Raw genomic sequence first — 72089 nt, forward strand, 5'->3', positions numbered from 1 at the left:
ATCCGATTGAACGCTGTGCGATGTGATAAGGTTTTTAATTTTTTTAAAGATGTGACGTCATCTTCAATAGAGGTATGTAACATCCTTAAAACAAAATGTCTGCCATCACATGCTACTACAACCAATTGGATTGTCCCCAATCCGATTGGTTGAAGTACCATGTGACATGTTCCATTTTTTTAAAAGGATGTGACATCTTTAAGGGATGAATTTACATTCTTTTAAAAAAGATGGCTGCCATCACATGGTACTGGAACCAATCGGATAGTGAGTGTACCAAGTGGTGTACCTCAGATTTTAAGTTTTTGAAGCAGAATTAATTTTCCTACAGTGTGCTTTAAGTTTAATGCACTGTTGTGTTTTAACTTCTTGTGTTCTAGTTTCTGTTTTGCAAAGCTGTATGTTCATAGTTTAACCAATATAAACATATGCATATGTAATGGATTTTCTGGACCAGTCGGACCCACCCAATCTCACATTGGCCCCTGTGGTCTAACCAGTCCCCATTACATGGATGTGTCTTGTGGTGCACCTGCTGTCTACAGGACTCCTGAGTCTCCAGCATGATGTTAGTGTGGATATCAGCAAGACAGGCGTTGAGGTAGTGTGCTTCGAGTCCTACCTATATCCAGTGCAGCGCCTCCACCTAATCAGGATCTCTGCGTCCGCAGGGAGATGGATCTGATGAGGAACTCCTTCTTGGTGCCTTCCTCTGCTGAGTAACTCCACACTCACACATGGGGGTTTTGGTGAACTTGGGCATCTTTATTCGCATGGTTAGACAGACTGCCCCTCACAGCGGTTGCACTTAGCCACTCATTGCCATTCTGCTCATTCCTTCAGAAGGTCATGTCCTCCTAATGGAGTTGGGTCACCTCTCCCCGCAGGGAGATCACCAACTGTGTCAGGTCCCTGATCACAGTGCAGTTCCTATTAAATATATCTGACAGCCTTGCTTGCTGCAGACCTCCAGAACTGAAACATACTCTGAATTAACACCTTGAATAACAACTAACTTTGGGCAGTTCTGTGTCTTATATAACTTAGGGAATAGCCACACCTCTTGTGTCACTAACAGTGGACACAGAGTATGTTACCACTCCCCTGGTGTACATATGACTCCTCACTAGGGTGTGAGGGCAAACCTCCATGATTGATGCTCGCAATCCTGCATACCTACCAGGTTTACTGCCAGCATGAGAGAGAACTGTAAACCATTTTTTTACATGGCTACTCATAAATATATCAAACTACTTTATACTTTATATATTGCAAAGTGTAAGTTTTCGGTCATTAATATTTGTTTAACAGAAATGCTTAACTTTAAAACATTTTAGCATCACTGGAGAAGATAAGACAATGAGATTCAAGTGCGATAACAATGTGATTCATCATCCAAACTGTGTGAGATGCAATAGCACATTTCTTGAATTTCCATTTCTGGTGACACAAGCATGCTGATGCTTGAGTGTCTTTTACTTCTGGTAATGTTTTAATGAACAAAGGTGTTCCTAACTCTAGAAATTAGCATTTTGCCAAAATATAAGTGAATAATAACTAGCCATACACTCTTTGTTTTCTCAGAATGTTTACACAGATTTTTTTCTTCTCCTTTTTAACACTTTAATCAGTATAGAAGTTAAAAGTTTTAACAGAAAGTTTGCAGGAAAATAAATAATATATGAACATGTGAAATGTATCATCAAAGTTGTAAAGGATTTCATGACTCAGAGTCTGCTTCATGCTGGCAGTGTGTACACACTTACAGTACATATATTGTCTTCCATTTGTTTTACTCTGTGTTTTCGTTCATTTAAGTTAGGTATATCTACAGCAAAATCATCATTTGAAATAAACTCTTTCACATTATAAAAGGGTCTGTTGTCATTCAGCTTTGTATTTAAATGTCCAACATTACTACAGTACATTCACATTTTTTTCTTTTCATGACATTCTTGACTGAAGACTGTGCCTAACTTTTGGTGTTGTGCTTTTGTGTTGAAAAAATCAGCAAAGGATTTATTTCAAAATAATATTATTGCTTTCAAAGTCCCTTCTGTGTAGTATGCTTTCGTAAATCTGGTGCAGTTCTGTGCTCCACTTTTGCCCTAATTTTACACCCAGAATACATACTGTATACCCAAAGATATTAAAGTGAACAAATTAATGTTAACCATGCAACTTGTGTTTTTTTGCTTGTTCTCTTAAAGTAGCACTAAATATTTACTAAGACAAAAGGATACATGGGAATGACAGTTTGCATCTATACTTTGGTCAAAACAAAGTTAGAACTTTCTAATATTTTCAAAATAAATGGTAACACTTGTTAGATAGCATCTATTAAAGAAAATTATTCAGTTTTGTGTCAAAAGCTATTATAATAACACTCAATTTTGCAAAATGCCAACACTAAGCCCATTATTCTATTATCTGCAATAGTGCCGATCTATTGACCTCAATGGTTCTTTCCACACAAAAGTGCTGAATCTGTGCTATTCCCATATTTTTGTGTGTATAAGAATAACCTTTAGTAACCAAACAATAAAGACCTTGGGGCCTATGCTGTAAGTGTTAATAAGCCACTCATCGAGCACTCATCGCACAAAATGCCTACTGCTATTCAGTAAGCCTTTATAAGTGAGCGATAAAGGCCAGAATCAATAAAAAAATTTTTGCTGAAAAACAAATTGCAGAGTGAGCGGCGATAAGCTACTTATCGCCGCTTTTCTAAATGTTCATAAACTCGTGCAATTCTAGTAGGCGCGAGTAGGTTATTGACGCCTATTGCAAAAAAAATAAGGCAGCAAAATGACAAACAATTACATCCACATAATAAACACACATAGAAGAAAATCACACTCAATACAAAGCAAGACATTAAAAAAATATTATTGGCCTAATAATGTGTTGATCTGTTCCCTAAAGGGGTACAGATCAATACATTATCGGTCAATGTGCAATGAAAAAAATAAAAATAAATCATATCCAATCGAAAAACCTGTAAAAAAATACTTTTACATGCATTCAATATTTTACTTACCTTTAGAAGTGTTGGCCCTCCGACTCCCGAGGAATCAGGAAGCTCACATACTGCAAAGGCCTGAAACTGCATTCGATGCTATCTGCCATGAAGATCCGGATCAGGTACCCCAATTCTTCTTTTCTTTTCAATCCGCTTCTTCTATCTTCTTCTGTAATTATTTTTATTAAAAATAAATTAAATTAATACAAATAATTACAGAAGAAGATAGAAGAAGTGGATTAAAGAGAAAAAGAAGAATTGGGGTACAGCAAGACCCCGCTTCTCAGCGCCCCACTTTTTGGCAATCCGGTGATATGGTGGTTCCTAGAAGGAGGCCGCCATGTCTGCGCATGCACAGAAAGGGCCAGTCCAAGGTCACGCGTGTGCAGATAGGCCGAGTGGAGGTCGCACATGCGCAGAATGGGGGGGGGGGATTGCCGAGAAGAATTGGGCTACCTGATCCAGACCTTCATAGCGGATGGCACCGGATGCAGTTTCAGGCCTTAGCGGTACCTGAGTTTCCTGATTCCCCGGGAGTCTGAGGGCCAACGCTTCTAATGGTAAGTAAAATATTGAATTCATGTAAATGTATTTTTTACAGGTTTTTCGATTGGATATATAAAAGCAAAAAGAAAAAATGGGTGCGCTCTAACAGTCAGCTATCACTATGGATATCCCTGTCGGGTTTAACAAGGATATCACGTGTGTGTATATCAAAAATGAATTGAATGCGTAATAACCCAGAATGGGGGTCCGACCGAAACATATATTGGGTGCCAATTGGAATATGACCTGAACCAAATAAATGTCAGCCTAAATGAAACAAAAAACAATGAATACTATATGAATAAAAAATAAATTGTTAATGACATGAACCAAATGAGGCGTTAATGGAGGGGTCCAATCAACAATAATGGTGTATAGTATTGAATAATTGCTATAAGTCCTATTATCACAAGCCCAAACCTCAAATTCGTGCCTTTGAATGCAGCTTCTCAATGTAGGATAACCAATTCTTATGTCAACGATACAGTACCTCCAAAAGAAAAAATAGAGAAGCGCAAAACAGCATGAATGCAAATGCCTTTATATGATAAAAAGATTGGCAGAAAATATCAAACACAATGCAACAATGAATAATCAATGGTGTGTTAAAAAATTATAATGAAAATGTATGGTAAGCTTTAAAAGTGATAAAAACAAAAACGTTGCCTTATGGGTGTTCCTGTGTTCCTGCTGTTAGTTAGCAATGATGAACCCGTCCTATCTTGCACTGTTGATGGACCCCCTCTGACTAGGGTAGGTGCGTCTCTGCTTCAGACGTTGCGGGGTGGTTGCACACCCATCAGTACCACAGCTTGTGAGCTTGGCCGGGATGGTGGTCTCCTGGGTGGATCTCCTAGTCGACTCCCCTCCTTGCGCTGTCTAGCTCCGCTGTGGCTGGCTAATGCTTCTCTCCCTTCACCGTACCGGCGGAAGTGACGTCAGACCCAGATGGAATTCTTGTCTTATGCTGTCATCAGTTTTTGCGTGGGGCCTACATTCTGGAAAGGATCTGTCAAGGTGACGAATGGAAAACGGATTTCAATACCCGTGATGGCCACTATGAATATCTCGTCATGTCCTTCAGTCTCTGTAATGCCCCTGTTGTCTTCCAGGACTTCATTAAAGAAATCTTTAGAGATCTGCTCAATCAATTTGTTGTCATCTATCTGGATGATATAATGATCTTATCTAACTATCTTAGTAGTGGTAGACCGTTTTTCAAAGCAATCTCATTTTATTCCATTGAAAGGTCTCCCCAACTCTCCCAAATTGGCAGTCATCTTCATCAAAGAAATCTTTCGCCTCCATGGGGTACCATTGGTCGTAGTCTCCGAAAGAGGGTCGTAGTTCAAGTTTTGGCGCTCTTCTGCCAGCAACTAGGGATAGCGCTACATTTTTCTTAAGGGTATCATCCCCAATCCAACGGCCAGACTGAATGAAACAATCAGTGTCTGGAGCAGTATATCTGGTGTTTCGTTTCGGACACTGAGGACGACTGGTCTGATCTCCTTCCTTGGGCTGAGTTCGCACATAACAATTTGCACAATGAATCAACCACTGAGTCGCCCATCTTCGTTAATTATGGGTTACACCCATTACCTCTACCCATCACTACCCCCACTTCCGGGGTACCAGCAGCAGACGACAGAATCCATAGTCTTCAGAATTTATGGAGAGGGATCCAGGAGAACCTCAAAAAGGCAACTACCAGACAAAAGGCACAAGCGGACCGTCACAGAAAAAGACCCAAGAGTTCAACCCAGGAGACAGGGTGTGGTGGTCCTCGAAGAACATCAAGCTCAAGGTCCCTAAGCTTAAACTGGTGCCTAGGTTAATCGATCCGTATACCATCACGGAAAAAGTCAAACCGGTCGCATACCGGCTATGCCTTCCTCCATCTATGAGAATTCCCTCCGTCTTCCACACATCCCTGTTGAAGCCAGCTGTCCAGGACCCCTGCTTTCCCGATATTTCCTTGTCCCTGGCTCCTGTCCATGTCCAGGGCCAAGAAGAGTACAAGGTGCAGTCCATATTGGACTCCAGGATTTCCAGGGGATCGATCCAGTATCTGGTACACTGGAAGGGTTTCAGACTGGAGGAACGCTCATGGATTCCTCACCACCGTCTTAACACCCGCAGGCTTTTCTGGTTATTCCATGCCAAGTATCCACAAAAGCCATCTTTGAGTCGCCCGGAGGTCGCTCCTTAGGGGGGGTACTGTAAGGATCCCTATTCCTCGGCGCGCTCCTCGCTTACCCAAACCCGTGACCAGGTGTTCTGCTTCTCCTGCCTCATGCAGCACATCTCGCCTGCCCGCGAATACCAGAATTCCATCTGGGGGCTTGCGCGGACCACACTCTGCACTAAATGCAGTCCCCACTGGCCCCACCTCCAGGCTTCGCTCTCACGGTTACGACACCGTCACGCAGCATGCACCCGCTATGCATGGCACTCGCACACATGCACAGAACCTTCCTTGATCCTCTGCCTTTACTATACCTGTTGCTGATTCCTCTGCCTGAATATACACCTGTGCTAAATCTCTCCAGCTAACCACAGCCAGGCATACTCCTGAATATGCAATGGAGGTGATTTGGTGCTCAAGCATGGAATCCCATTACAAAGTATTGTGAAAGGAACACTTCTGGGACATGAGATATTTCAACCTAATAAAGAGCTCCAGTTGCCCTGAAGGCAGGGGTAAATGCACAAAAACACCCCCCCTAACCTCATTGGGCTGGCCCCAGGTAAGTACTCACGAATGTGTCACCAGTGGTCCCTCTCAGTCTGCGTGCTGTTGCCAATAGGGAGAAGTCCAATGCAATGTGGGTTGGTGCAACGCACAGCAAAAAAAGGGTGATGGCAGGTCTGGCAAAAATGTTTCTTTATTGTGTGGACATAAAAACAGAAGGCTGCAACCTTCTACGCGTTTCGTGCAGACAAATTGCACTTTATCAAGATAAAGTGCAATTTGTCTGCACGAAACGCGTAGAAGGTTGCAGCCTTCTGTTTTTATGTCCACACAATAAAGAAACATTTTTGCCAGACCTGCCATCACCCTTTTTTTGCTGTGCGTTGCACCAACCCACATTGCATTGGAATACTCCTGAATATGCTCCAACCTCATTGGACAATCTCCCTTTATATGCTCAGCTGCCACACTGGATAAATGGCTGATAATAAACCTTCCTGCTAGCGAAGAGTTCACTGCTGTCTTGCCTCCACAGTCTTGTCCTGCTCCTTGTTCCTGACCTTGGCTATGCATCCGGACTCCGCTATTCTGTTCTCCTGACCCCGGCTACGTACTACCATCCGCACCTCTCCAATACTGACCTCGGCAAAGTACCACGACAATCTGCCTCTCTCCAATCCAGACCATGGCTAAGTACCTCCTACACTCCGCTACTCTCCAACACCGACCTCTGCAAGTATAACTGACCATCCAGACCTCTCCTACCCCGACCCCGCTACCTCGACTAATCTACACTCCAGAGGCATCCACGCGGCTGTGGGTTGGTGTTATATCAAATCCCCACCTCAGCCTCGCAGTCATGCCTTGTTTGTGGTGAGCACTCCGTTACAAGGAGTACTTTTTATTTGAAATGGAAAGTGTTAAAGTGGTGATTCAGTACTCAGTGGCCCAGGGCTCGCTTCTCATAGTCTCATGTCAGACTCAGGGGCCTATGCTATAAACCCTCAAAAACAAATTTGCTGTGCCTTTTACATCACTTTCAGGGATGATGTCACATCCTTTTGAACTAATGTAACCTATCACATGGTACAGCAACCAATGGAATTGTCTTCAATCCCATTGGCTGTAATACCATGTAATATAGTCATGTGGTTTTAAGGATGTGATGTTTCTCCTTTGGAGATGATGTCACATCCTTAAAAAATAAAAGAGACGGGCACATGATAAAGCGTCCAATCAGATTGGAGCTGTACCATCTGACCTTAAAATGTGACATCACAGGCCATATATAAGGCCTGGACGCCTCATTTAACAGGAAGATGACGACGAGACAGCACACGTTGGAACTTACCATGGGGTTGGATTGACAGATGAAGAAAGAAAATAGAATATTAAATAAAAGAAAGAAATAATGACAGAAGAAGATAGAAGAAGGTGATAAAAGAAAGAAGAATTTTGTTACCTGTTATGGATCTTCAAGGTGGATGGTGTTGGATTGCCTTTGATGATGTTGAGGTACGAGAGCTTGCAGAAACGCCGAGATTCAAAGGATTAACACTTTTAAAGGTAAGAAAAATATCGAATATATGTAATTGTATTTTTTACAGATTTTTGTTATTGTATTTTTTTCATTTTATGTTTTTCTTTGCCCATTGACTGACATTGTATTAATCTGTGTCAGTTTAGGGAACAGATAGATACTGTGACAGCAAATGCATTTTATGCAAATACTTTTTTTCTATTGATTGTTGTTTTTGCTTTTTCTGTTTATTGTTTGGCTTAAATTGTTTGTAATTTGGATGGCTTGTTTTTATTTCATTTTCTGATTGTTTAGCATTTTTTATTAATTATTTCTTTTGTTGGCTAATGGTTTTAATTGATGTGTTGGCTAGTGGTTTTATTAATTAATTGATTTGTTGTCTAGTGCTTTTATGTATTTAATTGCTTGTTTGGCTAGTGGTTTTATTTCTTGAATAGTTTGCTTGGCTAGATGTTCATTGAATTGTATTGTTATGTTTTGGAATAATAGATTTTTTATTATTGTGCTGTCTTGGAGATAGATAAATGCCATTGATGTGGCTTACTATTAGGCTTTTATAGTTTTAGTTATTTTATTGTTCGGGTCTTTAGGTGCTTGTGTATATATTTTATTATAATGTATTTTTAGCCTTCATGCTTTTTGATTTGGTTACCCATTGACTGCTATGTTTGCTTATGCCCATATTAAATGCGTATAATTTGCCACTGTACCAATGAATGGGGTTAGGATGGGTATAGTTGCCCGTTGGGTGGTTAAGTCTCCCTGATGGGTTGTGGAGGAGGGTGGGTTAAACCCTTAAATTACTATTGCGGTTAATAACCGCTAAGGTGCTTAAAGGGTTAGGCGCCATTAACTTGTATTTTTTATTGTATTGTTTCTTGCAACAGAGGACATGGATGGTGATGAGGATGAGGACACCATTCATGCTGGCAGTGGTGAGTGCAAGTTTTATTTACTTTATGCTGGTGGTTGATTTTTCATTTTATATGGGCAAATGCACTATTATCCATATGTGGTTAATAGTAAATTTGCCCATTGCTGTACTGTATGCATTGGGGGGTGTATTTATATCCATGTACCGCACATTTATTTTTTCAAAACACGATTGGTACCACAGGCCAGCGGGACCCCCTGACTCTCACGGGGACCACATGGGGACCCCCGGACACCCACAGGGACCACCTGGAGACCCACGGACACCCACGGGGACCACCCAAGGATGCCTGCCTGCCTTTTGTATCAATAATAAAATGCTTTTATGTGAGGGTACAGGGGGTGGGTGGGTTGTGTATTCGTTGTTGTAGACGGACGTTCACAGAGGTACACAATTGGAGACTTTATAAGGTGAAATTATAACGAGGCTTTATTGTGCCTTTTCCTTAACATTAGGAAACCATCCAAACAAGGGGGAAACACAGCTTCTATTCACTTGGGAGTGGTTCTAGTGAAATACCATGCAATCCACAACTCCCTTAGTTAAGCATGTCTCCCTGCCCCAAACACATAGCATGAAATAAGCAGATATACGAAGTCTCTTAAGAATGAAAATCTTATCTTTTCCTTGGAGGGAGAATTTCCTCTGTTCCTGGTTCAGCTCCCTTCCCTCAGGGTGTGTCAGCATTCAGGTTTAGAAGTTTTCCCTGTGTCTTGTAAGCAGTTCTGCTGTTTCTTCTGGCAGGGCTCAAGACTGTTGTGAGAGTCAAAGACAATCTCTGCTCTCTCTCCCAAGTTCAGCTCAGGTATGAGCTAAGGAGTTTCATTTCCTGTCTTAAAAGACAGGCTTTTGTAAACAATCTAAATCAGGCAGGTGGTGTTTATTAATTGACTACCAGCAGTAAACCACCACACTGCTAGATAAAAGGCACATTACTTGAACAGGGATTACTCCCCTGTTACATACCTCCCCTGTTTGTGGGAAGCGCGGGCTTGCCACGGCCAAAGCCCATCCTTCCACTCTCATTCTAGATATCTCTGTGACTTGAATGAGAGTGGATGGAGGAAGAGAACCCTCAGTCCTGCTGGGATTGGAGCCCTTTCTCCAGTTTATTCGTGTCTCCTCCTGAAGGTGCTTGAGATCAGCACCCCTTAGTCGCTCGAGGAGGATTTTTTCCAAGTATAGTCTTTTTTCTACGTGTGCGGTCATGAGATTTCCCTCGCGTCGGGTGCTCATCTTATTGTACACTGGCGACACACTTTATTCGAGCTTGGCTAGTCCCACGAATTCGAGTATACCCGGGTGTATTGAGGTTTGTGACTGTTTTCTGCCCGAGTGCATTGGGTTATTTTCAAGGCAGGGATTGAAGCATTTTATTCCCGCTGGCTGCAATACTGCACAGTATATATATATATACTGCATTACAATTCATGAATTTATGCCATCTGGTAGACACGCGAAGCATTGCAGCCTATTAAATCCTAATCATTATCATTTAACAGATCAGCCGCCCGTCAGCCAGGCATGAACCCAGGCTGGGAAGGCAAACGCAATGGGGCTTGTCAGAGGTGAGGAGCGGCGCATTCCAGGTATCTGCCAGGTACATACTGGGTATTTGCTCGAATAAAGTGTGTCGGTGCAGTAGGCATACTGTATGGCAGCAGTTGCAGAGCGTTTAAAAACAGCCCTTTGAGTTTTCCGCTCTTGAAGCTATCTCTCTGCCCTTGTCCCACTCAATGGGGTTGCTAGTTCAGCCCCTTTTAGATTAAGTTGCAATTCCACACCCACTTCCAGAGAATGTCCCATCTTTTCAGCTTCATCAGCTTAGGATTCTTCTGGTTTTAATTCAGCAAGTGTACCTTCTTTTGTTGCCTGCTGGGTGGCTGAACGTTTTGCTAGTGCTTGTTTAGGTGGTTCAAATTTTGCAACCTTGTCTTTCAGATGAGCGGTATTCCCAGCTCTCACTGTACCCTTGTCTTCATGGGTTTTTGAGGCTGTGGGATACTGACGCTTAGTCAGGGTCAATACTTGTCCTTGTAGTACTGTAATCTCATCCGCGAGAGATCCCTGTTTTTTGAGTGCGTCTTGTAAGTTTCTTCTCAGGGAATTTATCTGCATGCTTTGCTTTCTCTGAGCTTGCTACCAAATATTTATTGCATTGTGAAGCACTATGAACTTCTTTGCTTGGACCACAGTTACTTGTTTCAGTTTCTGGACCTTCTTGTGCTCCCTTTTGTGCCGCGTCACCTTGGTTCTAAGCTTGGCTTTAAGCGTTGCTTTTGTGATGCTCAGGGTAGCCTTCAGTTTTTCATGCTGCTTTGTGGGGACATACTGGGTCATCAGACGTTCCTGCAGCACTTGAATTTCTTTAACAGTCTGCAGATTGTCATCCTGCAGAGTTCGCTGCTTCTCCTCTGCCTTCTCGAGGTGCGAACGCAGACCTTGCAGTTGGTTCTGCAGTCGGTGCTCTGCTTCAAACTTCTCACCTTCCAAAAGTCTATTTATTTCTTTAAGCTCGTGCAGCTTTTCATTTTTTTCCTTGACGTCGTTTGTTAAATTAAAATTTTCTTCTTTGAGTTTTACGTTTTTTCTTTGTAATCTTAAATGTTCTCCTTTCTCAGTCTCTGTACTATTCAGGGCCTCTTTGCAGTCCTCCTTCCATTTACGCACATCTGCTTTGAGACTGCCAGTCTCCTGGCGTGAGACATCCTTCTCTAGGTTGAGGGTCTGAAGCTCCTTCTGGGAGACTTGGAGATTTGTATTAAGATTGGCAATCGTTTCTTTAGAAATGTCCAGCTCCGCAGTGAGAATGTGTACTTCCTTTCTGGAAACTTCCAGGTCTGTGTGGCAGCTGTTGGTCTCATGATGTGAGGCATCCAGTGCTCTGCGGAGTGTCTGAACCTCTTTCTGAGATACGTCCAGCTCTATCCGGACACAGTGTATCTCCTGTTGTGAGGCATTCAGCTTTAAGCGAAGAGTTTGAACCTCTTGCTGGAAGACTGTCATCTGATTCAGTGCTCCTCAAACTTCCCTTAGCTTCCAGCCGCATAGACATAAACTCACAACCTGCAAACACCATTTTATCAGATTGGCTCTGCTTTTGGCAGAAATAGTAGCATTTGCAGTATCTAGCTCAGTCTTGAGATCATCCAAATCTGTCCTGGCTATATAGTACATTGCGAGCACATATTCCTGTAGCTTCACGTTATTTTTCTGTAGCTCTGTGTAACCATCTTCCTTTTGTTTCAATTGTTCACGGAGCATAACACAGTCATGCCTGGCATTTTTCAGGGCATCTTCAGGGCTGATCAAGGGATCGTCACTCACTGGTTCCGGCTCCATTTCCCTGGGATGGTTGGTTGAGGGTTCCTCACTGTTGGCACCAGGCAGACACTTCTTTGGGGTACACGACTTCTGCCTTGAGCCCTTTGGATATTCGGTTAACTGCGGGACGAATTTTCCATTTTCTCTAGGCTGCAGGGCAACTCGGTCCCCCTTTTCCTCCACAGGATCTGCGGACGTGTCTGTTCCTTCCACGGTTGTGAAGAACCGCTTTTCTTTTTCTGCCTTTTTGTTTTGGATGACTCCGTCCCATCAGGAATACTGGGGTCTCCTTTATTTGAAATTTTAGCAGCGTCACTGAATCCACCCGGCTCTTCTTGCAACTGTATTAGCTGATGGAAATATTCGGTGATCCACTGCTCCCGCTCTGTCTCCTGCTGATCATATTCGTCATCAAAGAGAGCGGTCTTATCTGTTCGTGCCGAGTTCAGGCACCCCCACCATTCTTGGGGTGTTTTGTGGCTGTGACTCGGTTTGGGTTCCCTGTAAGAGATGTCTTCCTCTTTATTGGACTGGAAGGGCTACTCTTCCGTGGGGTAGGGTTCATTACAGGAACGCTGCATCTTGTCCTCCATTTTTAGGCTATCAGGTGTAATTTTCTTCCTGACCTCAGGAGGCGCTATTGCAGCTGTTGCCACTGTATTTGCTAGAACCCCCAATTGTGGTAGTCCTACAGGTGGGCATATTTTGCTTGTAGAGGTCGTAGCTCTCACAGGCATCTCTGTAGACTTTTCTTTCTTGGGTAATTTTTTTCAATATCAGCAGTGCTGTGCATGCATTTTCTCTTATCAGGTATACAAAATGTGCAGTTGCTAGGTAAAAACGTCTATTTGCTTTACACCATTTACTTGTTAGGTGTAATCTCTCATTAGGTATGCTGAATGTGTGGTTGCTAGGTAAAAAAACTTCTGTTTGCTTTACACCATTTACTTGCTAGGTAAATTCCTCTGCTTCAGCAATGGAATTTGGTTTTCTGCCTGAGTTCAGTAATTTTCAGTCTCATCTTTGGGTATTATGGCATTTACACTTCACCCTTTGGGTGTCTGTTTTGCTACCAAGATATATATAGGCAGACTTTTTTACTTGCAGAAAAAAAACGTTCTTTGCAGTGGACTATTTCTTTCATTCCCGGCAGGGTGACTCAACACTCAGCAATTGGCTTTGAAATACCTTTTACACAGTTCAGCAATCCCTTTTTCCCCTATAGGGCAATTTTACACTCAGCATTTGTTTGCTAAAAATTCCCCTGCTTCAGCACAGTCTTGTATCAATTTTCACACTTTTCAGCATATACTCCATTCACAGCTGGTAGCCCTATGCGGTGTGGCAACCTTTATTTGCAAAATCAGTACCACTCGTGGGTCACCATCTGTATTCACTGCTTCAGCGAAACTTTTGAAAAAAAAAAACACCTATCCCTTTTTAAGGGCTGACTCACTTCTTGAACCCTGACTATGGCTGGAAGGCAAAACCCCTATTTCAATGACCATATTACACTTTGTGATAGGCAAATAAGGTTTAGCTGCTTCAGCAGTCTCTCTCCTCTTGGGACTGGGGAAAAGAGTCCATCTGTGGTTTTGTAAGTTTCAGTACAGTGTAAGTTTCAGTGGTGTGTATCACTTTAACTCTGGTCTCTGCTGCATGAGATTTTTTTTTTCTAAGTTGCTCAGACTGTTTGTAGGCAAAAAGCATAAAAACAAAATTTCACATAAAAAATCTCCGGCCCTTTTTAACTTCAAAGACACCTCTCGTCCCACTTCGGACACCATATGTAGACGGACTTTCACAGAGGTACACAATTGGAGACTTTATAAGGTGAAATTATAACGAGGCTTTATTGTGCCTTTTCCTTAACATTAGGAAACCATCCAAACAAGGGGGAAACACAGCTTCTATTCACTTGGGAGTGGTTCTAGTGAAATACCATGCAATCCACAACTCCCTTAGTTAAGCATGTCTCCCAGCCCCAAACACATAGCATGAAATAAGCAGATATACGAAGTCTCTTAAGAATGAAAATCTTATCTTTTCCTTGGAGGGAAAATTTCCTCTGTTCCTGGTTCAGCTCCCTTCCCTCAGGGTGTGTCAGCATTCAGGTTTAGAAGTTTTCCCTGTGTCTTGTAAGCAGCTCTGCTGTTTCTTCTGGCAGGGCTCAAGACTGTTGTGAGAGTCAAAGATAATCTCTGCTCTCTCTCCCAAGTTCAGCTCAGGTATGAGCTAAGGAGTCTCATTTCCTGTCTCACAAGACAGGCTTTTGTAAACAATCTAAATCAGGCAGGTGGTGTTTATTAATTGACTACCAGCAGTTAACCACCACACTGCTAGATTAAAGGCACATTACTTGAACAGGGATTACTCCCCTGTTACAGTGGTTAATTGATATTGTAATGTTTATTGGAGGCAGCGTGGGTGAGCGAAGGGCCAAGTACCCCGTTCTCTCACCCCCACTGCCCCAAATAAACCTGTTGTTGTGTAGTCTTTGTGAGAGTACTGCCCCAGCTCCCACATCAGAAGCGTCTACTTCCAGGGCGAAAGGAAGGGATGTATCTGGATGCCGAAGGATGATGGCGGAGACAAAATCTCTTTTGAGGAACTCGAAGGCTTTGATGGCGTCAGGGGACCATGCTGTCGGATCAGCACCTTTTTTGGTCAGAGCAGTAATGGGTAGAGCGATAGTGGAGAAATGCGGATGAATTTTCGATAGTAATTAGAGAAGCCAGGGAAACACTGAACGGCTTTTAGGGCGTTCGGCAACAGCCAATCCAGAACAGATTTCAATTTCTGAGGATCCATGGTGAAACCTTTATCGGAGATTATATAGCCAAGGAAGGCTGTGGAAAATTGGTGGAAGAGACATTTCTCCATTTTCGCGTAGAGGCTATTAGCACGAAGCCGAGAGAGAACCACCTTGGTGTGACGAATGTGCTTTTCCAGATTCTTGGAGAAAATGAGGATATCGTCTAAATATACGATGATGAAAATTCCCAGAATGTCCCGGAAGATATCATTCATAAATTCTTGGAAGACGGCAGGAGCATTGCAGAGGCCGAACGGCATCACTCAGTATTCCTAATGACCCGAACGCGTGTTAAATGCAGTTTTCCATTCGTCACCGTCTCGTATTCGGATGAGATTGTAGGCTCCTCTCAGGTCGAGTTTGGAAAATATAGAGGCTCCTTGGAGCCGGTCAAAGAGTTCTGAAATTAGAGGAAGAGGGTACCGGTTTTCAACTGTAATCTTGTTAAAACCACGAAAGTCGATACAGGGTCTTAATGAGCCATCCTTCTTTTTCACGAAGAAGAAACCTGCCCCGGAGGTTGAATTCCGAATAAAACCCTTCTTAAGATTCTCCTGGATGTACAGTAGGTCGCCATAGCCTCAGTCTCGGGCACAGATAAGGGATACGACTTAGGCCGAGTCCATAGAAGGACAGGCCGCGTGAAGCAGTTCTGATGCTCTGTGCTGAGCCCCTGCATCCTCCATGAGGATGTCTTAATAGGGGGCTCACGCGAGCGTCAGCAGGCGTGCTCAGGAGGCAGCATTTTCGGCCGATGGAATTTCTTTTTCCAGACCGCGCTGAGGAAGTCACGTGGGCGGCCAACAACCAATGACAGGTAAGTGAAGCAGAGAAATGGATACATGTAAGTAAAACTTTTGTTATTCTTTTTCTGTGTGCCTTTTGCCTTTATTTGTGCTGTGACTTGTGTGCTGTGACTTGTGTGCTGTGACTTGTGTGCTTGTGTGCTGTGAATTGTGTGCTGTGATTTGTTTTCTGTGATGGATTCAGCACTTATTGAAGATTTGATCAACGAGGTCTCCCTCAGAGATCCATTGTGGAACCAACGTTCCAGAACTTATCATGACAGAAATGTCCACGATAAGCTCTGGAAAGAGATAGCGCAGCGACTGAACACATCACGTAAGTATTTCCCCCCCTTTTATGCGTATACATGTGTATTTGCCTTTGTATTGTATTGTATTGTATGTCTTTATATATATAGCGCCATTAATGTACAAAGCGCTTCACAGTAGTAATACATGTGGTAATCGAATAAATAACAGATAATATAAATAACAGATCATGGGAATAAGTGCTTTAGACAAACATAACATTAAAGAAGAGGAGTCCCTGCCCTGAGGAGCTTACAATCTAATTGGTAGGTAGGGAGACCGTACAGAGACAGTAGGAGGGAGTTCTGTTAAGTGCGTCTGCAGGGGGCCAACCTTTATGTATCATGTGTTCAGAATGTTCACAGTGCTATTCGTATGCTTCTTTAAGCAAGTGTGTCTTAAGGTGGGTCTTAAAGGTGGATAGAGAGGGTGCTAGTCGGGTACTGGGGGGACGGGCATTCCAGAGGTGTGGAGCAGTCAGTGAAAAAGGTTTAAGGCGGGAGAGGGCTTTAGATAAAAAGGGGGTAGAAAGAAGACATCCTTGAGCAGAACGCAAGAGTCGGGATGATGCATAACGAGAAATTAGGGCTGAGATGTAAGGAGGGGCAGAAGAGTATAAAGCTTTAAAAGTGAGGAGAAGAATGGAGTGTGAGATGCGGGATTTGATTAGAAACCAGGAGAGGGATTTCAGGAGGGGAGATGTTGAGACAGATCGAGGAAAGAGTAGAGTGATTCTGGCAGCAGCATTTAGGATAGATTGTAGGGGAGACAGGTGAGAGGAAGGAAGGCCGGACAGCAGGAGGTTACAGTAATCAAGACGAGAGAGAATGAGGGCCTGAGTCAGAGTTTTAGCAGTCGAGCAACAGAGGAAAGGGCGTATCTTTGTGATATTGCGGAGGAAAAAGCGACAGGTTTTAGAAATGTTTTGAATGTGAGGGGCCAATGTAAGAGAGGAGTCGAGTGTGACCCCTAGGCAGCATGCTTGGGCTACTGGGTGGATGATCGTAGTTCCAACAGTAATGTGGAAGGAGGTAGTAGGGCCAGGTTTGGGAGAAAGTATGAGGAGCTCTGTTTTAGCCATGTTGAGTTTAAGGCGACGGAGGGCCATCCAGGATGATATAGCAGAGAAACATTCAGAAACTTTGGTCTGTACAGCAGGTGTAAGGTCAGGTGTTGAAAAGTATATTTGTTTGTCGTCAGCATAGAGGTGATATTTAAACCCAAAAGATGTTATTTGGTCACCTAGAGAGAGTGTGTACAGAGAAAAGAGAAGAGGTCCCAGGACAGAGCCCTGGGGTACCCCCACAGAGAGATCAATAGAGGAGGAGGAGGTGTTAGCAGAAGAGACACTGAATATACGATGGGAGAGGTAGGATGTGATCCAGGATAGAGCTTTGTTCCGAATACCAAGAGTATGGAGAATGTGAAGGAGAAGAGGGTGGTCCACGGTGTCAAATGCTGCAGAGAGGTCGAGTAATATGAGCAGAGTGTAATGACCTCTGTCTTTGGCAGCATGGAGGTCGTCAGTTATTTTAGTGAGGGCTGTTTCCGTGGAGTGAGCAGTGCGGAAGCCAGATTGTAGAGGGTCTAGGAGAGAATAGGTGTTGAGAAAATGGAGCAAGCGAGAGAATACAAGATGTTCAAGGAGTTTAGAGGCAAAAGGGAGGAGGGAGACAGGTCGATAGTTAGAAAGACAGGTAGGGTCAAGCTTGCTGTTTTTGAGTAATGGTATGACTGTTGCATGTTTGAAGGAGGATGGAAAGGTTCCAGAGCAGAGGGAGGAGTTAAAAATGTGTGTGAGCGTAGGGATTATAGTAGGAGCAAGAGGTTTTAGGAGATGGGAGGGAATGGGGTCAAGAGGGCAAGTGGTAGAGTGAGAAGTGGCGATCAACAGCGACACATCCTCGTCTGAGACAGTGGAAAAAGAGTCAAGGAAGGCAGGAGGAGACTTAGGAAGAGGTGTAGGATGGGAAGAAGAAACAGAGGGGATGTTCTGACGTATAGATTCCACCTTTTCCTTAAAATAGTCAGCAAAGTCCTGAGCGGAGATGGAGGAAGGAGAGGCAGCTGAGGGTGGTTTGAGTAAAGTATCAAAGCCAGAGAACAGTCGGCGTGGGTTAGACTTGTGCATGTTGATTAGTGCAGAAAAGTAGGCTTGTTTAGCTTGCGAGAGGGCAGAGTTGAAACAGGATAGCATAAATTTGTAGTGAAGGAAGTCTGCTAGAGTGTGAGACTTCCTCCAGAGGCATTCAGAGGAACGAGTGCAGGAATGCAGCATGCGTGTGTGGGAATTTAGCCAGAGTCTAGGGTTAGAAGGGCGAGTGCGGCAGAGAGAAAGTGGGGCATGTAGATCAAGAGAGGAGGACAAGACAGAGTTGTAGTTCCTGACCAGGTTGGCGGGGTCTGTAGCGGAGCTGAGAGAGGAGAGGGAGGAGCGTAAAGTGGACTCAAAGTCAGGTAAGTGAATAGAGCGCAGGTTTCTGCAGAACCGTGGGGTAGATGGAGGTGGAGAAGGGGAGAAGCGAGATAGAGAGAATGAGATGAAATGATGGTCAGAGAGAGGAAAAGGGGAAATGGAGAAATCGAGAGAGAGAAGTTCTTAGTGAAAACCAGGTCTAAGTAGTGGCCATCCTTGTGGGTGCTGGCTGCAGTCCACTGTTGAAGGCCAAAAGAAGAGGTAAGAGAAAAAAAGCGGGAAGCCCAAGGGAGAGAGGGGTCATCAATGTGGCAATTGAAGTCCCCAAGGAGAAGAACAGGGGAGTCTGAGGAGAGGAAGAAAGAGAGCCAGGATTCAAAGTGAGAGAGAAAGGCAGAAGGGGGATGAGTAGAGGTAGGTAGGCGATAGATGACCGCCACATGAACAGGGAGAGGAGAGAAAATCTGGACAGTGTGAGCCTCAAAGGAGGGAAAAGCAAGAGAGGGAGGAATAGGAAGGGTTCGGTAACGACAGAGAGAGGAGAGCAGGAGCCCCACGCCTCCACCCCTGCCATCAGTGCGCGGAGTGTGGGAGAAGGAAAGGCCATCGTAGGAGAGGGAAGCTTCCAGAGCAGAGTCAGACTGAGTGATCCAGGTCTCAGTTATAGCAAAGAGAAGCAGGGAGTGAGAGAGAAAGAAGTCATGCACAGAGAGGAACTTGTTAGAGAGGGAGCGAGCATTCCAAAGGGCACAGGAGAAAGGGAGAGAGGAGGGAGGGTGGCAGGGGATGGGTATGAGGTTTGAGGGGTTGACACCAGAAGGAGTAGAGGTTGCAGTTGGCAGGCGAGGACGAGCGCATGTAGGAATAAGACAGGGACCAGGATTGGGAGAGATATCCCCAGAAGCAAGGAGGAGACGCATGGATAGAAAGAGGATGTGTGAGGAGGATTTGTAGGGGTGTTTTTTAGTGCAGGGGATATAGCTGTATGGTGTCAGAGGACGCAAGTAAGAAAGGAGTTCATGTGATCAGAGAAGTGGTGAAGGAAGGAGAGATGGAGATATATGAATAGAGTTAGAGACATACTGAGGCTGGTAAAAAGAAGTGCATAATTTGAGAAGAAGTGAAGTCACAGCAAATATAAATGGTAAAGGCAGCATCACAGGAGTAATGATGCAGTCTGGTATTGATGATATCCTCCTTTCCAGCGTAGTTCAAATGCAGGAATCAGGGCCAGTTGGGGTGTCCCACTTCTTCCTCACTTCTTTTGAACTTCCTTTTAAACTTCAGTTGTTCAGTAGTCATGCCACTTATAATGGGCCACTTGGATATGGGCTGCAGGCAGACTAGCTGTTCTGACTGGGTTTATATAGGCCTAAAAAGTCACCTGACAGTGTGGTTCTGTCTGCTTAATTAGCACATCTGAGGCACATTCAAACAAATGGTTTTCTACACAGGGTGTTCCCTGCCTAGGTGGCAACACTTAATTTGATTAGGGGTAGACAGAAAACAGCATTCAGAGATGATTTTTACCTAGCATTGGATCACTTGCATATACTATATAATACACACAGCAAAGGCTTCAATGATGATTTAGAGATGGTTTTTACCTAGCATTGGATCACTTGCATATACTATATAATGCACACAGCAAAGGCTTCAATGATGATTTAGAGATGGTTTTTACCTAGCATTGGATCACTTGCATATACTATATAATACACACAGCAAAGGCTTCAATGATGATTTAGAGATGGTTTTTACCTAGCATTGGATCACTTGCATATACTATATAATACACACAGCAAAGGCTTCAATGGTGATTTAGAGATGGTTTTTACCTAGCATTGGATCACTTGCATATACTATATAATACACACAGCAAAGGCTTCAATGATGATTTAGAGATGGTTTTTACCTGAGGAGAGAAGAAGGATAAGATCCATTAGGGTAAGAGTTCCTTCCCGCCAAAAGCATACCCATGCGCCTGTATACATGTATTTTCCCCCCAGGTATGCGTATACATGTGTATTTGCCTTTCCCGCCAAAAGCATACCCATACGCCTGTATACATGTATTTTCCCCCCAGGTATGCGTATACATGTGTGTTTGCCTTTCCCGCCAAAAGTATACCCATACGCCTGTATACATGTATTTTCCCCCCAGGTATGCGTATACATGTGTATTTGCCTTTCCCGCCAAAAGCATACCCATGCACCTGTATACATGTATTTTCCCCCCAGGTATGCGTATACATGTGTATTTGCCTTTCCCACCAAAAGTATACCCATACGCCTGTATACATGTATTTTCCCCCCAGGTATGCGTATACATGTGTATTTGCCTTTACCCGCCAAAAGCATACCCATACGCCTGTATACATGTGTCATAAATCAATAGTATCCATAGTATTAAAAATGCATGTTTTAAAATTTTTATTTTATATCTAAATTTGTCTTTTTTTTTTGGTAGCAACAATTGCAAAGGTGAAGTGGAAGAACCTTCGGGATGGCTACCGGCGGGAGCTGAAGAAGTGCAACCCACTGCGTTCAGGGGACCCTGGACCAAGCATCGGTGAAGGACCATCGACGTGGCCATATTTTGAACTGATGAGCTTTCTGAAGGAACAAATGCTGCCAGCCAAAACATCTTCAAATTTGGAAGAACCCGGAAGCCAGGAAGAGACCTTTGTGGAGTTGTCCTTCGTTTACGATGACCCGAGCTCAGAGCCTGTTGCTTCAGTTTCAACGCTGGAACCTGCACCTAAAAAGCAGCGTACCAACACAGACTTAAAACGCAAGATGCTCCAAATAGAAGAAAATAAATTCGGGTTGATGCAAGCCATGATGACAACTAACGAAGAACTGGAGCTCTTTAAAAGTTTGGTTCCATATATTATGCCTCTGTACAAATTGTCAAAGCTTCGGCTGCGGCAAAAAATTCAAGAACTGGTTTTCGAAGCGGTGGCCGATTTTGAGGCGGATAACTAGATAGACATTTATTTTCAAAATAAAGTTTTCAATTTAAATTAAAGTTAAAAAAATAGTTATGTTAACAATGTCGTTCAATAAATATTTATACTTGTACATTTAACTATTTTTGTCTGTGTTTATTGTCCATGTAGGGATTTAGATTAGACAATTGTTAATAAATTTATAAAAAAATAAAAAAGGTTATGTCTAAAACATATTTACTGACTGTCTCACACGCTCCCTCTCTCAGACAATGTGCGTACGCACACACTCAATGACAGTTGTCCAAACACACACACAGACTCTCAGACAGTGTGCGTACGCACAGACTCACAGACTCACTGATAGTGTGTGTATGCAGACTCACTGACAGTGGGTCAAACACACACACAGACTCACAGACAGTGTGTGTACACACAGACTCACTGACAGTGTGCGTACGCACAGACTCACTGACAGTGGGCCAAACACACGCACAGACTCACAGACAGTGTGCATACGCACAGACTCACAGACTCACTGACAGTGTGTGTACGCAGACTCACTGACAGTGGGCCAAACACACACAGACTCACAGACAGTGTGCATACGCACAGACTCACTGACAGTGGGCCAAACACACACACAGACTCACAGACAGTGTGCATACGCATAGACTCACAGACTCACTGACAGTGTGTGTACGCAAACTCACTGACAGTGGGCCAAACACACACACTCACAGACAGTGTGCGTACGCACAGACTCACTGACAGTGTGCGTACGCACAGACTCACTGACAGTGGGCCAAACACACGCACAGACTCACAGACAGTGTGCATACGCACAGACTCACAGACTCACTGACAGTGTGTGTACGGAGACTCACTGACAGTGGGCCAAACACACACAGACTCACAGACAGTGTGCATATGCACAGACTCATTGACAGTGGGCCAAACACACACACAGACTCACAGACAGTGTGCGTATGCACAGACTCACTGACAGAGTGCGTACGCACAGACTCACAGACACACTGACAGTGTGTGTATGTAGACTCACTGCCAGTGGGCCAAACACACGCATTGGCACACAGACTCAATGACCCAATGCATTTTGCATCTCGAATGTGTTTATTGATAATTTTTTGGAATACAAAGAACAACAATTATTAACCATATCCAAATAATAAACTTTATTAACGTGACATGTGTTACTACTTATCTGATCAATTTTTTACATATCATTTTACCATGGCACAGTTCCCTCCGCATTGAAATAATCTCTAAATGTATCTCGAATGCATTTTGCAATTTTTCCTGGTGCACTGTTAGCTTTATTTCTGCGGAATAAAGTAGGAAGTATTGCTGTACTATCATTCATTATTCCATCATTTGCTCCTTCCAAATCGATTACCACATTATGTAGTAGTAGCTAAACATTTCACTATACTTTTTGCATTGGGCACCGAAGTTTCTATCGCTTTCAATAATATGCGCCATTTCACTGACATTATACCAAATGCGCACTCTACACACCGTCTGGCCCTCGACAGGCTGTAATTAAAGATTTCACCCTCTTTTGTTAATCCTTTCCTACAATAAGGCTTCATTAAGTATTTCAGCAATGGGTAGGCCTCATCTGCTAGTAGGACATGTGGTAATTTGTCTCTGGAACTGGATGGCAAAGCTTTTGCATCAGGAAGCACCAATTTATTTTGTTCTATTAACTTATATAGTGATGATGCTCTACTGTAAATACTCCCCCATCACTTTGTTTGCCATACGCTCCCACATCAATGGCTAGAAACCGACATTTTGCATCAGCAACTGCTTGTAATACAATCGAGTGAAAATGTTTGTAGTTATAAAACATTGAACCTGAATTTGTAAGGTGTTTGATTCTTATATGTTTTCCATCTACACAGCCCACACAATTTGGAAAATTCCATTTCAACTCAAATTCTTTAGAAACATTTTCAAGCAAGTCAACAGTTGGAAATGGCATATGGTCTGGTTGCAATGCATTATATATTGCGGTACATGTTTCATGTACAATTGATGCAACAGTGCTTTTTCCCATCTTGAATGAAAACGACAAGGAACAGTACGATGCCCCAGTCGACAGAAATCTGTAAAATATAAATTAAAACAATGCAAGAGTTATTACACATTGTAACACACATTGCATTCCATTGTATGTATCTCTCTATCTCTCTATCTCTCCATGTAATATATATATATATATATATATATATATATATATATATATACACACACACACACACACATACATACACACACACGGATATATACAGCAGCGGCAGCTCTTATTCGAGCAAAAGCCGCTGGCTGTATGCGGCTGGGAAGCGGGTAGCCGCGGCGCGTGGCGGCGCACTGTGACGTCACAGTCACATGCGCGCCCGGCTTCCCCGTCTTCCCCGGCTTCCCCAGGCTTCCCCGACACCCCTGGAGATGAAATTAAGGTAAGCGGGGGTGCGGGGAAGCAGAGGGGCAGAGCAGAAGCCGGGTTCGGGGTCCGGAAGGGGGGGTAAATTGCGCGCGATGAGGAGGGGGGGTGAGTGGGGGAAACGCGGCGGCGCGCGTTTATTACTGGCGGCAGCTGGGGCAGATCCCGGCATGCCGCCGGCATTTACTTTAATAAAGTATGTCGCTACTGTATATATTTTATATGGACCGGCCTTACAAGACCAGTTTACCGCGACCGCATACAACAAAGCATAAAGGTACATATATATATATATATATATATATATATATATATATATATATATATATATATATATATATATATATATACCCACACACATATATATATATATATACATACATAAATATATATATATATATATATATATTTATAACATGTATGTACGTGTATGCATCTACATTTAGTTATATGCATGTATATATTAAAGAATATATATATATATATATACATATATATATATATATATATATATATATATATATATAAACATATATATATGGCTTGTCTTTCTGTGTACTCCCCTTCGATCACAGAAGTTTTGACTTTCATACCGTCTTAGGACCTCACAACAAGGACATTATTGTCATGATAATCACATATATATATATATATATATATATATATATATATATATATATATATATATATATATATATATATATGCAGTGGTTGACAAATCACCAAAAAATCTACTCGCCACACAAAAAAATCTACTCGCTTCCTAGTACCAAACGTGTGCTGCTTGGGCCAATATTTACTCGCCCGGGGGTTAAATCCACTCGCCCGGGGCGAGCAAATGTATAGGTTTGTCGAACACTGTATATATGTATGAATGATTATATATTTATAAAAACTTACCGCAAAGTGATCATCAATCTTTCTTCGGCACGAATAATTTTGCAGAAATTTGTCTGGAATGTAGTTATAGCTTCTTCAATATGTTTCAAGATGTAGTCGAAAGTTTTTATTGACATTCTCATATATTCATAGAATTTTTGCTCGTGCAAACGTAGAAATGGGTATAATGTGGCAAATTCACCAAGTATCACACGCTGCCGATTAATTTCATGTACGTTTTGTTGTTCTGCCACCCAAAAAAGCAGTTTTCAAAAATAGACACTCTCCATTAGGGAAAAAAAAAACACATCTCCTTTGACAAAGACATGCTTAATGTCAATTTTTGGGTTGAGATATATTATGCTTTCCTCAGCTATTATCTTCTGCTGTTATGCTTTCCCTTTCTTCTTAAAATCTCCTCTCTTCACCTCACAGTGTGCCTCAGGCCTCGCACCCTGCCTTAATACAAGGGGGGGGTTGCTGTTAAATCGAGCTACTTAATGCACAGGGTCAGGACAAAACCTAACAAGCAGACACTGGGAGCACACAGGACACTGATTTCACCCACAATGGTTTCCCTCCTCGAGCCCTGGGGTTGGCGCCATGACGTTCACGTCGGCGCTTCCATACCACGTGACCACGTTGTTCCGCAGCCCGGCGCCATGACGTTGACGTCGGGGCTTCGACCCCGACTTGACCCCGTTACTCCGCCTACCTTCAAGCACGCTGGCTCGCCTGCAAGTCCATGCAATCGCGCAGACTTTAGCAGGCAAGCCTCAGCCTCAGCGCGCCTCCGCGCTGATCAAGCCTCTATGGCCCGGGCCTAAGAGACACTGGGGCCGATTCACTAAGCTCCGTTAATTTGCACTGAAATGGGTTACATCGCTCGGGCGCAAAAGGGTGAAGCCAAAAGCGCTATTCACTAAGGGTGTTTGGCGCGTTTTCGGCCTGCCTTGCCAAAAAGGCCCATATTGCGTGAGCACCTTTTTCCCACCCTGATATCGTGCTTACAGTTAGATAGCATGATAACTATTATAAACAAAGCAGCCTGTAAGAACTGCATGGAGATGCTGCGTCTCAATGCACAGCTCTTACAGGCGATCGGGCTGTACAAATATGATTTTTAATAATAGTGTAGATGAGCAGGGGGTCTCCGGAGCTGCACCGCATTGGTTTCAGCCTCGGGGACCCCCTACTTCAGGAGATATAGGCCCCGTTATGGGGTGCCGGTATCCCCTGCAGTTGTAAAGCTCCCGCATCACGTGACCGGGACATTTACTTTCTGCAGGGGATACCGCACCCCATAACGGGTGGGGCCTGTATCTCCTGAAGTAGGGGGTCCCCGAGGCTGAAGTCAACCTGCTTCAGTTTAGGAGAGGCCCTGCTCCCGTGCAATGTGATTACAATCCATATATTAATGTTGTACCTTACCTAATGTTGTAATTATTGTTGCTAATATACGTGAACTTAATTAAGTTCTTACAATTGTGTCCCGTAAGGTTTGTGTATGTCTGTTTTTTTCAAGGGTGTATCTGTGTGACAGTCTATGGAAGGACTCAAACACTTCACTATAATTGTGTTTTTACTTCTTTTAGATATGTTTTAGTTCACAGCATAGCTATGGTACTGTAGGGGTTAAGTGCTGAACTGTTGACCTGGTGAAATGATGAACTGATTAAATGAGGGAAGCACATGTGAGAATTTAGAATCACACTTTGGCGGGAACATTTCTAATACACCCTATATAACCCGCCCTTTTTATTACTTCTATGTCGGTGCTGTTGTGAGTGAGTGTGAGATAGACCGGACTTTGTGGTATTAGGAGAGATTCGTGAGTTGCTTGTTTCTGATTTCTGAGTGAGTTGTCTTTTGTTATTCTAATTTTTTTGATACTTTATTGTCTTGTTAGTTTGAAAGTCATTTGTTATTGTGTCGTTTTTGTAGACTGTGTGACTGTGTGATTGTGTAATTGTGTGACTGTGTGACTGTGTGACTGTGTGACTGTGTGACATGGAGAGGCGGAGTGGACGTGGGGGTGGTGGAGTGGAGGAGTGTGGGAGTGGTGGAGTGGAGGAGGCTGGAGGAGTGGTGGAGGAGGCTGGAGTAGTGGTGGCGGTGGCTGGAGGAGTGTTGGCGGTGGCTGCAGGAGTGGTGGCGGTGGCTGTTAAATCGAGCAGTGGTGGCGGTGGCTGGAGGAGTGGAGGAGCGTGTGAGAGGAGTGGCACGTGCAGGTACGTCCCATGCTGGCAGTGCAGGTACGTCCCGTGCTGGCAGTAAAGGTACATCCCGTGCTGGCAGTGCAGGTATGTCCTGTGCTGCCAGTGCAGGTACGTCCCGTGCTGGCAGTGCAGGTGTGGGAGTGCAGGTGGAGGAGGGTAGGAGGAGTAGTAGACAGAGAGAGAGTGACAGTGTCCAGCATCCAAGCACAGAGGCAGAGCATGATGATGATGACGATGACGATGAGCCTACAACCTCCATGCATCGTGTTGAGCGGATACGCAACCCGCGTTTCCCACACAGAGAGAATGATATCCTTGTGGAAGGTGTTATTGCGTCTTTCCCTAAACTGCACGGCTCGTTGGCAGGTAAGAGCATGAATCATCAAATTAAGTGTACTCATTAATAATGTCATTTCTCTAAACAGTGACAAGTTTATATTGAATACACTTATTAATGTAACATTAATATGTACAATATTATAGATGCATGTCAAACTCCAGTCCTCGAGAGCCGCAAACAGGCAATATTTTATGGATATCCCTACTTCAGCACAGCTGGCTTAATTATTGGCTCGGTATGAGTGAGCCACTAATTGAGCCAGCTGTGCTGAAGTAGGGATATCCATAAAATTGGCCTGTTTGCGGCCCTCGAGGACTGGCGTTGGACATCATATATGCTAGAATGGTGTAGTGCTGATGTATGGACACGTTTTCCAAGTCACTATTAATCATTAATAATTTAAATAAAGTTATTTGTCTGTAACTACATGTACATTTAATTTGGGATACATATACTCGTACTAGGTGTTCCAACATCGTTTTCATATTGCAATACTTCATATTGTAACAATTATGCAAACGATTACATTTACAGTAGCCTATGTATTTAGTTGTAATAATGTTTTACATGTTTATATACACAGCGAGAACCAAAAGCAGTGAAAAAACAAAGCTGTGGTCAACCATTTGCACATCGGTCAGTGCATGTGGGCAATTTCGCAGAACAGCCGAGACGTGCAAGAAATGTTTTGGCGATATCAAATTACGGCTGAAAAGAAAAATGGTTGAGGTTGGGCACAATGCCTGTAGCACAGGAGGTGGCCCTCCAGTATCTCTCTCCACCTGCAGTCATATGAGCAGAAAATGTACTGTATTATGGACCACCAACTAGTATTTAGGATACAGTACCAGCAGCAAACAGCAAATGGCGCACAGCCAGGGAGCCAGGTGGAATAAAAAGTTCAAAGTCCTTTATTTCAGTACATGACTGATATCAGAACCCCCATGGGGACAAAAACACACCTCCTACGCATTTCGGACCGGACAATTTCCCAGCCGTCACAAAGTGAGTACTATATTAAATATGTCGAATTTATGCTTCATTCGTGGTGCAACAGTCAAGAATGTGTTAATTTCGCAAATATTCAGTGTAGTTTGCATTATGCTGTGAAGTAATAGAACAATTACCCTGGTCATTATGTCAACTTTGTGTTTAACAGGCTTGTTTAATTGCACATCTATGAAGTATGTACTGTATATGGTCATGGTTTGACCATTGTACGTTTAGCATAACATTAGTTATGTATGCAATCTGAAACAAGAAAGAGTAGTATGTATGTTAAACACACAGAACCCCTTAAAGTTGTTGTTGAAGCCCTGAGCCCTGAGCCAGCACCCAAATAGTGAATTGCAAATATATATAGATATACACATATATATATATATATATATATATATATATATATATATATATATATATATATCAAAAAGGAGTGCTACAGAGTATTGCGGATGCATAAACCAAACATCAAAAGGCCAATGCCACAAATTGTACAAAAATGTTTCTCTTGAAAAAGTGTCATATGGTAGTGCTACGACCAGTGAGCATGGTCTGACTTAGGGCTCTATGCAGTAAGCCCCGATAAGGTGTTTTTCGCCATTTTTTGCCTTCCAGATTCAGTAAGCGCCGGCTGAATTCAGGAAGCCCCGATCAGCTTTTCGGTGCTGATCGGCACCCCAGATTGGAGATTTTATCGCCAATCCAGCCCGCCAACTAAAGTTGGCAACTTGGTGGAGGAGAAGCATCGGCTGGGGCGACACTTAGAAAAAATCAGCCCTTTTTCCTGCCTGTGATTGATGCCGGGGGTCTCCGGAGCTGATACCCGCACCGGAGCCCCCTGGCATGCATCCGAGGCAGGAAAAAGGCATTTAAAGGCCACTTCATTAACTTAGCGGCTAACCTCTAAGGCAATGAAGGGGTTAACCCACAGTGCCATCTTTATTGTGGGTAGCGGGGGTGGGTGAAGGGGGTATTTGGCCCTGGGCGTGAGTTTAGGACTTGCGGGGGGGTTTCGGGTGCACTTAACCCCTTCACGACCGTAGCAGTTAATACCGCTACGGTCATGAAGGGGTTAACCCCTCACGCTACCCCCCGCAATGCCAAAACAACCACCGTTGTGGCTAATACCCCCTTCACTCACCCCCCTACCCACAATAAAAAATAATCGCACACAGCAGCCCCACACTAAATAAATAAATAAATATAAATAAATAAATATCTCTATATAAATAAATAAATATATATATATATATATATATATATAACCCAACAACCCCTAACATACACATATATGCACATCAATGATACTATAGGCCGGCGGGGGCCCTTGGGTGTTACCCTCAGGCCTACAGTACCAATTATGTGCCCCCCCAAATTAATGTCTAAACACATACATACTTATAAAGAAATAACCCCCCCCCCTTAACACATACAGTATAGTAATGGCCACAATTACTTTTATCCACAAAGGGATAATAGTGAATGTGGCCATTTTAAAAACATAAACACCAATAAATACATTAAATACATATAGCACTTACCACCCATGTCCGGGCTGTCACGATGAAGGCCATCCTCCTCTTCATCCTGCCCATGGTCCCCTCCGCTGCTGTAAAACAGACACAATAATGAAAACATCCAAAGTAATGTCCCCTAACCCCTTAATCACCATAGCAGTTATTAACCGCTACAGTCATTAAGGGGTTAACCCACCCTCAACCACCACTCGGGACACCTACATACCCTCCCACACTAACCCCCCATCCCCGTGAAACCTAACCCCCCTCACCCACTACCCACAAGGGAGGCCTACCCACATACCATTGGGGACCCCCCCCTCCACCCCCAGTACCCACAATAAAAACAATACAGTGACCCACAATAAACATCATAATATTTAATAAATACATTACCCACCCCCTGTGCCCCCCCCCATAAATACATGATTTATTCTTTTACAAACAGGGTTCATAACGCAGCCCCACGTGAGTCCCCGGTGGGCTGGCGGGGCACCTGGACAGACCTACAGGGTACCAGCAGCCCTTTTCAAACAGGTTCTGGAGGCCTGCTGGTGGATCCCGCCAGCACCATGGCCCCCAGGTGGTCTCCTTGGGTCACCATGGTAGGCCCAAGGATGTCTGGGAGCCCTGGGTCAGACCCACATGTGTCTGCGGGGCCTCGGGTGGTTCCCACGGGGGTCTGGGGAACTCACGGGTGCTCACTATGGGTCCGCGGTGCCCCCACAGAAGTGGGACCACACATCTTCATCCCCGCACCTATGGGTCGGCGGTGCCTCCACAGAAGTGGGACCACACAGCTTCATCCCCGCAGACTACGGGTCCACGATAACCCCCCACAGATGTGAGGCCACTGCTTCATCCCCGCATGTGTCACCCGTGGAACCACCAGCCTGGTACCCGTGAGATACCCGAGGAAATCACAGGTGGTCTCCAGAGGTCTCACGCGGAACCACGGAACAAACCATGAATGTAAAAAAAATAAACCTGGCCTATACATTCAATACATACACCCCCTGCCCCCCCCCCCCAACACCTACAGTACAATAATGTGCAAAATAACTATTATCCAGATAGGGATAATAGATTATTTGCCCATTATTAAAAACATTTACTAGCATATTCAAATAAATAAAGTGCTACTGACCTCATCAATACGAAGCGTCTGTCGCCAGCAACATCCTTGTCTTGCCCACAAAATACATAGCCAAAACAAAGCCAATACATTGCAATTGCATTCAGATATCAATTAACCCCTTAAACATCTTATCGGATAATAACCGCAAAGGTAATTAAGGGGTTAAGCCACAGTGGCCCGATACCCACCCTTCACCCATGAATTTGTACAGTGGCTTCATCATGCAAATATATATATATATATACAGAGAGATTAGCAGCCCCTGACGAAGCCCAAGTGGAGAAACGCGTAGGGCCAGCGTTTGTTTGCAGCAGAGAGAGAGACACGCCAAGGAGCCCATGTGGAGAGACATTCGCGAGGAGCAACGGCAGTGATCCCCTGCATTGACAGACAGTAAATCTCGCGAGAGCCGAGCCGCGTCACACACCGCGTCACATGCCACGATCTATCACGTGACACGGAAGTAATAGAGATTGCGGAGAGAACTGGTAATCGGCGCTTTTATAAGAGTGTGAGAGACTCGCTAATCACTCTCTACTGCTTGTTATTTACTCACAAAATGTGAGTTGATGACCTATATTTTTATTGAGTCTATTTTAGATTAAAAGGTTTTACACATATTCTGTTCCCTTCAATTATTTCCTCCCCACCCTTCCCCCCCCCTTTTGTAAGATCCATCCATAGAGACACGTGAGTGCCAGAGACAAGAAGTGTATGCAGCAGCTGCAGCAGAGTTCCCGCGGAGAAGTAATCCGGAGATCTAGCAGTTAAAGAGAAAGGCAGTATAAGCTGTGTTCGTGAGTCCCATAGAGGATTACAGGCTCAAATTTATCCTATCTGTGTAAGCGCATCCCTTACCATCTTTATGTCTACGTATTATTAGATATACTGCCCTATGATCTCTCTCTGTGTTTTTTCTCTTCCCTGTCTTATTTGCGCCTAGGTCATTCTTCTACATATATATATATATATATATATATATATATATATATATATATATATATATATATATATATATATATATATATATATATATATATATATAAGTTGATAAGCACATGCGCACCACTGTTAATATATAGGTTCAACTTGTTTAACCTGTTGTTGCTTTAAGTAATTACATTATTACTTGCACTGGTGTGTGTGATGCAATTGAACTTGGCCAGCATCTTCTATTGGATAAGGAAATACTGACAATGCTGCAACTGATTACTTCTCCTCCTATATAACACTGCTCGCCTGCACTTTAAATTTTACCACTCCGGGAAGAAGCCCACCGACGGGTGAAACGCGTTGAGTGTTTACTCTCTGACAGCCCCCATGTAATCTTTATTTGGATGGACTTGTGAAGGATCTGTTGCAGCATTTTTTGATTCTCTTTATTTCTGCTATGCACAAACATTGTAACAAACCTTCTACAATCTGATGGACACATGCCTCACGCAACCCTGCTACAGCTGAGTATTAACTCTCTTTGCTGTCTGGGCATTACTTGTCCTTGCAGTGCTATGCACTGCTGTATTTTCCATTTGTATGACTCTGTTTGTTAGCATGTCATTTATAGGTATATTTTTTTTTTTTTGCTGCATCAGTTCTCATTGTTTTCTTTTTTTGGGGAATTGCTAGGCAGGGTATGATTATTATTTTTATATCATTTTTTTCCCTGTTTGCCTTTCTCTCTCCCCTTTATTTTTGGTAATATATTATTTTTTCTGGCTGTATACTGGGTCATTGATTATATACTTTTCCTCCATGCCACAATCCATCATATATCTCTCTATTAGGCATTCATGCCAGTAGGGATATATAATATTTTGTATTACCTTCAAGGGTTATATTAAACTACTTTTTTGCTACAATTTATATTCACTTAGACACATTTTAGTTTTTTTGAGGTAAAATAGAATTCATTCACTAGATTAACAGTCCCCCTTTTATCCAATATATTTTTGATACATATATTTTGTTAGGCTGTCTTTAGTATATTCATGTTTTTAAGTTAGTGTGTCTTGCTGTTATTCCAATAAAATCTTTTTCATTTTTCTGACTCTGCAGTGCATCTGGTTCTTGCAATATAATCTTTATTAGTAGATTTTCTTTAGGTGTAATTTAGAGTGCTAACAAGGGGGTTGTCTTTGTCCTTTTCATTTGTGTGTTCTATATATATATATATATATATATATATATATATATATATATATATATATATATATATATATATATATACACACACACATGATGAACCAATATACAAATACATGTAGAAGGGTTATCAAAACCATACTGTACTACAAATAACAATTCTCCATAAAGACACACTACAATAAAATTAATTTCCTTTCATAATCCTAACTGATCTTACAATCACAATCATCAAATGCTAATCAAATACCTCTAATGGCAATCAATACATTGCAATTACATTGCATATATGATGCATCCAATCTATGCATCATATACATTCTGCAAATGAATGTTAACAATAAAATTGCAATCAAAATAGAAATACCTCCAAACAAGTAAACTATTTTATCCAATGCAGTAAACATAAATCAATTACCATTCATTAATGACATCCCTAAACAATTTACATTCCATCCCTAACAATTAAACAATTAACAACTTCAAGCCTTTAACATAACAATTGAGCCCGAGAAAAAATATATGTACCAACAAGAATACCAAATACAAAACGAAGCCTAACCCTGACCTCAAGAACACAATACAATATCAACAATTACATCTATCTAATTGTAAAATAATTTAAACACACAATAAAGCATAGCAGCATAGTCAAATTATTTAAAAACACATCAAATCAAGCTTTGAAAACAACATCATTTCTTACCCTGTATGTATATATCTCTCTAGACATATATACAGTACATACATACATACAGTGGCAAGAAATTATATACCACCAAAAAAAAAAACATATGTTAAAAAAAATACATTTCTTTAGTTCACTTACCATTACTTGCCCCCACCGACTCCCCTTGAACACCTTACTCACGTACAAAACCACCAGGCAGTGGAACCCATAAAATAAAAAAACATAAAATAATAAACATTACACTAAAAATCCAAATCAATCCACGGGTCTTCTACTTGTAATCCATATTCATCTGTATTCTTCTTTCTTCTACCTTCTTCCGGGGTCTACTTCCCATCTGGGGCCACGCCCTTGTCTTCTTCTTCTGTAGGAGGTCCTTCCTCCTCGGCGTCTGGCTTCAAAATGAGACGACATAGGCTTTTAAAGGCCTATGACGTCACATTTTCGTCATGGTTCCCACGGTCCTGATTGGGCCGTGAAAACCATGTGTTTTGGCCGATAAAAAAAAAAATGATGACGTCACTTAAAGGCAATGAAAGCACAGCCAATCAGAATGGCTTTGCTTCAATTGCCTTTAAGATGACGTCATGAAAAGACACATGGCCGCCCTCACATGGTATGGTAGCTAATCAGAGCGTGGGAACTCCATCCCTACTCTGATTGGCTCTAGTACCATGTGACAGGCTTTCAATGACATCACATCCTTTCTCCCCCAAGCCTCTGTCACATGGTATAAATGTCTCAAAGGCTTAGGATGCTTTGTCCAAAGGGTTCAAGGAAGAGACACTTTTTCAAAAGAATATATAATAATGTGACTGTGATGTGAGAGATTATATATATATATATATATATATATATATATATATACACATATATGTGTGTGTTACTCGAAGATGTTATATTTTGTACACGTTCATATGATGTGACAATGCACTTGCCATCATAATATATGTACAATAGCCATACATAAAATGCTGCACATATGAAAAGGAGCATTGTTTACATGTTTACAATAATAAACATTGTATATTTAAATCATATACACACATAACGAACAATGTTTTGCTGGTGTATTTTTACAGAGTAGCAACAGCTCTAGGTGCTATAAGAAATTTATATTCACATGCACACTTTAATGACAAAACGTTCCCATAAGTTCTGAAAAGGTTGCACACACTACATTTTGGATGTTGCGTACAGTCATGTGCTTTTCTAATGAACCATCGTATGTTCAACTAAAATTTGATTACCTCATGTAAAAATTAATTTCTTTTATACATGGACAATAAGTTGTGTGTGTGTTTATTTATGAACGTATTGCCATTCATTAATCTCTATTTAGTGTTTGAAAACTTGAACAAGGAATGTCCAACTGCATTCAAGTACATGTGTGTCACATTCAAGTACATGTGTGTCACTAATGTAGTGTCAATATACCTGATGAATTTCTACTAGTGTTTAACAAATTGGATAACAGAAGAAATGTGTGTTTGTCTAGGGTCAGTCAGCACTGTAGCACGTGCGGCGCGTGAGTTTGGCGGGGGCATGGCCATGAATTCCCACGCATGGTTCGGGTTCTGTGTGAACCGCTGGCAGAGGCGTGGCCACGACTCCATCGCAAGATAAACACAATTGATGTACAGCTCGGTAGCGCGCGAACCTGGCGACTCTGCACAGTACCATTGAATGGCGGTACTTGTACGCACGTCTCTGCGTGTGCTGTAAAACACACTGAGGCCGCAGCATAGGTTTCACGTGTGAATGTGAAAATGTATTATTCCAAAATTGATACATGTGCAACATTTTGTTCATTCATATCATGTTCAGCTTAGGTCAGGTGAATAGCATATGCACATACAAAATAACAATAAACATTTACAGGAATGTTGAGTAGATGATACAGTACAATGCATAACTATATGTTTGCTGCAGAAATAACAACGCTAGCATATAATTAGTTGCTCATCATGTGAATTAAAAAGTATCTTTTTTATGTTATAGTTGTGGATGAGGAAACAGGCAGATGTATCGACACAAATTCTGGGCGAATTTCAAAATGATGAAATGCTTGAGGAGCCCCAACAACTTCAGCATGTGGAGGAGCCCCAACATGAATATGCCGAGGCACTCCGGGAACTAGATGTGCCTGACCCCGATGACACTACACCCCAAGTGTTTGGCGAGGGTTACATTCGGGAACTGGATATAACAGATCCTAATATTGAAGATGAGGACAGTGAGCCTCTACAGCCAGGTCAAGGTGATAATATGTGTGCAGCTGAATTGGCATCCTTAAAATCTGCAGAGCAACTTTTTTTCCGAAATCAACAGGCTGTGGCAGCCAACCAGCAGCAAACAAATCGTACAATTTGTGAAGAACTGCTAAACATGCGAGGTATTTTCAACCAACAACTGGACACACGCAAGGCTATTTCTAATAGTTTAACTATTATAGCACAATGTATGGCAATGCAAATGCCACAGCCAATGCAAATGCCACAGCCAATGCAAATGCCACATGCAATGCAAATGCCACATGCAATGTTCGAAGCCCTGGCACAGGCCATGGGACTGGCACACCCAATGCAAATGCCATATCTACATGAAATGGGAATGCCACAGCAGCCATATGTACACGCTGAAGCAGCGCCAATGCCACAGCAGCCAAATGTACACGCGGAAGCAGCGCCAATGCCACAGCAGCTATATGTACACGCTGAAGCACCGCCAATGCCACAGCAGCCATATGTACACGCCGAAGCACCGCTAACCAGCCAAACAACTGTTGAGGCCCCACAAATGGCAGGTGTAGCCGAAATCGGTGATACACAAAGCACTTCCACACCTACCCCTGACAATGCCACCAGACCAAGGCGTAGCACACGGTGTTCAACAAAAAAGTTGAACAAAAAATAGTCAATCAGATCTTATTCAATGTCCCATTACATATTCCTTGTGACCATACAATATTTAAACATGCTGTCCCTTGAAATTATTCACTAAGCATATACAAAATATCTATGATTAGCTCTATTCTTGTTAGTGTGAAGTTTATTACGAATACCAATAAGGGACTGCATGGTATGATATGTGTAATGAGAACAAAGAGTAATTAATATCCGGATTTCAGCATGTCCTGATTAGGTCTACTGTATATCCAAATATGAGTTGTGCTTTTTTTTTTTGATAGTTAATGTATGACTGATAGCTTTGAAGTGTATACACAGTGAAGTGTTCACTGCTCCCTATTTGACACATTTAAGATTCACTTACTTAACAATCGTATCATGCTAAAGACACAATTTATGTCAAATAATTAAATTAACATTCTGTCATATTTCATGTGCACATATGTGAACTAAACAGGATAGCAAGTCTCATGTCGACGCTAATTATGTTGGCATGTGAAAGATGTAATTATTCTGAACACACAGATAAACATTATAATTGTGGATGAACATTTTCCATATTTGCTAATACAATATTATTAGGCAGAAATGTATGTCTCGAAGTTTATTTTTTTTTAAATAGAATGTGGCGGGGAAATTTAGGCAGTAGCCTGAACACCTGTATGTGGGAGAAGATATCATGGACACTTATTCCTTTGTGAAACGACCTTGGACCGTGTTGAACACATTCCCACCAATTTGATACTTTTGTACAGAACATTATTTGAAAGTAAGACTGCGTTATTTTACACCATTCCATGAGAAAACATGATGTTAGAAATGTCCATCAAAAGAAACCTCCGTTCTGCTACGCCTATGTAATCTATTTCGCTATTCAATACCGAACACAGAGAAGAGTTACTGTATCGGACATATTTGAGCATATCTCATCAAATTATCCTTTTTATAAAAATCATCCAAAGCCGAAAGTTTGGCGAAATTCTATCAGACGGACTTTATCAAACAATGATTGTTTTATTTGGAACCCACCAACTGCCGGAAACAGGGGTGACTGTTGGGCAGTGCATGAATCAAGTATGCGTATGTTTGCAAGTGGCAATTTAAGAAGAAGAGACCGAAATTGCGGACCCAACTACAATGATATAGGTGCCCGCAGCGGTGCCTTAAATGTTCAGCAAAATCTTTTGTATTTTCAACTGGAGGTGTACAACCTATATCACAACAATGCCGGAGCTAGCTATGACGCTAACATGCATACTAACTACCTTGCTGAAGCAGATGAAATGCCACAAAGTAACTATCTGTATCCGCCTCAGTACATGACACAATATCCAAACTTTGACGGATCAAGCTGGAACACCAACGAGATGAACACACAGAACAACCAATTGAATGAAACCACCAGCTACCTACAAAACACCACTTGCATGGCAGCTCCGAATATGAATGCTATATAATGCAGGTAACTATAAACGATTCAGTTTGAACAATCAGTGATTCTCTTGTTTCACAATAACACGCATATGTGTTCCACCCATAATGCATGCGCGTACCATTGCTAAATGTGTAGTTGGTTTTTGTTTTTTTCATTTCTATTTCCGTTTGGCCTCTTCTCCGTTATGTGTTAATATTACAGATATCGCATCGTGAAGTGCAACAGATGCCGGGACATCTTTGTGAAACAAGGTAAGATACAGTTAACGAGATCCGTGCCAGATAGTAACATGTTCAGGGCAATGTCGCGTGCAATTCCAGGTTGTCCTGCGCATCCATTAAATGTCATGACACAAGGTGTACGCCCCTGGGTTGTAAAGAAAAAAAGTTTCGAGATTTGCAAAAAGAGTTCAAGAAATGGCATATGTGCAGAAATGCCGTAGATATTATTAAGATTGGAGTACTTTGCGTATGGAAACATGAGGATATGTTAGATCCGCTAAATCTGTTAGTCAGTTGCATACATTAGCATTAAAGCACCAGAATCACTGCTAATATGTACCATTGTCACGGCAAATCAATGTGGTGTTGCATTGTGTTTTGATAACTTTTGCAGTGATAGTATATGTGAGATAATTTATTTTTGTACAGACATAGTGTTATTTAAAACTTGTGCAGAATTGCATATTTTTGGGACATAAGGTTAACAAGATGTATTTGTAAGATCTTATAAAATTTGAGTAAGATCAAAATGTGTCGTAACACAACTGTTACAAAACACTAACACGTATGATGTGTGTTTAGATGCAGAATAAAAGTTGTTCTATAACATGTACATTTATAATTAACATTCCATATCTACTTTGACAGATGTTCACATCTCCATTCCAGTGTCATAAAAATATGTGAATGGAAGGATCCAAACACACCAGAAGTTACACCCTTGACATCCTGCAAACATCATGAAAACATGCATTTGTGTTTTTTGTAATTTACTTCGTCTCATAGCATGAGTGACCCCCTTAACTGTGTACGAGAATTTACAATTTAACACGGGCAAACATTTATATCACGTGTATTAGAATTAGTTTCACGAAACTACGAACATTACTTTCAAAAATTACAATACATACAAATTACTTAGGTAACATGTCACAACATTTTTGCATTGTGAACATAGTCTATGTGCATCATTTGAGTTCGAGATCATGTTCAACTACATGGTGTGAAGAATTACACAATGTGTTATCCTCTACACTGGCGACACACTTTATTCGAGCTCGGCTAGTCCCACGAATTCGGGTATACCCGGGTGTATTGAGGTTTGTGACTGTTTTCTGCCCGAGTGCATTGGGTTATTTTCCAGGCAGGGATTGAAGCATTTTATTCCCTCTGGCTGCAATACTGCACAGTATATATATATATAATTAATGGGAAACAAAGACACCCTCAGGGCAGCACTCGTTATAGGTGATAATGAAATGGTGATAAATTTAAAATTAAAATGCTTTAATTGTATTGGTTAAAATAAGTGTCAAAATCGTTGAAATCAATAAACAACTGACAGTGGTAAAACAACACACATAACAGACAAAAATACAAAATACTTTAACTGAAATCAAGGGGGGAAGGTAGAGATCCTACCTATCTGCTAATTAGCAGTAATGAGCAATCAATGACTGAATAGTCAGCCCCCTGGTTCAGCAATATTGCTGAACCAGGGGGCTGACTATTCAGTCATTGATTGCTCAGTTGTTTATTGATTTCAACGATTTTGACACTTATTTTAACAAATACAATTAAAGCATTTTAATTTTAAATGTATCACCATTTCATTATCACCTATAACGAGTGCTGCCCTGAGGGTGTCTTTGTTTCCCATTAATTATCCTGTTCTCTCCCCTTATTGCACCGTTGTTTATTTCATTTCATTTCATTATAGGCTGATGCGAGGGTCCCCTATCCCTTTCCCCTTCCCCAAATATTGCAGTATATATATAAATATATATACTGCATTACAATTCATGAATTTATGCCATCTGGTAGACACGCGAAGCATTGCAGCCTATTAAATCCTAATCATTATCATTTAACAGATCAGCCGCCCGTCAGCCAGGCATGAACCCAGGCTGGGAAGGCAAACGCAACGGGGCTTGTCAGAGGTGAGGAGCGGCACATTCCAGGTATCTGCCAGGTACATACTGGGTATTTGCTCGAATAAAGTGTGTCGGTGCAGTATATTTAATGTATTCATGAAACATCAACATGAGTAAATGTATCAAACATTCACATGTAATATGACTATTGCAGTGTCAAATTAACATCCAAATAATGATATTATTGTTAGGGACACATACGACCTTAGAGATACAACATATGAATTTGTAAGTAGCTCACACTCCTGCAGGCATCTAGAAATAATGTATGTTGTAATTTTTAATTAAGTGTCATTTAGCCAATTGAAGTTCATAATGTGAACAATAAAATGTTGAAACATATTTACAAACACAACTCTAAATATATGACGTGACTTTTTTGGTGTATTTTGAAGTGACAAAGGTGATAAACATTGAATATGTCAATGTTCAGTACTTGGCAAGTCTAAATCTAACAATAGAGGCATATTCATCTGTACTGCTATATGTCTTAACTTCTTGCACAACACTCTGCATTGCATGATGCACACTAAGGGTGGGTGCCATGAATTTGAGATGGAAAAATAAGTTAAACACTCACATACCGTGGTCACGTTAACTTGTGTAAATTCTTGCTACAATGGCCCTTCACATTAAGAGAGCAGGATCCTATGATTACATACACACAATAAAATGTGACACACATCACGAGATGAGGATAGATTGGCTTACATGAAAATAAAAATCTTACATGTCAATTAGAATCTTACTTGTGAAATAAGTGTCGATGACAGTCCGGCAGGTCTCCACCCCACTGGCTGTATGCTCCCTAACCCTTGCAGGAGGCATGGGAGGATTTTCCTCTATATCTTGCCTAATGTTGGCAGGAAGATTATAACGTTGCAATGTTGTGCAAAATGCAACAACAAATCACTATGTCGGCAACCTTCTGTGGCGAATACTGAAGAAACCCCCCAGATTTATCCATACATCTAAAGCGACTTTTTAACACTCCAAATGTCCTCTCAATCACGTGGGCCGCATTATAACGTTCTTCTGCAACCGTTTGCTTATTGCCCAGTGGGGTTAGGAGCCAGGCCCGGCTTCCATATCACGAGTCACCTATAAGACAGTTAAAACACATGAATGTTGAGATAGTACTTTAAAAAAAATAGAGTAGATTACCTATTGACTTGTCGTACTACATGAACAGGATTCACGTATGTAGAACACAACTTCACTATTGTGTGAAGAATCATTGAACAAAATGCTAAAGTGCTTAACATTGATTCTATTTTGTGTATTCAAAATTGAACGTGAACATTTTACATAGAATTCTTATTACATGACATTTAAAAAAAAAAAAACATGAAATATGGACCTGCCCACTAACTTTACATATTAGTGCAATTAGTATTACATTGACTGACCCAATAGCCAACCGTCCTCGAATTGGCCCGATTAAAATGCATGGAACACTGACGAATTAAGAAAGTTATGTGAATCGTGGAAGGCACCTGGGAATAGGGCTACCACACTCATAATTTTCATGTTTGCGTCACATACAATTTGCACATTCAGCGAGTGGTAATGTTTCCTGTTACGGAAATTCCTCTCAACTTCACGCAGCGGGGTCAACGCAACATGTGTGCAATCTATAGCACCCATCACATTGGGTAGCCCTGCTACATTATGAAATTCAGTCTTCAGTGTCTGCCACTCTGTTTGCTCACTAGGAAAATGTATATAATCCCTAGCGCGTCTAGTCAGTGCACATAGAAACTGGCTTAGGACCCGCGAGAATGTTGGTTGCGAGAGCCCGCCTCCTATGCCCACAGTTGTTTGAAAAGATGCAGAAGCAAGAAAATGTTATGAGCTCAGCAATTTAACAAGGCCAGGCACTGCATGACTCCTCTCTGTTGTTGTCTCTAAATCTTCTCTTAACACTTCATACAGTTCCAAGATAGCCGCTGAGCTCAATCTATAGCGACGGATGACATCCTCCTCACTTAACCCTTCTAGGGAGCATCTTGGGCAGAAGGTGCGTGGCGCCAATGTCCGCCTTACTGCAATTTGCCTCTCCCTCCTCTCCCTCCTCTCCCTCCTTGCCCTCCTCTCTCTTCGCCCTCCATTGTAACAGAATCTTGCGTCTCCTCCTCACTACAAACTCCAGCACCACCAAATTGCCAATGACCTCCATTTCACCCTCGAAGGGAAGTGATTGACATGTATTCTTTAAATAGGCTGAGTCACCAACCACATTAGCGTTAACGAGAACACGTGTTGTATAGTATGTAGAAAATGTTTTTGTGAATAATACATGCAGCCATTATATTTATACTGAGATATGTAGTTCAAATTAGCCATAATGATGCAATCATAAAAAAACATTCCTTATTCAAGATGAAAGCGATGATGGGAGCAATATTTAAAATTTGTCATACAAACCACATCATCATGACATTTGAATGTTACATGTTCAGTCATGAAGGTGTTAAATCACAAGAAGTAATTGTTTGTTTCTCTCGAGGTGGGACAGAAGCCTTGATTCATGTCAGCTTGTTTTGTAATCACCTGAGTATTGCCTTTACAATGAACCCCCTCCTAACGTTAAAGGTTACACATTGAAGTTGGGAACATAGATGTCATACAATGATTATTAATTTAGAATCATTTACGTGTTCTCCTTCGATTCAATTCATGCGAATGATCTCCATATCTCCCGGGTGAAATATTCACGGGAACACACTATGACCTCCAGACACCCGTGGTAGGGCCCGAGGGTCTCAGTCGTCTGCTAAAGCGGGTCCTGTTAGTCCTAAGGCACCCAAAATGAATCCCACAATATACACAAACGTCATTAGAGGGAGGCATAGAGGCTCACACTCTACTGAAACAGAGACATCTGGTGTGTTCTCAAGAGCTGATTCCGAGGAATGTATGAGTGTGCCATCCTCATATGAGCACCGAGACAAATGGTGGGCACCGTTATTCACAGGGTATGATGAAGGAATGGACCGTACAAGGTTTGTGCTAATAAAGAATGATATAGTAGATCACTGGTGGGATGTAGGCACCTACTCCAGGCAGGAGGTTTCTGAACAACTAGACAATAGATGGAGAGAGTTCATGCAGAAAGTAGTTACACCCAAAGGTTCACCCATCTTATATGATGACATTGCGCCTGAGGAGCCTAAGTACTGGGTACTGCCAGGAAAGGCTGGGAACCGGGAACTTACTAAATTAAGCAGAGCAGATAGAGCCATAGTGACGAGATACAGACAGGTTCATGGGTATGAGTTCCCATATGTACCAGAACAAATCATGCAAGAGATTGAGGATCAGAGAGACACCTGGCTCAGAGATGCCGTCATTGAGCACCTACGCATTAAGTGTGGTAACTCTGCTTATCTGAAGGAAGACAAAATATGTTCCCTAATGAGAGTCTGGAGTACAGGCAGGAACATATACATGCACAAGATAGTGTAAAGGCCAGAGGATGTGCCTCTTCAGCCCTTCTCTGTTAAGATTGTGGATCATAATGGACAGGAAATAAGGAAGCCTGATCCCTGCCATTATTACTGAGTTATGGGTTCTCCATGTTGGGAGTTTCCCGCTGTTTATGTTACCATCTGGGTGTTTCAGCTCTGTGAACACAATGTATGTATGCAATGATTGCAATGTTTGTATGTTCACAGGTTGTTCACCTGCAGGATGGCCCAGCAAATTAGGTCCAAGTGGGGACCATTGGATTCCACCTGAGGGAGAGTGTAGCCCTGGTAAGTTTATGGGCTATATTTCTACTCTCCTCCTGGCAGTAATCCCTGTTAAGGGCAGGTTTGCCAGGAGTTATCATGGGTTTCCCCCACCTCAAGCACTTGCCCTGAGATAGTGAAGGGACGTCACCTGACTCTGTGTCCAATCAAGAGGCACAGGGGCGTTGCCTACTGAATCTACTTATGGCAGTGCAACTTCCAATTTAGTGGGTTGGTGTGTGTGATAAGAGTGAGAAAGAAGGTTAGAGCCTGATGAGTAGGGCTGAGAGGACCAAATACCTCTCACCCTGCTTAGGGGTGAGGGAAGAGCTAGCCTCACTCTGGGTGGCCCTTAGGCCCAGAGTGGAGGCAGGGACATCCTGAAGGAGTACTGCTGGCTGGCTGTATACTGTATGTTCCTGGTTTACTGTTGCAACTGCTGCTGTGAAGCAATAAAGAGTTTTTTGCTTAAAGAGACAGAGTGTGAGATTGGAATCTCTCATCCCTGGGAGGGGATTCTGCATTAGGGATTCCACCCCGTATCCCTGGGGCCTACTACAGATGGAGGCCGCTGCACCATTGAAGGAGAACGAAGGCATCCACCCCAGAAACCTGTCCTGTTGTCCCCCTGTCACCGCGGGAGACTCAGGCCCTCCTGTTGCCAGCAGGTACGCACCACATACAAACATGTATCCAGACCATGAAACACCCTAGGGTACCCGATATGAGGTTGGGGGGAGGGTGGGGGTGGATGGGCTACATATACATTACTATAAAACAAAACTCTAGCCAATTGAATCCATTGATTGTCACTGTGCTAATGTATACCCTCATTGTGTCACGGATTGGCACCTCTTGGTGGCCACCCAACAACACCCCCCCTCCCTCCTCTAAACCCCCCCACCCCCACTTCAACACACACTGTAATATGCAAAAGTCCTGTTATCCATATTTGGATAATAGCGCATTTGCCCTTAAAAATAAAACATTAGCCAGACAGCATAAAATAAAATAAGGAGTGTTTTAGTTTTAATAACATAGTATTGAAGCAGGGGGTCTCTGGAGCTAAACCACATACATTTCAGGTCCTGGGACCCCAAGCTTCCCGAGTTAAAGGCTCTGGTATGGGGTGCCGGCATTTCCTGTACATTTAAATTCCCCGGTCACATGAATGGGAGATATACACTTGCACTGAAGCCAAATTTCATAGCGTTCGGTAGGAACATGCAAACACGTTCGCTAATGCAATTAATTTATCGAAATGTAATTACTGCATTATAAACAGCCACATTCATTTCTGCCTCACGATTTTGGCTGAATAGGGAACACGCTAAATTATTACTGCAATTTTGATGTATACCAATTTAAAATGCAGTTTTAATGCACGTAATTATTATTTTTTACGGGTGCGGTATTAACTGCACATTGAAAGAGTTTCACATATCCGGTCCCCAATTTTCTAAAACAGGTGAGTGCATGTTTCAAATAAACATTCATATTGCTAAATGTGTGTTACACCACTCCTCATTATATTTAATAAAGTATCAGTTTAGCACTTTTTTGTATTTGTTTTGTATATGACACATTTCAGTAGTATTTATTTCACTTAAATGTAATCACTCATTGCGAGAGAAAAAAATCAAAAACAGTTCAAGTTCAATTGAATTTAAAAAATGTAATATCTTTCATATTATAAGGGCAACATTTCTTTTGGGAGGTAGGCATGATACCAAATCAATCTGTTTTCATTTTAGATAGTTACAGCAAGCCTGTGGCATCTGGCTAATGACTCCAATTACATTTTATTAACTATAAAAATGTCCATTATTTTTCAGTTGCTTCAGTGACATGGCACTTTTTAAAAGAAGCCGTTTTAGCAGCAGAAATGAACCAAACAATGATACATGTTTATTAATTATGTGCTGAAATAGTCCTATCCAGTAGTCATAAGAAATGCTAAAAACCACAAAGTACTGTATACATCAAATCAAGCTGTCTATGCATGAATAAGTTGGTGTTGCCGGGTGCATGTGTGTCTAAAATAGTTGCATTTTCTTTGTGTTATTCAAGCCATATGTATGAAGAGTATTGAAATGTTTGTAGAATTTGGCACATTTGTAGCAGCTGCATTTAAAGAAGCCCATATTTAAAGCAGCACTTTTTTAAGTAGTATATACTGCTGCGGCCAGCTTTATTGCTGCATTTGCCCGTCTTGTCCTGCGGCTGTTTTCGGGCTGGTGCTGAACTTGGCCGCGCGCCAGCCCATCTTCCCCGCATCTTCCCCTCCCCCTTCCCTTCCCCTCGCGACCCCCTGGCTGTTCCGCTCCGCTCCACGCGCTGGATTAATCGCATACCCCCTTACCTTCAGCCTCCTTTGGGGATGCCTGGCATCTTCGGGGATGCCTGGCATCTTCGGGGATGCCTGGCATCTTCGGGGATGCCTTACGCACGTGACCGGCGCGCGGCAGTCGCGCGGCACGCTGCGAAAAAAATATATTGCCGTGTCTGCCCGCACATTGCGGTGGCGGCCGCATAAGAATTAAAGCGGCCGCCAGTGTAGTCTGGAGTTTAACAGGGAGTTCAACTAGAGTGAAACAAGAAGTGAACAACACAACACCTACCGGTCCTAAATCCTGGATTTGAACTATGCTGGAAAGGAGGACATTATCTATCCTAAACTGCATATCTCAGTACTAAACTATTGCTGCCATGCCGCCTCTACGATTTATATTTGCTGTGACCTCACTTCTTCTCAAAAATACGCACTTCTTTCTTCGAGCCTCATTATGGGGGCTATGCACTAAGCTGGGATAAGTCATTTTAAGAGCGTTAAGTGTCTTTTAAGGTCAATACAGCATACAGCGCGATTCACTAAGCAGTGAAAACAGCGTTGTATCGGCCTTAACAGGCATTTTTCTTGGCCTGTGAAAAAAATCCGCCCGATCAGGCAAAAAATTACAAATGCGGCTTTTTTTGCCAGTCAGCGGGATTCACTAAACAGCGCGATGTCAATCGTGCTTTAAAAGCCAGCCGGAAAAACGCGCCAGCTATAGGCTGGCGCAAAAAGATCTGAGATAGAAAAAAATCTTTCTTTACCTTTTTTCAGGCACACCATCCATACAACAGACCGGCGGATATCCCCAGGTTATTTTACTTTTACAGGTTTTTGATTTTTTTTTAATGTAATTGAATTATTTTTGAATGCACATTCATTGCCCCTGTATTTATGTATGTCTATCTATGGATAGACATACATTCAGGAACAATAAATGGTTGTTTTTGCAAATACTTATTTTTATGTATTGGTGTTTTCAATAGTTTATTTCAAGTGGTTGCTTGCTTTTTAATAGTGGCTTCTTTCTGGTAGTTAGATTTTTGTGATGGTGGTTACTTTGAGCTTTCATTTATTTCATAATAGTTTGGATTTGGTGTTTTAATTGTGAATTGTGGAATTGATTTTGGATTGGATTAATTGATTGTTGATAATTTATTCCTGTTACTTCTTGATTTGTTTTTATTTTCTGATTCTTTGGAATGCATTGGATCTTGTTTGTAATTGTTTCTTTTAGGTTGGGCATTGACTTGCATAGTGTTAAATGACACACTGTGCCATTTAATTTTTTTATTGGCATTTGTTATCTATTTAATTGGCTATGTGATGTATTTTAATCTTGCTATGTGCTGTGTTTTATTTTGAGATGTGCTGTGTTTTATTTTGAGATGTGCTGTGTTTTATTTTGAGATGTGCTGTGTTGTATTTTATTATGTGTTTATTTTGCTATGTGCTGTGTTGTATTTTCCTATGTGATGTTTTTTAGTGGGCCTGTTTTTTAATCCTTACCTATTTCATTCTATATTGGTTAATCATGCCCAATATTATATGGGCATGATTTACCCACTGTACAAATTAATGGGTGAAGGTTGGGGGTAGTTGCCTGGGGAGGGTGGTTAGGCCTCCTGGGTGGGTAGTGGCAGAGGGTGGGTTAAACTCTTAATTACTTTTGTGGTTATTAACCGCTAAGGTGATTAAGGGGCTAGGGGATATTAGAATGTATTTTGCTATGTATTTTTCTGGTAACGGAGGACAGGGACCTGCAGAATCCTGATGAGGACGCCCTTCATATTGCCTGGGGTAAGTCGAACTGTATTTATTTACTTTATTTATGCTGGCTAATGTGTTTAAAAATGGGCAAATAATCTAATATCTATATCTGAATAATAGTTATTTTGCCCATTAATATACTGTATGTGTTTGTTGGGGGGGGGATTGATTTAAATGTAGGACATGTTTTATTTTTTAACATACAGGATTGGTACCGCAGGGCAGCGGGGACCCACGGAGACCACCTGAGGACCCCGGACACCCACGGGTACCACCTGAGGACCCCCGGATGGCCACGGGTACCACCTTCAAACCCACGGGGGACACCTGCAGGGAAGAACCCAGACCCCTGTGGGAACCTCCCAAGGGCCCCAAGCCCCCAGACACCTGTGGGGATGACCCAGGGACCCCCAGACACCTGCCGGGACCATACGTGGACCCCATTGGGGCCCACAGGGACACACGGGTACCACCTGGAAGCCTACAGAGCCTAGAGGGGACAACCAGAGGCCCCCAGACTCCAGTGGGCACCCCCTGGGGTGCACTGTGGCTCCTGTAGACACACGTCGGGACCACCGGGGACAAGTGTCAGTCTGTGGTAATAATCCTGTGGGTAAAATAATAAATCATGTTTCTATGGGGGGCACAGGGTGGGTGGGTTGTGTATTGTTTATTAAATATGGTAATGTTTATTGTGGGCCTAGGAATGTGAGTAGTGGGGCTGTTATGTGTATTGTTTTTATTGTGGGTAGCGGGGGTGGGTGTAGGGGGTATTGTCCCCAAGGATAGGTGGTTAGGCCTACAGGGTGGGTAGTGAGGGAGGGTGGGGTAACCCCTTAATTACTATAACACTAAGGTGATTAAGTGGTTAGGGGACATTAGATTGTCTCTTTTTATTCTTCTGTATTGCTTGTAGTGATGGAGGACATGGACGGTGATGAGGACGCCTTCATCGTGGCAGTCTGGCTGGGGTGAGTGCAAGATTTATTTACTTTATTTATGCTGCTTAATATATTTTTAATGGGCAAATGCACTATTATCTATTATCCATATTATCTATATTATCATATGGATAATAGTAATTTTGCCCATTATTGTACTGTATGTGTTAGGGGGGGGAGCAGGTGCATTTATTTAAAAGTATTTATTTATTTATTTTATTTTTGGAGGGCACAGGATTGGTACCGCAGGCAAGCGGGGACCCCTGGAAACCTGCGGGGAACACCACCAGCCTATAGTATAATTTCTCTGCATAAAAAATATAAGATATTTGATGTACTGTATGTTAGGGGGGTATAGGGTTTGTTGGGGGCACAGGGGGTGGGTGTGTTGTGTATTGCAATGTTTATTGGGGACAATTGTCCCCAATTAACATGCTATTGTGCCTTAACCCCTTCATTGCCTTAGCAGATAGCCGCTATTCTGTCTTTCTCTCTCACTTGAATCCTGGCTATCTTTCTTTCTCTCCTCAGACTCCCCTGTTCCTCTCATTGGGACTTCAACAGCCATATTGATGACCCTTCTCTCCCTTGGGCCTCCCGTTTTCTCTCTCTAACCTCTTCTTTTGGCCTTCAACAGTGGACTGCCATCAGCACCCACAAGTATGGCCACTACCTTGGCCTTGTTTTTACTAAAATCTTTTCTCTCTCTCTGACTTCTCCATATCCCCCCTTCCTCTCTCTGACCATCATCTCATTTTCTCTCTCTCGCTTCTCCCCTTCTCCAGCTACATCTACACCTCATTTCTGCAGATACCTGAGCTCTATTAACCGATTAACCTACCAGCTTTTAATTCCACTTTAAGCTTCTCCCTCTCCTCTCTCAGTCCTGCTCTAGACCCTTACAACCTAGTCAGGAACTTCAACTTTGCCCTATCCTCCTCTCTTAATCTACATGTCCCGCTTTCTCTCTGCCGCCCTCTCCCTTCTAACCCTAGACCCTGGCTAAATTCCCACACGCGCATGCTGCGTTCCTCCACTCATTCCTCTGAACACCTCTGGAGGCAATCTCATACTCAAACAGACTTCCTTCACTACAAATTATGCTATCCTATTTCAACTCTGCCCTTTTTCAGGCTAAACAAACATACTTTTCTTCACTAATCAACAAACACAAATCTAACCCACGCCAACTTCTCTGTCTTTGACTCGCTACTCAGACCACCTTCAGCTGCCTGTTCTTTCTCCATCTCACCTCAGGACTTTGCCGACTATTTCAAGAAAAAGGTGGAATCCATACATCAGGACATCCTTCCATCCTACACCACTTCCTAACTCTATGCCCGCCTTCCGGGCTCTTTTTCCGCTGTCACAGAGGAGGATGTGTCATTGTTGATCTCCTCTTCTCCCCCTACCAATTGCCCTCTTGAACCCATTCCCTCCCATATCCTAAAACACTGTACTCATACTATAATCCCTATGCTCAGGCACATTTATAACTCCTCCCTCTACTCTTGTACCTTTCCCTCCTCCTTCAAACATGCAAAAGTCATACCATTACTCAAAAACAACAAGCTGGACCCTACCTGTCTTTTTAACTATCTGCCTGTCTCCCTGCTGCCTTTTTCCTCTAAACTCCTTGAACATCTTATATTCTCTCACTTGCTCCATTTTCTCAGCACCTATTCTCTCCTAGACCCTCTACTATATTGCTTCTTCACTGCTCCACTGAAACAGCCCTCGCTCAAATAACTAATGACCTTTATGCTGCCAAAGACATAGTCATTACACTCTGCTAATATTACTCGACCTCTCTGCAGCGTTTGATACTTAAGTATGTGGGCAATGTTTCATATCCTCTTCTCCTTTACATTCTCCATACTCTTGGTTTTCGTAATTGAGCTCTTTCCTGAATCTCCACTTACCTTTCCCATCATACTTTCAGTGTCTCTTTTGCTAACATCTCCTCCTCCTCTATCGATCTCTCTGTGGGGGTACCCCAGGCTCTGTCCTGGGACGTCTCCTCTTTTCTCTTTACACACTCTCTCTAGGTGACCTGATCACATATTATGAATTATTTAAATATTACCTCTATGCTGATGACTCACAAATTTACTTTTCAGCCCCTGACCTTACTCCTGCTGCACAGACCAAAGTTTCTAAATGTCCCTCTGCTATATCATCCTGGATGGCCCTCCACCGACTTAAACTAAACATGGCAAAACAGAGCTCCTCATATTTTATCCAAAACTAGTGCTACTACCTCCTTCCACATTACTGTTGGAAGTACTGTCATACACCCAGTAGAACAAGCACGCTGCCTAGGGGTCACACTCGACTCCTCTCTCACATTCTCCTCTCAAATTCAAAAGGTATCTAAAACCTGTCACTTTTTCCTCCGCAATATTATAAAGATATGCCCTTTTCTTTGTTGCTTGACTGCTAAAACTCAGACACAGGTCCTCATTCTCTATCGTCTCGATTACTGTAAAATCGTGCTCTCTGGCCTTACCCTTTACAAGTATTTCCACATTATATTAAGCAAGCCAATGGATTGTAAACCTCTCACAACATTCCAGATCACTGTGTGTGTGTCACTGTGTTTGTGGGTCACTGTGTATGTATAACTGTGTGTGTCACTGTGTGGATTTGTGTCACTGTGTGTGTGTCACTGTGTGTGTGTCACTATCTGTGTGTGTCACTGTGTGTAGGTAACTGCGTGTTACATTGTGTATGTCACTGTGTGTGTTTGTATGTCACTGTGTGTGTCTCACGATGTGTGTGTCTTACTGTGTGTGTCACTGTGTGTGTGTCTGTGTCACTGTGTGTGTTTTACTCTATGTGTGTGTGTCACTGTTTGTGTGTGTGTATCACTGTGTGTGTCACTGTGTCACTGTGTGTGTCACTGTGTGTGTGTGTGTCATTATGTGTGCCATTGTGTGTGTCACTGTGTGTGTGTCACTATGTGTGATTGTCACTGTGTGTGTGTCACATTGTGTGTGTCTTACTGTGTAGTTGTGTGTGTGTCACTGTGTGTGTCTCATTGTGTGTGGGTTTGTTTGTGTCACTGTGTGTGCACGTATATTAGAAGGGAGGTTATTGAGTGTGGGGAGGGGAGGAAAATACATGATGGTGGGAGTGGTGGGGGTGTAAGAGAGCGGGAGGAAGGAAAAGGTGATGGGGGAGTGTAAGAGTGGGCTGAGAGTGAGGAGGTGTGTGAAAAGGGGTGGTGTAAGAGAAAACAGGGGGATTTTCAAAAGACCACCGATACGTGGTAGGGGACCCCGGTGGAAATGTTAGTCCAGGGCCCGGGAAATCTGTCTGCAGCCCTGCATGCACCTATGCTGTGTAGGCCCCCTCTGGCAGGCCTCTAGCAGGCCCCCTTCCTCCTCCAAGGCTCCCCCTCTCTACCCCAGACGCACATACTGTACAATTACCCCCATGCCCATACCTCCTTCTCCCTCTCAGGGCACATAACTGCTCCCCTCTCAAGGCACAGAAGTATACCCTCCAGACACATAACTATACAGATGCAGCCTTTGGAGGAGGTGCTTGATATTCCTGACAAACATTCACCATGGAGCGAAACGCACATCAGATCTCATGTTGTCATTATAGCATCATACATGTAAGCACTGTATTTAGTTAATTTTTGTCTACATGTGGTTTCCTGGTACACTTTAAGGATGGTCATCTCTGATAATTAGCAATCAATTAGAAGTAAAGTAAGGTGATCTTTAGTTGAATATAGTGTTACTATTGGTCAATCAAGGGAATGTGGGGGAGTGAAAATTGACTCCTGTCAACACACTACTGTATAATAGCTATATAATTCACTAAACCAATACATTGTACAGAATGTGGAAGGCTGAGAGTTAGCACTCTGTTACATTAAGAATAGCTTATGTAAAGAGCTGTCTTAATAAATTAGCAGACTAACACACTATTTAGTGGGCACAGCAAGGCATAACTGATTATCCTCCTTTAGGAAATGTGTGGCATAAACCTTTAGCACAGAGATATAATGTATGTGCCAGTTAATTATTGCAAGAATGGTTGACAGAAATAACTATTGGGAATGAGTGATACATATGGTATACATTTCTTGAAATACTGCATCTACGTACATACTGTAAGCAGTGGACGAAGTGCTTTATGTGTGATACCTTTTCATTTCTTGAGACTATGCAATAGTCAATTTCTGCACTAATATCTAAAGCAGCAGTCATATTTTTTCTATAATGTTTTACCTAATTGGAACCAGTGGGTCAACCAGTTCTGAACCTTTTTATTTTCAGTTCTGGGGATGGGTAACCAAGATAACTACCGCTGTACTCACCGGTACCAGTGCTCCCTCCGGGGGAAAAATCATACCGCCAAAACTTAAGGGATCCACCAGCCAATAAGAAGACAAAATGGTATCACTTTCGGCTACCTCTAGGTCATAAGCTGAAAACATATTTAATTCTCCATGAGAAGCACTGGGACATTAAAATGTAATTATCTCAGAAGGTCCCCAGAGCTGAAAAAAATCAGGATCAGCCTGGTTACAATTATGTAAAAATAAAATAGTTTACATATTTCCGAGTATTTCTACTTGAAAATGTTTAAACTGGAAGTAACTCATATACATAGACACATAGGGCCTCATTCTAATAGCTTCGATAATTGCATTTTCTCGCAATTTCTGGCTCCTGGCCAAACACATCATGCAAGAGTTTGCGATTGTAATCTCAAACTTCAAAAAAGGGGGGGGAGGGATAGGGAGTGATCAACTAAATTATACTAATTGTAATGTAGATGAATAATATATATATATCGATAATTGTCAGAAACAATAGGTGCGACTGTGAATTGAAGTGAACCAGGGAAACAAAGGAGTACAAAAATGTTTGTGCTCCAAAAGAAAATTCACTTATGTGCACACTATGTAAGTATAAAATGTAACTTTTAATAGGTGTACTTAAAACATATATTACCGTAACACTAAATGTAATAAACCTTAAAAATAAATTAAATGATATGCACACATGCAACAGAGTTAGCCTCGCATATATGTAGGTAAGTTCCAGTATATTATTATAACTGAAACCTGGGAGGCTGAACAAAGTGCAACCAGGCAAGGTGAGTCAGAGTGACCAGCGATTGCAATCACTAGCACAGTAAGTAAACAGCCAACAAGCTGTGGCAGAGATGCGGCTACAATATATCCATAGATTGTGATAGTAGTATCAATAGAGCCAGCTCTGCCAACTACACTGTTGTTATATATTTGGCTATGCTAGTGAAAATAAAATGCCCAACACTTGCAATCACCAGCACAGTGAGTGATTAGTCAGAAGCTACAGCAGGGATACGGCTACAGTGTGTCCATAGACAATGATAGTACCCATAAAGCCAACCCTGCTAGCTACACTGTTTTTATATATTGGCTATGCTGGTGAAAAAACTGGTTACTAGCGCACTATATTAAAACAACCCCATAACAGGGGCTGATGACATGATAACGCGTCCAACGCGCGTTTCCATCCTACTATGGAGCTTCGTCAGGGACAATTTTGCATGGGAGGGGAAGCGGAAGCTATTTAAATGCTCAAGTCGTCGTGGCGACGGGTAGACTCATCGCTATAGCGCACGCGCGAGGCGCGCCTGCATAGCTGCATAAACCACAAAGATTTACCTACATTAACATGCCGATGGCAGAAATCCTACAGGTCATATTAGTGCTGGGACCTAAAGCAAGCATTCTGGCTGAAAAAGAAGACACCGGAGAGCGGCACCGATCGCGGGAGGTTACTGCGCATGCGCAGGGTAATACACTCATTTACCAACATTGCTAGCCCTGCGCATGCTCGAAATCGGCTCCAGTTGTCTCTGTGCATGACCGGACTGTTGGCTCTTACAGCCAGTGAGTCCGTGTCAAAGCACATGCTTACTCAAACATAATATATCTTGCTATATAGGCAGCTTTGCGCATGTGTGAGTCAACATAATTTTCACTCCACATCTCAATGTTTGTATTGCGCATGCCTAGAGTGATATAAAAATGAAGTGCCCTAAGCAAGGTCCCATTGCATATTCTTGCCAAAACCAGCAAAAAATGAACATAAGTAGGATTGATGATCAATGCAGCAAAAACCCTCCAATGGAATCATGTCGACAATACAGTGCCAAAAAATAAAATGAATTAAACACTAAATATTGAACACACAACTGAAAAATTATCATTAATTATCATAATGTATGTTGTGTGATTGGTTGTTACACATATCAATAAACCCATAATATAATAAAAATGGGTTTATCTGAAAGGTAATATAGTCAATGATTCTAAATAGAATTGAAAATAATCTAATAATATATAACACGATCATGGTTGTGATATCCAAGCTCTGTGGCAGAACTACTCTGAGATAGGTCAACAGTGATGTAAATCAGCTAAATATGAGTATCATGTACGGGTAGTAAAGGGTACTGGTAACAGCATGAATGGGTGTTCCGAAGTGGGGTGGGCAAGACAGCTAGGCAATCATGGAGATCAGATAAAGGGAGTGAATGTGAATCCTTCATTGAGTCCGTATGGACTCCTGGTCTTCAGTTTGTAAATCCACTCAGCCTCAATGCGTAGTAGCATCTGGTCTACATTACCACCTCTTGCTGGGCACCTAATTTGATAGATGCACATAAACTTGAGGCTATTAACATCTCCATCATGATAATGCATGACGTGTCTAGCTACTGGTGTTTCTGCAGCATGTTTGATTGAATTAATATGTTCAAGTATGCGTCTACGCAATTGCCTATTAGTCTTGCCCACATACCTTTTCCCACATTTACAAATAAAAAGGTAGACGACGTTAGTTGTTCTACAATTAAAGAAACTGTCGACACTAAAGTGCTGTGTGTTATCATAGTTTTTCAACGTCTTAGTGGTGATTGCAAATTTACACGCCTTGCACCCCTGACACCGATACATCCCCTTAATCGGCCTCAGCCAAGTCTCTACTCGGGCGCGCTGATAATGGCTATGTATAAGTTTGTCACGTAGATTTTTTGATCTCCTACTAGTGATATTAGGTCTAGGTCCAATAGCTTTAGCCAAGTCACCGTCGGATAAAAGAAGGTGCCAATGGCGGGCAAAGATTCTTTTAATCACCCACCATCTTTCATTGTAGGTACCGATGCATCTTATGATGTTGTCCTTCTTTTTAGGTGTATTGGAGGACAAGAGAGAATCTCTATCACTATGTAATGCTCTGTGATAGGCACGATTGAGTGTCTTCATTTTATACCCACGACTAAGGAACCGATCACGTAGTTCTTTGGACTGGAGAATAAATTGCTGAGTAGTGGAACAATTCCTGCGTAAAAGCAGGTATTGTCCAGTCGGAATACCTGAAATGAGGCTGGCCGGATGTTGGCTTTGTGCCAACAGCAAGCTGTTTGTAGCTGTAGTCTTCCTGAACACTTTGGTTTGGATATTCCTGTCGCAATCGACGTATATATCCAAGTCCAGGAAGGTAATTGAAGTGTTACTACAGACAGTTGTCAGTCTCAAATTCAGAGTATTCTTGTTTAGAAGTGCAATGAACTCAAGTAAACAGTCTTGTGGGCCGTCCCATAGCAAGAGGATATCATCTATGTATCTGATCCATAATAGGATATGGTCAGTATACATACAGTAGATAGTTCCTCCTTGAACACGTGGACATATTCCCACCAGCCCAGGTACAGATTCGCATACTGCTGCGGCACAGTTTATTCGAGCATTTGCCCGTTCTGTGCCGCAGCAGTAGCCTGGCGCGCGCCCGAGTGTGACGGGCGCGCGCCGAAGCAGCGGAAGAGCGCCCTCCGATCGGGGCGCTCTCCCTACCGCTGCCGGGTCCGCCGGGTCCCCCGGAACCCCCTGCCGCTGTCCCGCGATCGCGGGACACCAGGGCTCCCTCGGGGAGCCCCTGGACACGCGTGCAGGGGGCGCACGCTCCCGATGACGCGTGACCGCGCGTCTATGACGCGCGGCACACCGAGGGGCGGCCACTAGCAAGCCGGGAGATTTCCCGGCTTGCGGTACCGACCACACTTCAATAAAGTGTGTCGGTAGTGTATGTAGGGGCACATGCTGTGCCCATTGCTGTACCCTGGGTCTGGTGGTAGTAAGTCCCATCAAATATAAAGTAGTTGTGGGTAAGCACGAAGCGGAGTAGGTACAGAATAAACATGTTATGTCTATTGAATCTGCAGTCCCTTGTTGTAAGGAAATGATTAACAGCATTGAGACCATTCTCGTGGATAATGGAGGTATATAAAGATTCAACATCTAAGCTCACGAGAATGGTCTCAGTGGAGATGTTAACACCATTGAGTTTTTTAAGGGTGTCTTTTGTGTCTTGCATATAAGATGGTAAACTTAAAACAAAGTCTCTAAGGACCTTGTCCAAATATATGCTGCTCCCTTCAGACAGACAATTATTCCCTGATACAATAGGGTGACCTGGGGGTGACTTTAATCTTTTATGCACTTTGGGCAGAGTATAAAATGTCGCCACTGTCGGTGATTTAGGGTACATAAAGTAATATTCTTGTCTGCTTATCATATCCCTATCAAGGGCTTCTTGCAGTATAGACAATAGATCTTGTTTATAACTAGAAGTTGGACTGTTCTCCAAGATCTCATAACAATCCTTGTCACTCAATAATCTCTTGTTTTCTTTGACATATGCATCGGTATCCTGGATTACAATTTTGCCACCCTTATCGGATGGCTTAATCACAAAAGATGTTTCACACATAAACTCTTTTAATCCCTTTCTTTCCTCCATAGTGATGTTATTAATGGATTTACAGTGTTCTGGAACAGCTTCCAGATCCCTTGTCACACAGGAAATAAATAACTCAACTGCTGGACAAATGTTCATAAGAGGAGTAAAATGACTTTTGTTCTTGAGATGAGTGAATGGTCCAGTAATCTCCGTGTCTGTGGAGACATTTTGTTCCAACAGATGTATTACATCATCAAGATTCTGTTTCTCTGGAGCACTTAATCCAGCAGTGAGTTCAGTATCATTTGCTCTTTTGGAATGAAATTTGTGTAATACAGGCATACCCCGCTTTAAGTACACTCACTTTAAGTACACTCGCGAGTAAGTACATATCGCCCAATAGGCAAACGGCAGCTCGCGCATGCGCCAGTCAGCACGTCCTGAACAGCAATACCGTCTCCCTACCTGTACCGGATCTGTGAGCAAGCGGGGAGACTATAGAGCCTGTTACACATGCGTTATTTACATCAGTTATGCACGTATATGACGATTGCAGTACAGTACATGCATCGATAAGTGGGAAAAAGGTAGTGCTTCACTTTAAGTACATTTTCGCTTTACATACATGCTCCGGTCCCATTGCGTACGTTAATGCGGGGTATGCCTGTAGTAGTTTCCTACCAAAAAGATTTAAATCTTTCACCCATTCGAACAAATTTAAATCAGAGGTAGGTGAAAAAGAAAGCCCTTTTCTAAGTAATGTGAGTTGTTAGTCACTAAAAACATGGCTGGAAAGATTGTATATTTGCATAGCATCTGTAGGGCAGGTGGTGTCTACTAAGTCGGGGCCAGAGGGTTCTTGTTTCCCCTTAGGCTTCTTTTTTCCCCTACGGGATTTACGTTTTGCTGGGCCTGTGCTAAAAAACCCACCTTATTACTTTTGGGGTTCTTCCTACCACGACCACTAGATTGACTTGGTAGTCTTAGGCCTGACTGTTCGCCCTCAGACACATCAGTCTCAGATGAGGAGTACCCCGAGAAGTTGCCCCTTCTCCTAGACCTTGTAGGAAACTTATACACTGTGCCCTGTTCATAATCATTGCTACCACGAAGGAACTTGATGTGTTTCCTTTCCTTTAAATCTCTCCTAAATTTCTCCATGTTTATTTCTAGCTGACGTTCCATATCCTCAAATTCCTGTAACTTATTGAACTTGTAAAGATCTTTGAGACTAGTGTCTAGTTCATTGTTAGTCACATCTAAGCGAGCCTATTCGTGTTCTATCAGCATGGTCATCAGTTCGTTTGAGCAGTTCAATAAAGTATCTTCCCATTTTTTAATAAACTCAGTTGAGGTAATATAGTAGGCAGGACTCAACTTCACTCTCAAGCCACGTGGGATCATACTAGTATCAAGGTATTTCTGCAAGCTAGTGATCTCCAACAAGACCTGAGACTGAGTCCGTAATATGACCTGTAGGATTTCTGCCATCGGCATGTTAATGTAGGTAAATCTTTGTGATTTATGCAGCTATGCAGGCGCGCCTCGCGCATGCGCTATAGCGATGAGTCTACCCGTCGCCATGACGACTTGAGCATTTAAATAGCTTCCGCATCCACTCCCATGCAAAATTGACCCTGACGAAGCTCCATAGTAGGAGGGAAACGCGCGTTGGATGCTTTATTATGTCATCAGCCCCTGTTATGGGGTTGTTTTAATATAGTGCGCTAGTAACCAGTTTTTTCACCAGCATAGCCAATATATAAAAACAGTGTAGCTAGCAGGGTTGGCTTTATGGGTACTATCATTGTCTATGGACACACTGTAGCCATATCCCTGCTGTAGCATCTGACTAATCACTCACTGTGCTGGTGATTGCAAGTGTTGGGCATTTTATTTTCACTAGCATAGCCAAATATATAACAACAGTGTTGTTGGCAGATCTGGCTCTATTGATACTACTATCACAATCTATGGATATATTGTAGCCGCATCTCTGCCACAGCTTCTTGGCTGCTTACTTACTGTGCTAGTGATTGCAATCGCTGGTCACTCTGACTCACCTTGCCTGGTTGCACTTTGTTCAGCCTCCCAGGTTTCAGTTATAATAATATACTGGAACTTACCTACATATATGCGAGGCTAACTCTGTTGCATGTGTGCATATCATTTAATTTATTTTTAAGGTTTATTACATTTAGTGTTACGGTAATATATGTTTTAAGTACACCTATTAAAAGTTACATTTTATACTTACATAGTGTGCACATACAGTAAGTGAATTTTCTTTTGGAGCACAAACATTTTTGTACTCCTTTGTTTCCCTAATCTCAAACTTGCATTTTTTATAAAATAATTTCATCAGAGCTATAGAAATTTGATTTGATCCCAAGGCTGGCGAGAAGGGATCAGAAAGCAGGACCACATGGTATATCTCACAATCCCATTGGTTCCTGTACCATGCGTATTAATGACCTTGAGGTTTGCATCGAGTGCAAAGTCTCCATCTTTGCTGATGATACTAAATTGTGTAAGGTAGTTGAATCAGAGCAGGATGTAATTTCTCTCAAGAAGGACTTGGGGAGACTGGAAACTTGGACATGGATTTTGGCAGATGAGGTTTAATACAGATAAATGTAAGGTTATGCATTTGGGATGCAAGAATAAACAGGCAACTTACAAATGAAATGGGGATAAATTGGGGGAATCCTTGATGGAGAAGAATTTGGGAGTGCTTGTAGATAGCAGGCTTAGCAATAGTGCCCAAAGTCATGCAGTAGCTGCAAAGGCAAACAAGATCCTATCTTGCATTAAACGGGCAATGGGTGGAAGGAAAGTAAACATAATTATGCCTCTTTACAAAGCATTAGTAAGACCATACCTTGAATATGGAGTACAATTTTGGGCACCGCTCCTTAGAAAAGACATTTTGGAACGAGAGAGTGCAGAGAAGAGCCACCACATTAATAAAGGGGATGGACAATCTAATTTATGAGGAGAGGCTAGCTAAGTTAAATGTATTTACATTAGAAAAGAGGCGTCTAAGAGGGGATATGATACAGTAACTATATACAAATTTATTCGGGGACAGTACAAGTAGCTTTCAAATTAAGTATTCATCCCAAGGGCAGTACAAAGGACTAGGGGGCATCCCTATAGGTTGGAGGAAAGGAGATTTCACCATGGACATCTTTTTAGAAAGGAAAGGTATACAGGGATATACCAAATAAGTAAACATTGGAAGAATGTTGATCCAGGGATTAATCCGATTGAGAATTTTTGGAGTCAGGAAGGAATTTATTTTTCCCCTTATGAGATATCATTGGATGATATAACAATGTTTTTTTTTGTTTGCCTTCCTCTGGATCAATAAGTAAGTATAGATATAGTATAAAGTATGTTATATCTGTTGTCTAAATTTAGCATAGGTTGAACTTGATGGACATTCTGCTTTTTTCAACATCATCTACTATGTAACTATAAAACTATGTGTTTAATCGGCTCATGCTGTGTTAGTGACTTAGATAAGTGGCTGGGAATGCAGCAGATTTATAGCTAATATGTAACATTATGACGGATATTTCATGTTATCTGGCAGTGGATATATAACATTGTTGCAATGATAGGAGATCTGGCACAACAAATGGTTGAAGTACTGGCAGTATGATCATTTTCACTCGATGATTCTTCATATAAACTTGTTAGAGAAACTATTCATGCATAATAAATCATCCGTTATAATAAAAAAGTTGCAAAAAGATATGTGAAAAATCATTTTATGCCACAAACAAATGCAAGCGTTATTAATGTGTCCTAGACAACTCTTACAATACAAAAACATGATGTCTGTTTGTATGCAGTTTAAATGTTTTCATAAAAGTGCACATTTATACTGTAAGTAACATGACATATCTACTTATTTTACAGATGTTGACATCTCCATACTACAGACAGAAGATCATATGAATGGAAGTATACAAACACAGAAAAAGTTACACCTTTTATATACAGCCGCGGCTAAACTTAATCTAACGCTTACCCGTTTTTTTTTTCACCTTTTTTTATTCCGGCCGGCTGTGTGCGGCCGGTTCTCTAATCAGCGCCTAATGGCGCTGAATAATAGAACCGCCTGCGGCGCTGGAGAGAAAAAAAAAAGCCTGCATCTTAACGCATTTGAAAATTAACCGCGGAGGCGGCCGCCGTAGACTAAGGGCGGCCGCCACTGTATACTTTACACATGCTGTAAACATGATTTAGACACTTGGCTACATTATGTTGGGACAAGTGCTATGAGACACAGTATACTGTAGATGATAATTGGAGGTTATATGTGTAAGCAACTGTTATATTTTTCACAACTCTCGACATTTTTTTATTTATAAAACAAATGATTATCCTCATTTTTAATTAATGAGACATTTAAAAAATACTGTTGTGAAAATTACAATAAAATGTGTACTAATGTAATTATATTGATTGTATCGGTGTGCAATTTTTCTGATAGCTCATGAACCTGACCCTCAATCGATATCGGCTGATGACCTCTGCCTCAGTTATCCCCTCTAGGGAGCATCTTTCCCTGAAATGTCAGACACGCAATTCCCATCCTACATGGAAATCCAACTTCCTCACTCTCCTCACTCTCCTCACTCTCCTCACTCTCCTCACTCTCCTCACTCTCCTCACTCTCCTCACTCTCCTCACTCTCCTCACTCTCCTCACTCTCCTCAATTGTAGTTGAGCCCTCCGCCTCACACAAAATGCTGCCAAACCCAAATTTGCAATGACATCAATTTTGCTTGGAAGGTAAGTGTTTCCTTGGTATCCTTTAAATAGGCAGTCTAATAAGCCACATGATTGTAAATGAGGGCACCTGTGTAGTCTTGTACAGTATGTAGTATTACATAGTATTTACAACATTTGTATTGTAGTAATCCAAGCAGTCATTATAGTTTGATTCAAATGTGTTAAACACATAATAGAAGGTGAGGTAATCAGAAAAAAACACCATTAATTAATCCACTGTCAAAGCGATGATGCAACACAATATAAATAATAGTTGTTAAAAATCAGACAATCATGACATTTGTAGCTAACTTGTTGATTCAGGAAGGTGTTAAATCTCAAGAAGTACTTGGTTGTTTCTAGAGAGGGGTGGCAGAAGGTTATATTTGTGTCCGGGTGGTTGTTTTGTGATCAAAGGAGGATTGTTGTTTAATTAACCCCTTCATAACGTTTGCGGTTAGACTATCAAGTCATAAAATGGATGTTATTCAATTGTGATTAATTTGGATTCAAATAATACAAGGAAAGCAAAAAGAAGGAGGAAAACACTCTTGCGACTGTCTGATAGAAATTGGGGTGCTTGAGCTAATAACCTATGAGGCAAGGAAACCTATCAAGAAAAGATTAGAATGAAAAGAAGGCCCCTATTGTAGCACTCCAATAAATGTAATGATGTGTTTGTTAAAAAAATAAACTTTAATAGTATTATAATATAAAATAAAGGTGGACTAACCAACAAAAAATATTAGATAATATTATATATATTATATATATATATATATATTTCACCTTGCAATTAATGCATCTCAGCACTACCCTATTTCCTCGATTCTAAGACGCCATCGATTCTAAGACGCCATCGATTCTAAGACGCACCCTTGATTTAATAAAAAAAATTGGGAACAAAAACCCACTATACTAAATGTGCAGAATTTTTTTTCTGGGGGGATTGAGAGGGGAGAGAGAGGGAGGGGGGAGAGAGAGGGAGGGGGGAGAGAGAGGGAGGAGGGAGAGAGAGGGGGGATGGATGGGGGGAAAGAGAGAGGGGGGAGAGAGAGGGAGGGGGGAGAGGGAGAAGGGGGAGAGGGAGAAGGGGGAGAGAGAGAGGGAAGGGGGAGAGAGAGAGGGAAGGGGGAGAGAGAGAGGGAAGGGGGGAGAGAGAGAGGGAAGGGGGGCGAGAGAGAGGGCATGGGGGAGAGAGAGAGAGGGAAGGGGGAGAGAGAGAGAGGGAAGGGGGGAGAGAGAGGGATGCGGGGGAGAGACAGAGAGGGAAGGGGGGAGAGAGAGAGGGAAGGGGGGAGAGCTAGAGGGAAGGGGGGGAGATAGAGGGAAGGGGGGGAGAGAGAGGGAATGGGGAGAGAGAGAGGGAATGGGGAGAGAGAGAGGGAAGGGGGAGAGAGAGAAGGGGGGGAGAGAGAGGGAAGGGGGGGAGAGAGAGGGAAGGGGGGGAGAGGGAAGGGGGAGAGGGAAGGGGGTGAGAGAGAGGGAAGGGGGAGAGAGAGGGAAGGGGGGATAGAGAGAGGGAAGGGGGGAGAGAGAGAGAGGGAAGGGGGAGAGAGAGAGAGGGAAGGGGGAGAGAGAGGGAAGGGGGAGAGAGAGAGAGGGAAGGGGGGAGAGAGAGAGAGGGAAGGGGGGAGAGAGAGAGTGGGAAGGGGGGAGAGCTAGAGGGAATGGGGGAGAGAGAGGGAAGGGGGAGAGAAAGAGGTAATGGGGAGAGAGGGAAGGGGGGGAGAGAGAGAGAGGGAAGGGGGGGAGAGAGAGAGAGAGGGAAGGGGGAGAGCTAGAGGGAAGGGGGGAGAGAGAGTGAAGGGGGAGAGAGAGGGAAGGGGGAGGGAGAGGTAAGGGGGGAGAGAGAGGGAAGGGGGGGAGAGAGAGGGAAGGGGGGGAGAGAGAGTTAAGGGGGGGAGAGAGAGGGAAGGGGGGGAGAGAGGGAAGGGGGGGAGAGAGAGGGAAGGGGGGGAGAGAGAGGGAAGGGGGGAGAGAGGGAAGGGGGAGAGAGAGGGAAGGGGGGAGAGAGAGAGGGAAGGGGGGAGAGAGAGAGGGAAGGGGGGAGAGAGAGGGAAGGGGGGGAGAAAGAGGGAAGGGGGGAGAGAGAGGGAAGGGGGAGAGAGGGAAGGGGGAGAGAGACAGGGAAGGGGGAGAGAGATAGGGAAGGGGGGAGAGAGAGAGGGAAGGGGAGAGAGAGAGGGAAGGGGGCGAGAGAGGGAGGGGGGAGAGAGGGAAGGGGTGAGAAAGAGGGAAGTGGTGGGAGAGAGAGGAAAGGGGGGGAGAGAGGGAAGGGGGGGAGGGAGAGAGTGGGAAGGGTGGAGAAAGAGGGAAGGGGGAGAGAAAGAGGGAAGGGGAGAGAAAGAGGGAAGGGGTGGATAGAAAGAAGGAAGGGGGGGAGAGAAAGAGGGGGAGAGAGAGGGGAGAGAAAGAGGGGGGGAGAAAATGGGAAGAGGGGGAGAGAGAGAGAGGGGGAAGGGGGAGAGAGAGGGGGAAGGGAAGAGAGAGAGAGAGAGAGAGAGAAGGGGGAAGGGAGGAGAGAGAGGGGGGAAGGGGGAGAGAGAGGGGTGGAGAGAGAGGGGTGAGGGGGGAGGAAAGAGAGAGGTGGGAGAGAGGGGGAGGGAGGGGAGAATGGAGGGAAGGGGGGAGAATTGAGGGAAGGGGGGAGAGAGATAAGAGGGGGAGAGAGATATGGGGGAAGGGGGAGAGATTGGGGGGAAGGGGGAGAGAGATAGGGGGAGAGAGAGAGAATGAAAGGACACACAGAGACACACAGAGACACACAGAGATAGACACACAGAGATAGACACAAAGAGATACAGTAGACACACACAGACACACACAGACACACACAGACACACACAGACACACAGACACACAGACAAACACACACCTCCTTCTGCACGTGCAGCTCACACAGAGATTTGACAGGGAGAGGAGGGGGGCTGCTGTTTCCGGTTGCAGTGAAGACAGAGCCGTGATCTCTCTGCACGGAGGGGAGGTGGGGGTCTGTGATCGCAGCTATGCTGTTTGCAGAACACAGACCGGCTGCATCTCCAGCATATCTCTCTGCACAAGGGGGAGGAGGGGGGCCTATGATCGCAGAAATTTTTGCTGCACACAGAAAACCGACAGGCATCTCCAGCAGCGCCCCCTGGCTGTTTTGTTTTCCTTTTTTTTCCAGTGCATCGATTGTAAAACGCAGACCTATTTCAGCCACGTGAGAAAGGGAAAAAACCTGTGTCTTACAATCGAGGAAATACGGTATATCATAATAGTGTAGCGTTCCAAAACGACTTGTAACGCAAAGGAGAGAAAAAAACAAAACATAGTGTAATCTGTAATACTGGATAGATGTTACTGCTATAAAAAGTGCACTTACAAGATATAAGTTCAAATAGGGCAAAACGAATAATATCAGCTTGAAGATAGCATCCTCACATCCAATCTTCTTATTGCCTAATTTGCTCAGCTGTACTCCCAGAGTTGATATAATAGTAAGGGATAAGGAAAAAGGAACGAAAGGGAGGGGTACACTCACATATAAAACAATTTATTGAGCTAAAACAGCAAGGATATATCCGTAACTTGAATACCACACTGGCGCTATCTCCTGCAAGAGATACTCTCACCGCTTCCTGGACGGATGTCCAGCGTCCTTTCCTCACAGTAATCACTGCCCACAGAATGTCCGTTTATCCCTAAACGATCCTCAGCAGTTGAAAAGGCGTCACGCATCCCTCACCGCCGGTATCTCCGCAGGCAAAGACTTCCGCGTCATGTGATTGCTCCTCTCGCGTCTCGCGAGATCTCCTAAGAGACTTGCAGGGAAGCTTCAGTAGTGGCTGCTTGTTCTAGCATGGCTTCACTCTGCTCTCCCCCCTACTAGTTTCACCGTCGGCTTCGTCAGGGGCATGTGTAACAGCTGCTAGCCCTTTCCCTATATATACCCTATATACTAATAGGCTAATTAACATGTATGAACTATAATGCACATCTCATATATATTAAAACACTGGGAATCTTCAGAACTAAGGCTACTATACAAAACAATATAAGCATATTCATACAGCACCAATTGGTATTTCGCTCCCTCTAAAAAACTTAATGCTTTTAACACCTACATCGATGTTAACAAATTTGTCAGGAAACTGATTTTAAAAAGTTTTTCCATCGTCGTGTAAATTCAGATCAGTACCCAGTCATTCCTAACAATTCAGAATATAAATACACAGTTTTAAAAACACAATCCAAATTCAACCCAACCTTTTGTAAAGGGAATTTTATTGAAACCTTTCAGTCATTGGTACTAGTTGACCTGGAAAAACTAGAGTTAAAACAAAAATTCAACTAAATTACAACATAACATGACTGTAGTTCAAAGAAAGGCACTCAAAGAGAATCAAGAGAATGAGCATATTGTTTTCCGAGCTTCGGACAAGGGTAGAGGCAACGTAGTGATGAATAGGGATAAATATTTGAAAGAAATATATAGGCTACTAGAAGATAATGATACCTATGTAAAATTAGATAAGAATCCAATGGAGGTGTTCTTGCAAGAACGTAATACTCTATTGTACAAAGGTAAACTTTTGGGGATACTTAATGATATAGAGTATTCTTTTGTGAACACTAAAGAACCAGTTATCCCCATATTACATATATTACTGAAAATTTATAAGGATATGATCAATCCCCCAGGATGTCCAATAGTGTCCGGGATTGATTCCTTAACATCTAATGTTTCCAGATACGTAGATATATTTCTCCAAGAACACGTCCTGAATTAAAATCTTACACAAGAGATACTGCACATATTTTGCAGAAGCTTGCAGAATTGCAATGGGAGGATAATGACATTCTTGTAACGAGTGACGTTACATCCTTATATACAGTACTGTAACAGAGCATGATGATGGCTGCACAGCAGTGAAGTATTTTATGGAGAACTATGGTGATCTTGAAATATTGCAGATAGATTTTCTTTTAGAATGTATCCTTTTTATTTTAACTCATAACTTTTTTCTTTTTGATAGCATGTTTTTCTTGCAGATGAAAGGTACAGCGATGGGGACCAAGTTTGCCCCAGGGTATGCTAATCTCCTGATGGGCTATTGGGAGGACCACTTTATATGGTCAAGAGCGGACTTTGGGGCTAGCTATATAGATGACATCCTGTTTATTTGGAGGGGGGATGTTGAATTTCTGGTTGCCTTTTTGATTTATCTCAATCAAAATCCATTCAATTTGTTTTTTACACCGTATATAGTAAAGAGCAGGTTGAGTTTTTAGATCTCATTATCTATGTAGACCAAGGGAATCTAGAAACCAAAACGTTCATTAAAACAGTAGAGAGACATAATTTTATACTAGCCAATAGTAACATCATCCTAATTGGCTTAGTAACGTTCCCTATGGGCAATTTCGCCGTTTGCGATTAAACTGTTCAAATATGGACGTATTTGAAGCTCAAGCTGAGGTTTTAAAAAACAAATTTAAAGATAAAAATTATAAACTGACGATTATTGATCGTGCTTATGAGAAATCTAAAGCGTACGGTCAGATCTGATCAAATATAATAATGCTTCTAGAACTATTGTGACAAACCATAGTGAATTTGCTTTTTTCACTCAATATAGTAGTCAATCTACAGAGGTCAAAAAGATACTGATAAAACACTGGGAGATTCTTACTAAAGATTCAATATTGCAAAACCTATTGCCAAAGTATCCGAAAATAATATTTACGAAGGATAAAAATATTAAGAACCAAATAGCCCCTTGCCAGATTAAAAATGTGGATAACAATAAGAATTGGCTGACTGCTACAAAAAGACCAATGTTTTTTTTTTAAATGTATGAAGTGTAGCAGTTGCAAAAGCAATACTTTGACAAGTGGTTCAGTTAAAGAATTTGTATCTCAACATACTGGTGCAAATTATAAGATCCAAAATGTCATATCCTGTGATTCAACATTCATGGTTTATCTTTTGATCTGTCCATGCAGTAAATATTATGTGGGACGGACCAAGAGAAAATTTAAAACACGAATGTCTGAACATATTAGAAATATCAGGATAGGTTTGGAGACACACAGTGTTTCAAATTATTTTAGGGTATGTCACAATAGAGATCCGACTGGTATAAAGTTCTTTGGTATTGACCTGTCTAAACAGCACTATAGAGGTGGAGACAGAGATTTATCCATTAATCGTTTAGAAACCACATGGATTTTTAAATTAATAACTTTGTCACCAAATGGACTGAATTTGGATATTGATTTAGCATCATTGTTATAGTTTTAGTGCAGTGTGTTTTTGTATGGTTTCATTAAACCATTATATTCTGGGTTGTTTTTATTTGTGAAGTTATGTTTACATTCTTTAGTTTATGAATCATATTTTATATTATTTGAGTTGATTCTTAAATTAATATATATGTATTATATTTTTTATATATACCAATTGGTGGTGCATGAATACATACATACATGTTAATTAAATGTAGGGATGCAGCAACCAGAGCACAGCCAGTGACATGGAGCAAAAATAATTAAAGAACTAAAATGTGCATCTACAGCCAGATTGAGATACAATATCCATTACAGGGCTGTATATTCATAGAAGAGTGAGGGAAAACAGAACCTTAAGTTACATTCAAACAGTGTAGCAGTGTAAAACCAATGAATGGTAAGAGGCATTTAAGGGCAAAGAATATGAGATCCATATAGCATAATCCATACATTTTAATTTTATTGCCCCCAATCATTCATAAGCAATGCTACACTGGCGACACACTTTATTCGAGCTTGGCTAGTCCCACGAATTCGGGTATACCCGGGTGTATTGAGGTTTGTGACTGTTTTCTGCCCGAGTACATTGAGTTATTTTCCAAGCAGGGATTGAAGCATTTTATTCCCGCTGGCTGCAATACTGCACAGTATATATATATAAACTGCATTACAATTCATGAATTTATGCCATCTGGTAGACACGCGAAGCATTGCAGCCTATTAAATCCTAATCATTATCATTTAACAGATCAGCCGCCCATCAGCCAGGCATGAACCCAGGCTGGGAAGGCAAATGCAACGGGGCTTGTCAGAGGTTAGGAGTGGCGCATTCCAGGTATCTGCCAGGTACATACCGGGTATTTGCTCGAATAAAGTGTGTCGGTGCAGTACACCTAACACAGAACACAAATAGTCAACATTGGTGATGATCTTTGTTTGAGAGAAACATTATAATCGAGAGAATATTACGTGTAGGAATATACATACACCTTTATATGGTAATAATGAATTCATAATGCATAAGATACTGTATCAATATGATAACAATTACTGCTTATATTTCAAATAAAGTGACTTAAATCCCAGTCACTATTGATCCCTAATGGTATCCTGGTTCTCAGTGAAAAGATCCAAAATGCTTCTCGTCTATCCAACAGCTTAAGCCTATCTCCCCCCCTTGGTAATACACGGACCTGCTCTATTCCCTGAAAGAGGAAATGATCAATACCACCCTTCGGACAGCTAGAAAAGTGTTTGGACACCGGATGGTTTAAATCCCTCTTCACAATAAGTCGAACATGCTCCATTATCCTAGTTTTAAGGCACCTGGTAGTTCTACCAACATATTGTTGCCCGCATCCACATGTCAGCAAATATATCGCAAATATAGAATTACAGTTTATGAAAGATTGAATTCTATATGTTGTTCCTGTAACAGTTTGATTCTGACACATTTTAGAGCAGATTTTACACCGGCTGCAAGCAAATGATCCCTTAGGCAATGTGGATGGAGCATCAAGCTTATATTTACTGTAAATAAACTAGGTGAAAGCTTGTTAGCTAAGGTCTGTGCTCTTTTGAACACTACGTTGGGTCCTGCAGAAACAAATGGTCTCAATATGGGATCCAATGAGAGGACACTCCAATGTTTCTTGAGTATAGACTTTATGGACTCTGCCTGTACACTTAAGGTTCTGTTTTCCCTCACTCTGCTATGAATATACAGCCCTGTAATGGATATTGTATCTCAATCTGGCTGTAGATGCACATTTTAGTTCTTTAATATTGGTACCAACTGACTGTACTATCTAAATGTCATTCTCATATACAACTTATAGCAGCATTAGTAGGGGTAGTGTTTTTAATTTAATTTTATTCATATAAGTAATTTTTTGTTATTTTTTTTCTGATTCTTTATGGTCCAATTTTGTGTTTTTATTTAGTTTGTCAATTGTTCATGTTTTGGGCACAAATAAAGTTTTTGTTTAAGAAAAAATACCATGCAGGCTGATCTGCTGGGACAATGGGGTTGCACATCGCGTCATTGCGACTCGCTTGACAGTCGCGTGCCGATGACCTCGCCCGCTTTGGCGTGGCGGATTCACCAGGTATGTATAAAATGCTTGTTAATCAGCTACCTTATACACCTTGACAAAGTGCTTCGGCATGAAATGCGTAGGTGGTGCGTTCATGTAGCTCCTGCTTGTTGAAGTCTGCAATAAATAGCTGTATCTTTTTATGCTGGAGTCTGCCTGGGGTGATTATTTTTGCTTTAAGTCATTGGCTGTGCTCTGGTTCCTGCATCTCTACATTGGACTATCTTCACTCTCAGATTGCACGCCGTGGATGTTTTGGCAGTGGAAGTGCTCCCCAAGGATACAGGTAATGTGCCATAGTGTCATGTAATTATTCCTGTGATATTCGACTACTGTTGCTTATATTAATTAATATTTGGGTTATACTAGTGTGCCATTATTTGTGGTTATCAAGCGGATACCACTAGACACAAGGTCCCATCTATTTTATTCCATCAATGGCCTTATAAAAAATGGACACTATACAAGCATCCTGACGTTCATTGGACTCAGTAATATAAATGATTACTAGTCACACTTGATATTTTGAAGCAACACAGTAACTACTATTGAATATACAGTGGCGACCAACTTTATTCTAACTCGGCTAGCTCCGGGAATTTCAGAATATCCCGGTGATGTGCGGTTTTTTGTCGTTTTCTCCCTGGGTGTATTGCGTTATTTTCGCGGCTGTGATTTAAGCATTTTATTCCCGCTGGCTGCAATAATGCAATGCCGTGTAAAAACGCATGGGGGCGTTTGTGAGCTGTTGTATTTGAAGCCGAGAAACTCATGAATTGTAATGCAGTATATTCTGTGTGTGAATTTTTTTTATTGTGGGTAGCGGGGGTGGGTGAATGGGGTATTAGCCCCACCGGAGGTTGTTTAGGGCTTGCGGGGGGTAGCGGGTGCACTTAACCCCTTCATGACCGTAGCGGTATTAACTGCTACGGTCGTGAGGGGTTATGTGCACCCGCAACCCCCCCGCAAGTCCTAAACTCACACCAAGGGCCAAATACCCCCTTCACCCACCCCCACTACCCACAATAAAAAAAATTCACGCACAGCAGCCCCACAATTAATAAATAAATCTAAATAAATAAATAAATACATGAATATAAATAAATATATATATGTATATATATATAACAACAATCCATATATATATATATATATATATATATATATACAGT

This window comes from Ascaphus truei, chromosome 2 (assembly GCF_040206685.1).
Source record: "Ascaphus truei isolate aAscTru1 chromosome 2, aAscTru1.hap1, whole genome shotgun sequence".
NCBI lineage: Eukaryota > Metazoa > Chordata > Amphibia > Anura > Ascaphidae > Ascaphus > Ascaphus truei.